The sequence below is a fragment of the Lactuca sativa genome, chromosome 7, assembly GCF_002870075.4.
Source record: "Lactuca sativa cultivar Salinas chromosome 7, Lsat_Salinas_v11, whole genome shotgun sequence".
Taxonomy (NCBI): domain Eukaryota; kingdom Viridiplantae; phylum Streptophyta; class Magnoliopsida; order Asterales; family Asteraceae; genus Lactuca; species Lactuca sativa.
In genome coordinates, this window is record NC_056629.2 from 132,205,706 (window position 1) to 132,277,794 (window position 72,089).

Consider the following 72,089-nt stretch of genomic DNA (forward strand, 5'->3'; position numbering starts at 1 on the left):
GGATTGCTGTTGTTTTGAAATTGTAATGGAGTCATATTCTGATCTCCTATGACAACGGAATACCGAAACAAAAGAGCATATTTCTCATCAAATATGCTCAAATCTGTGTTCCTAAATTTGGCATATTCTTTATTCTCCTGCAAGACAAACATATAATGTAAATCAAATATGCAATCATAACTTAAAATAATTAAAAAGAATAGTAAATCATACCTTTATTTTCTCCTCCCACCACCCAGGCGATGCATCTATTAGGCTTCTCATCCCACTGAGTCTAGTTTCAAGCCTCATTAAGCAGTCATAAAGCTTCCACTCTTTTTTTTATGTTTTCCTATTTGTTTGTTAGTTGTTTTTTTCAAGCTTGTACCCTGTTTTGTCCTTCATGTGTTTTTGTAAATTCTCCCACCTAACCTTATCAACGTAAGTACCGGGTTTATGGCATTTTCTAAGTTCAATCAAGCACGAATCAGCAAACACCATGAAGCTACGATTATCCCATACGAATTTTGGTTTTTCATTTTTAAAGATGTTTCACAATTGACATCAATAGTGTGTTTTTCGTCCATTATCTGTGAATTACATAATATCAACATTTAAACAACAAACCAATTTCATTAACCTTCTTAAATGATTTCATCAATTTCACAGATTTCTAATCAATCTTTTATGATTAATCAAAACAGAAAAAATGGAACAACAATGGAAGAAAAAACACAAATAAGAAGAAACAAATTGGAACAATATCACAAATGGGTGCCTGTTAACACAAATCGATCTCTGTGAACACAATATTTCAACAGTTTAATCAATATTTCATCCATATTTCATCAATTTCACTAATTTCTAATCAATAATTCATCAATTTCACAAATCGATACGTGTTAACACAATATCTCATCAATTTAATCAATATTCATTAACACAATACAATCGATACACTCTCAAAGTCAAAATCTAAAGAAACAAATTGGAAGAAACAACACAAGTATAATAATTGAAAATCAGAACATTACATGTATGATAATCGAAGGAACAAATCAATACAGTGGAAGGAAAATCAACAATCGACAGAGGCATTTTCTTTGCTAATGAAAATCAAAAATCGACACAAAGGAAAACCAAATCGGAGGTGAAGCTTACCTGATCGGAGATGGAGGAAGGAGACGCCAACAATGGTGGTTGATTGGAGGAGGATCGTCGATCGGAGAGGAGTGTTGAATGATTGATACAGTGAACGAAGTGATAAACGTTGAAGAATGTGGGTGAATTGATTAAGGTAGTTGAGGGTATAAATGTAATTTAAGTTTTTAGGGGTTCAAAATTCTCAAAAAGATACGTTTTCATGACTTTTTGAAACACCACTTTTCCTTCTACACAAAGAGTTACTTTTAAAAGTTCTTTTCCATTTACCGAACATCTTTTTTTTTTTATAAACTTTTTGGAAAAGTCAAAAGTCAAAAGTTGTTTTAAAAGGTATCCCAAACACCCTCTTTGAATACATTTTACAAGTGAACAAATTACCATATTTCTTCTTTTTTCTTATAGTTTTAGTTTAGTGTTTTAGTCTTGTTTTAATTACGTCAAATTTATAACACATTATCAACACAATAACTCTAATCAAGGTGATTAAACAAGTGAAAATCACATCTATATATCTTAATCAAGTCACAACATGTCCAACAATTCAAAAATTGAATTCACCGCTCTAGAAGTTAGTGACAAAAACTACATGTCATGGACCATATGTAAGACTTAGAACGTAAACAACCAATCAAAGTAACACCAGACTAATAGTGGAAAACCCCGAAATCGGGAAAAAACAGTTTGAATGAACACTATATTTTCAAGGGTTACAATGGCTTGTGTTGGTGTAAAAAAAGGGAATGAAATGATGATCCAGAAAGATGATCGGATATCCTATATATAAGACTAAATAAAAGAGTCCTAATCTAACGCTACTTGGAGAGCAAGGAATAAAATGACAACCTTGGTAAACAAGGAAGCTATCACAACTTGCCAAACTCTGTAGCAACACTTTCCGAAAAATGTCACCAAAAAAGAAATTCCATGCATGTATTTGGTTCGGATCATAATCAACAATCTCCACCTTGAGACGAAACCAAAACTTCAGCAACGTAACCTTCAACCATCGAGTGAAATGAAAAACATATAGTGTTCAAAAGTCTCGAAGGATTTAATTTGAAATACCAACCAAATTTGGACAAAGTTCAAATTTGGCAGTCGAAACCGGCTTCGTTATCATGTCAGTCAGGTTGTGTTTAGTGTTAATCTTTGTCACCTTTATATCGCCTTGGGCAATGACATCTTTGATGTAATGGTTGATGGGTTTTAGCCATAAGAACTTTCCTATGTGCGCATGCAAAACCCTAATGCTTGGATCTAGGCTTTCTAATTAAACATGCTTTGAATCCAAGACTTCTAATGGCTAATTAGGTTAAATAACAACATTGAAACAGATCTAGAACCATACCTTTGAATTCCTTGTTGATCTTGTTGTCTTGGAGCTTCTAGAGTCACAATTGTCACTCCTCTAATGGCTTACAAACACCAATAGCAAGAAAGATGATTTATGAGAGAGGAGAAGGGAGGAAATTGGCCAGGGTTCTCTTACTTTAGGTGAGGTTCTGATTTGCCTTGGCTATGGGGTCTATTTTTACTTGTAGATTCCTTAAGGGTTACAACCTAAACCCTAATTGGATAATCTTCTCTTAAGGCTATCCAAATCCTTTCCTTAGATAACTCATTGGACGATTTTGAAGCTATCCTAGCTTCTAGAATCCGTCCACTATATATCTATAAGGATTTATAGTCTAAAGCTTGACTATCAAACAATTGACAGTTTATACCCCTTTATTTAATTAACCTCTTTAAGTCACCAAATTAATTCCAATTAATTCTATGACTTATATTAATCAAATAACAATATATTATTCTTTATATTATTCCCATAATATATTAATAATATTTACTCTATCTTAATATATCATCCTATCAAGTTGCTATGGTGAAGGCAACCCAAAAGGACCATGCACAACCGGGTCAAATACTTGCCTAATATAGTTGCAGCCTTAGACACTATTCCAACAGTCTCCCACTTGGATAAGTCTAGTAACTATATGCACAAGTACAATTCGGTTTGCAATCGTAGCTCTCAAAGACGCTGTCAAACTCTGATCTAATCAATCTTGTCCTTTAGATAATGGATCGTACAGTCCTCTGTTAGATATCATGCTGACAATCCTATGGAATTGTTAGTCAAGCATTTAGGTTTCTCGATCTCTGATTTATTTGACATAGAACTTAATCGAACACATTAATTCAGTTCTGATCGGGCCCGACACATAAGTCAAATCAAATCATCGAGCGGCCGAGATATCACTTTTACCTTCTTGGATAAAAGTTACAGAGAAACTTCGACTTATATGCATTTACTTGTTCATTAATCAACTATACACAACAATACGTTTTATAACACCGAGTTACTGATGCGTTTTCGCATTATCAATGTACAATCAATTAACAAATAACAAACCATATATCTAGGTTTTAAGACTATATGATATTATCGTCTTGCGATCACCCTTTTATATCATATTCCATAAGGTGATTCCAGTAAGCGCGGGTTTGTTCCAATGCTCAAAACTAGTTCATAAGCACTCATGAACGTTGCAGCAACCCTTTGCTATGTCTAAAACCATTTAGACAATCTACACACCAATTCATGACAATCTTCATTCATATCTACTTCCAACATATGAACGATTGTGGACAATTTGAATAATTCTATTATTCCTAATAATTTCAATTATTCTGGAAGTCAAAACATGCAAAGTGAAACAATAGTTAAACAATTAACATAAGACAGTAACATTACTCATAAATAAAACTCCTTTATTTAATCATCAAATGTTAATTACATTTATCTATTACACGTTTCTAATACTATCTAATCTATGCTAATATCATCCTTCAGCCCAATACTCCTAGCATGCTGCAAGTGCTTAACCCTACTTAGTCCCTTCGTAAGCGGATCTGCTGGGTTATCTTATGATGATATCCTCTTCACTACGAGTTGTCCTTCCTCTACGCGATGTCTAATGAAATGATATTTTCTGTCGATATGTCTTGATCTACCATGATCCCTTGGTTCCTTGGTCAAGGCAACCGCTCCTTCGTTATCATAGAAAATCTCCATAGGCTCCTTTATGGCGGGTACAACTCCAAGATCACCGATGAAGTTCTTTAGCCATATTGCCTCCTTCGACGCTTTGCTCGCTGCAATGTACTCTGATTCGCACGTTGAATCAGCTACGGTCTCCTGCTTGGAACTCTTCCATGTCACTGCTCCTCCATTTAGGGTAAAGACCCAGCCCGACTGCAAACGGTAGTTTTCCCTGTCGGTCTGAAAACTGGCGTCACTGTACCCTCGCACCTTCAAGTCATCACTCCCTCCGAGGACTAAGAACCATTCCTTCGTCCTCCGAAGGTACTTAAGGATATTCTTCACCGCAATCCAATGTGCTCTGCCAGGATTCCCCTGATATCTGCTAACCATGCTCAAAACGAAGGCTACATCAGGGCGAGTACAAGTCATAGCGTACATGATTGAGCCAACTGCGGAAGCATATGGTACTCGGCTCATTTCTGCTATCTCAACTTCGGTACTCGGACTTTGAGTCTTACTCAATTTGGCATTACTCTGTATCGGTAATTCTCCCTTCTTCGAGTTTTCCATACTAAATCGTTTCAGTACTTTATCCAAGTAAGTATTCTGACTAAGTCCAATTAGTCTCTTACTTCTTTCTCTTACTATCCTTATTCCCAAAATGTAAGAAGCCTCTCCGAGGTCCTTCATAGCGAAGCACTTCCCGAGCCAGGACTTAACCTCCTGCAGAGTCGGGATGTCGTTTCCTATGAGTAATATGTCATCAACATATAGAACGAGGAAGCTTACTATACTCCCACTGGCTTTGACATACACACAAGATTCGTCTTCGCTTCGTACAAATCCAAACTCTTTGACTTTCTCATCGAAGCAAAGATTCCATCTGCGAGATGCTTGCTTAAGTCCATAAATGGACTTCTCAAGCTTACACACTCTATTCGGATGCTTCGGATCCACAAACCCCTCTGGCTGAGCCATGTAAACATCCTCAGCCAACTTTCCGTTAAGAAAAGCGGTCTTGACATCCATTTGCCAAATCTCATAATCATGAAATGCGGCAATTGCTAGCATCACTCTAATAGATTTAATCTTCGCAACTGGTGAGAAGGTCTCATCATAGTCAACTCCGGGAGTTTGAGTAAAGCCCTTCGCAACCAATCGTGCTTTATATGTGTGTACCTTTCCATCCACGTCGGTCTTCTTCTTGAAGATCCACTTGCACCCAACGGTCTTACGTCCGGGCACATAATCAACCAAATTCCAAACTTGGTTATCATACATGGATTGGATCTCGCCATCCATTGCCTCTTTCCATTTCGCAGACTCCGGTCCTGCCATGGCTTCCTTATAGCTATTAGGTTCATCAAGATTTATTAGTGTGCCATCACTAATATACGTGTCCCCTTCGGTAGTAATATGAAAACCATAAAACTAGGGATGAACTCTAACTCTACCGGAACGTCTAAGAGGTAAGGATTCGTCAATCGGTTCAACCAGAGTTTCCTCCTCGGGTTGAGTGCCAGCAGTAGAGGTTCCTTCATCTATCGACTCTTGAATCTCTTCAAGTTCGATTTGCCTCCCACTATCTCCTTGGCTTATGAGTTCTCGCTCTCGGAAAACTCCTCTCCTCGCAACGAAGACAACATTGTCCTTCGGTCTATAGAAGAGATATCCAAAGGATGTCTGCGGTTAGCCGATGAAAATACATCGCTCACTTCGAGGTTCAAGCTTGTCGTGAGTATCTCGTCTTACGAAAGCCTCGCAACCCCAAACCTTGATATGTGCCAACGAGGGAGCTTTCCCTGTCCACATCTCGTGAGGTGTTTTGGCAACCTTCTTAGTAGGGACTCAGTTAAGGATATGGGCGGCAGTCTCTAAGGCATACCCCCAAAAAGAGATAGGTAGTGAAGCACGACTCATCATAGAGCGAACCATATCCAATAAGGTTCGATTACGCCTTTCTGCCACACCATTCAACTGCGGTGTCCTAGGAGACATCAATTGCGAAACTATTCCACACTCCTTGAGATAATCGTGGAATTCAAGACTTAGGTACTCTCCTCCTCGATCGGACCGAAGCATCTTGATTTTCCTGCCTAATTGATTCTCCACTTCATTCTTGAACTCTTTGAACCTTTCAAAGGTTTCTGACTTTTGCTTGATTAAATAGATATACCTATATCTACTATAATCATCGGTAAAGGTCACGTAGAAGCGGTTTCCATCCTTCGTGGTTGATCTAAATGGTCCACATACATCGATATGTATTAGGTCCAATAGACCCTCACCCCTTTCACACATACTCATGAAGGGTGATTTAGTCATCTTTCCAAGTAAACAAGACTCGCATGTGTCATCTTCCCTAAGGTCGAATGACTCCAACACTCCATCCTTTTGGAGTTGGGCTATGCGTTTCTTGTTGACATGTCCAAGACGACAATGCCACAAGGATGCTTTATCCATACTAGTTGAAGAATCTATATTCAAAACATCATTTCCTAAGTTATCAACAATCATAACAGTTTCATATATTCCATTACATGGTATAGCTTCAAAGTAAAAGACACCATTTAGATAAGCCAAAATAGAACCATTCTCATTATTAAAAGAAATCTAAATCCTTGTCTATATAAACCATGAAATGAAATGATGTTTCTAGCCATTTCTGGCGAATAGCAACAATTGTTCAAATCTAAACACAAATTATTCCTAAGCACTAAAGAATACACTCCAATCTTGGTCACAGGCGACGATCTTCTGTTCCCCATGATTAGATTGATCCTTCCTTGCTCCACATCCCTACTTCTTCTTAGTCCCTGCACATTAGAACAAATGTGATAACCACAACCGGTATCAAGAACCCAAGAAATAGCATGATTAGAATTGTTAGATTTAATTGTGTATATACCTACGAAAGATGGCTTGATCTTTCCTTCTTTGATTGCTTACAGGTACTCTGGGCAGCTTCTCTTCCAATGTCCTATCTTGTGGCAGTGGTGGCACTCTGCCTCCTTCGGGTTAGGACACGGCTTAGCGGGATCAACTTTGGTCCCACTAGAAGAGGCACCATCTCGGGCTTTGACCTTGCGATAGTTCTTCGATGAAGCCTTCCTCTTCTTTCCCTTTCCTTGACCAATAGCCAAGACAGGAGCAGCAGGCGGATTGGGAGTTGGTGCAACAGACTTGTCTTTGAAGTTGCTCTCAGTGACCCTCAAAAGACCTTGGAGTTTGCTTAGGGTGACCTCTTCTTTGTTCATGTGGTAGGTCATCCTAAATTGGTTGTACATCGGAGGCAAAGAGTGAAGCACCATGTCGATCGCCAAGTCTTCTCCAAAGTCAACATTTAACTTGCGAAGGCGGTCGACATACCTTTGCATCTTTTTCAAGTGCACGGTAAGAGATTCTCCATGACCCATCTTAGCGGAAATCATGTTGGTGAAAATCTCATAACGCTCTTGTCTCGCGTTCTGGTGGTATCTCTCCAATAAGTCTTGGTGCATCTCGTACGGGTACATGTCCTCGTAGGACTTTTGGAATTCGGAGTTCATGGTGGCAATCATGATGCAATGTACCTTCGTTGCATCTCGCTCATGAGTTTCAAAAGCGGTGATTTCAACCGGAGTAGCGATTTCGGGGTTGATCTTCTCGAGCTTCTCATCGAGGACATACTCCTTATCCTCATAGCGAGCAATGGTGCGAATGTACCTTATCCATTCGCTAAAGTTCGTTCCATCGAAGGTGACCTTTTGGCAAAGGCTCATCAACGTGAAAGAACTAGCAGCAACGTTGTTTGCGTTCGACATCTACAAAAGAAAAAGGACAAAGATAGATTAGAATAAGAATCCCTAATTATCACCCAATAAGAAAATTAGGGCTAGGATCCAACAATAACATTTACATACTAGAAAAGGGATGTCGTAATCTAACATGCAAATAAATTGAAGGTAAGTGAATGACGATTCACTAATTCTCCATCACAAAACTTAACTATTAGTCATAAGTGTATTGAGAATTCCTAGGTTCGAATGAGATTCATTGAAACTATTCAATGGCATGTTTAAATCTCGATATGCCCCTCGTGTTTGTGACTGGGATACCAAGGATCACAAAGCGGGTGTGAATTACCATGCAAATTCACATGGTGCCTTCATTGTAACGATCACCTATTCGATGTGCCGGTAAACCACACACGCTCCATCGAACTATGATAAACAATGAATCACCCTGCCACCTTTGCTTAGAACCAATTAGTGTGCCGGTAAACCACACACGCTCCACTAACTTCTTAGCAAGGGTGCAAAGTGTAATTTCATGGGATTGCATCAATTCACTTTTCCTAAAGTAACTAAGATTGGGAAATTTTAAAAATGTGTAGTTACTTTGTATTACTTATTATACTTTTAATGAGAGAATGAGGTTGCCCTATCCTACCCGTTCGGCTAACGACCCTCCACCAATCAAGCAAGCGGTGGGTGTGAGTGTACACCCATTAAGCGCCATTTTATAGGCCGCAACCTTATACCCACCTTATAGATCGGCTTCGTGAATGAGGCCTACTAACGGTAAGACTAGCATTTAGTTATACATATATATATATATATATATATATATATATATATATATATTATTCTAGTAATATCATATTAGTATAGGGTTGTATTTTAAACCTTTTAAAATCTAGGGTTTGAAATTTAAGTTGTCTAAATTAAAACTTTTAATCACAAATATAAATTTCAAAACTTGAGGGCAAGTTTTAAACATTTAAAACATAGAGGATCAAATAACAAATAATTCCAATTAACAATTAATATCCTAATTATCTATATTTGATTTTATTCAAGATTTCTTTGAAAGATAATTACCAAAATAATTAAAATAATTAATTAATTATCATATAAGGAAATTAAATATTTTATTAGTTGATAAATACCTTTAACTAGATCAAGATAATAGTCATATATATCAAAAAATCGGATTTAGGTTGATCTATTATGATTAAGGTAAGTTTCCATAAGATAATTATGAAAAAATCCCGAATCTGGCCATTCCTAACGCCTGGACTCGCCGAGTGCACAAAGGGACTCGCCGAGTCCATTTTGGAACTCGTCGAGTCCATGACTCAGAAACCAAAAAAACGAATTTTGCAGGTTTGTTTCAGTTAATCAAGCAACAATTTAAAGAAAACCAAGCTAGGCTCTGATACCACTGATGGGTTTTAGCCATAAGAACTTTCCTATGTGCGCATGCAAAACCCTAATGCTTGGATCTAGGCTTTCTAATTAAACATGCTTTGAATCCAAGACTTCTAATGGCTAATTAGGTTAAATAACAACATTGAAACAGATCTAGAACCATACCTTTGAATTCCTTGTTGATCTTGTTGTCTTGGAGCTTCTAGAGTCACAATTATCACTTCTCTAATGGCTTACAAACACCAATAGCAAGAAAGATGATTTATGAGAGAGGAGAGGGGAGGAAATCGGCCAGGGTTCTCTTACTTTAGGTGAGGTTCTGATTTGCCTTGGCTATGGGGTCTATTTATACTTGTAGATTCCTTAAGGGTTACAACCTAAACCCTAATTGGATAATCTTCTCTTAAGGCTATCCAAATCCTTTCCTTAGATAACTCATTGGACGATTTTGAAGCTATCCTAGCTTCTAGAATCCGTCCACTGTATATCTATAAGGATTTATAGTCTAAAGCTTGACTATCAAACAACTGACAGTTTATACCCCTTTATTTAATTAACCTCTTTAAGTCACCAAATTAATTCCAATTAATTCTATGACTTATATTAATCAAATAACAATATATTATTCTTTATATTATTCCCATAATATATTAATAATATTTACTCTCTCTTAATATATCATCCTATCAAGTTGCTATGGTGAAGGCAACCCAAAAGGACCATGCACAACCGGATCAAATACTTGCCTAATATAGTTGCAGCCTTAGACACTATTCCAACAATGGTGTCATATGTCAATGGGCTTTGTTCGCTCGTGGAACATCGAATCCTTTCGTGAGGTATATCGCACTTTGACTGTCACAGTAAATTGTAGTGCATGAGAAATCACCACATAACTCATCGTACAACCCTCTAAGACAAGTAGCCTCTTTACACGCTTCCAAATTAGCCATGTACTCAACTTCCGTAGTACACAAAGCAACAATATATTGAAGTGTAGCTTTCCAACTCACTGCACAATCACCGATAGTAAAAACATAACCTGTGAGGGATCTTCTCTTGTCGAGATTGCTTGCATAATCTGAATCAACGTGTCCACATAAAACCAATTGTTGATTTCCCAAACTCCAAGTAGGCATCAAAAGTACCTTTAAGGTAACAGAAGATCCATTGAATGGTTTTCAAATGTTGCTTTCCCGGATTAGCCATAAAACGACTTACAACACTCAAAGCATGTGATAAGTCGGGATAGGAACAAACCATAACATACATTAACGATCCAACCGCACTTGAATAAGGAATATTTGACATTTGATCAATTTCATATTTTGTTTGTGGAGAAAGTCTATAAGAAAGTCAGAAATGGCCGGCAAATGGTGTGCTTACCGGTTTGGCATTTTGTATGTTGAATTGATGTAGAACTTTGTTGATGTAGCTGCTTTGGCTTAAGTATAACTTGCCTATGGATCGATCCCTTGAAATTTCCATGCCAAGTATTTTCTTTGCATCACCTAAATCTTTCATCCTGAACTCCCGACTAGGTTGGTTTTTCAGTTTAGTGACGGCAGACTTGTCTTTTACAGCTATAAGCATATCATCAACATCGAGTAATAAGTAGATTGTAACACTCGGATTCAGGTATGTTACCTTTTAGTCCTTGGGATAATAATTTTATTGTGAAAGAGGTCCCTTCGTATGTTCGGGGTACGTCTATGTACACTTAGCGTACATGGGCTTGGCGAAGCGAGAGTCTGAGCCATGTATGCGGGGCGTACGTGGCCAAAGCTAAAACCCCAATCTTAGGGCATGAACCCTATTTAAACACATTTATGATTCTTGGACCCTCATCCTTATCAGCCTCCACTACCTTTGAACGTCCCTAAAACCCTAGTTGCCATTGAAAGTAATCTTTGAGATTGAAAGTGACTTTAGTGGCCTTTTGGGGTGTTTGCAAGAAGAAGAAATTGGTGATCAAGCCTTGGACGTGGTTGAGCTTCAAGATCCTAAATCTACATCATCTTAGGAATATTTTGAAGGTAAAAAGCTCATACCTTGTTGATCCTTTTGATAGTTAGAGTTAGGGTTTGTTTATAAGCTCATTTTTGGTCCATGGATTCTCTTTTGAGAGTTTGGGCAACTCCAGAAGTTAGAAATGCTAGATGTTAGTCCCTTTAGCATGTTAGCAGAATAAAAATGTTATCTTGGTGATGGATATGAAGCCATGCATGAATCTAGGTCCTTTAAGTGAGCTTTGATGAACAAAATTGGATGTTGGACTCCCGTAAGACATGCTAAGGCATAAAGTTGCCAACTTTATGCCCTAGTATCCTCTTATTGACCGAGATCTGGTAGTGGGATCAAGTGACTGCATGAATTAAGCACCAAATGGCTGAAGGGGTTAAGCAACGTAATACGTTGGGCGTACCAAAATGTACGCAACGTGTACTGCATGACGGGTACGTACGTGGAGCGTACTAGGATTACGCCGCATGTACGCTCCCAGTAAGCTTTTAGACTTGTGTTGGGATATTGGGTCATTTAAGCCCTATTTGGTTTTGGGCATTGATCTGTTTAGAGTAAGTGGGCCTTTAAATTTGCTAATGGGCCTTAAGTGGCGTAGTTGGGCCTTTTAGGCCCTGGAGCCCATTATTGCTTTTGGGCAAGGAATATTTAGGCTCATTAAGGGGGAAAAGCATTTGAGCCTTATTTTAGGAGTTTGGACTTAGGGCTTATGTCACAATTAGCATTTTTGGCTAGGAAATTATGTCTACCTGTAATCAACTCTTGTATAATTTGTAACTTTAAGTTGATATTATGCACTATGCTCATTCAAAATCAACCATTTGAATCAAAACTCACTCGTGAAGTTTAAAACCTAATTCAATACATCTAATATACTCAACTGTGGGTTTGAAACCCTAATATCCCGGTCCAAACTCAGAATAGACCAGGATCCTCTTATTGGGCCTAATGGGTCAGTAAACTCTCAATTTGGTTATTTTGGGTCAAGGAACCCTATTTGGGCTCTAGTTGGACCCACATTCTTTAATCTATAACCTTTTGGGCCATGTTGGGCCTAAAATGTCTCACTTCATTTTCATGGGCCTAAAACCCATTATGTTTACCCTTTAGGGCCGTAAAACCACTTCTTTATCATTATTGGGCCATAAAATCTCATATGGGCCTAATGGGCCGAAAACTTCTACATTAGGCCTTGTAATTTCGAGAATATACAACATTAGCCCAACATACTTTTTATTTCTTTCTCTCCCCTCTCATTCTCGGTTTCACACACACACACACACACACACACACACACATATATATATATATATATATATATATATATATATATATATATATATATATAAGGAAAATAAAAGGATAATTATGGTGTGCCACCTAATTATTGTTTAATGGGTATCCATGCAATTACACAACATTTATCTAGACAAATCTCATATATCCATGCACATCACTTCTCACCCCTCTCTTCTATCTTCTCTCTTCTTTCCTCCTTCTTATTCTCGGCCACCTTCATGTCTATTTCAAACTTCACTTTCACTTCTAAACTTCACTAATAACTCTCAAGAAAGCTCTCATTTCCTTTCAAGAATTCGTGTGTGCTAGAGTGTGTGTTCAAGAACACTTCATCCAAAAATCTACTCATCTTGGTAAGCTACTTCCACTCAAGGGGTTTAACTTCATGTTCTTGTTAAACTTACTTCTCTTAACACTTCATTTCATGATCCATGTTCCTTACAAACCTCATAAGTTCGAGATCTACTCAAGGGAGCTTGTTAGAGCCAAAAAATCCTCCAATCTTCTTCCAAAACTAAAATCATCAAACCAATGTGAGTTCATAAACCCTATTTTCGGTTTTTACTATGCTTTGGGGGATAATACAAGTTGTTTTGTGTAGATCTATGTGTATATGCATGATTTTGTGTGTTTTTCATGATATAAGTGTGATTATGTGTTATAAACTTCATGAAATCGAAAATATGCTAAAATATGATGATATTTGTGGAACATAACACTTGATACAACTTATTATGCAAAGAAAAGGTTTAAAACATTACAAGGTTGTTTAAAACTAAGAAAATCGCATAAGAGGGCCACAAATGACAATAATCAAAAAGTGAAGTTATTATACATAACTCACGGTTTTGAAAAGATTTATATGAATAAATATGGATCTTTATGGTATTATGATTTTAGAAGGGCTAAAAGTGTAAACTCTCACAAATGGGCCGCATATTGGGCTTTTACGGTTTTTGGGCTAAATTTGTAAATGTTTGGACTTTTGTGGGCTTAAGTGTCATTTTAAACAAAGTTGAGCCAAAAATGTTATTTTTCGGTTAAAGGGGCTGAAAATGATAATTTTATCAAACTTGGGCCAATAAGGAATAATTTATATGCTTTTGGGCCGAAAATGATCTTTTTGACAAAAGTGGGGTTAAAAATGTTATTTTACTCGAATCAAGCCCTTAAATGTAAAATTTTGTTTATAATGGACCTAAAGTGTCGTTTTTACCAAAAATGTGCCTAAATTATAAATTTTCGGTTTTAAGGACCAAATGTCTTTCTACAAAAACTGGGTCTTTTATGTTATTTTGGTGAACAATTAAGCTTAACCAACCAATGTAACAACAAACGGACCAATTACGTCATTTCCATGCTTAATGGTCCAGGAATATAATTTACATGTTTAGTGGGCCTTAGTTGTCCTTTTACATGTTTATTGGGCCTAGAATATAATTTACATGTTTAGTGGGCCTTAGTTGTCCTTTTACATGTTTATTATGCCTTAGTGGTCCATTTACATGGTTGTTGGGCCTGAAATATTCATCTACATGCTTGTTGACTTCACACATTCACATGCATACTCGTTGGACTTCGTAAACTTAAAATATACACGAAAACAGTATACATTGTGTAATTTCATATTCGCGTAAATTTAGTTAAGGATCTTGTGAGACACTTCGTTTGACACCTATCGAGTGTACATGTAACATCCCTAATTTCAGAAGTACGATTTAAGAGTTTAGAGTGTAATTTCGAAGAAGGGAATCGACGAGTATGTGCGCTTACTCGCCGAGTCGGAGCGGGTTTGGATCGCGAATTAAGTGACCAACTCGCCGAGTCGGAAGCTGGACTTGACGAGTTGGTGCTGGGATGAGAAAAACCCTAATCTTAGGGTGCACCCTATTTAAAGGACTTAATGTCCTCCCCTCAGCTCCCTTAGCCCCCTTTGAGATCCAGTAAACCCTAGCTCGTGTGTATAAGGCCATTGGAGGGAGATTGAAGCTTTGAGAGGTGTTCTAGTGGAAGAAACTTGAAGATCAAAAGGGTTTGCATCAAGAAAGTAGTGTAGACCCAGAATCTACTGCAATTTTGGGCACATCTTGGAGGTAATGAGCTGTTACCTTTCCTTTGTTGCTTCTAGATTTATTCTTGAATGAGAATTGGGGCTATTTTGGTATGTTTGAGATCCACTTCAGGTTTGGAGTCCAGATCTGATGTTGCTACTTCAGATATAGACTTGTATTGGTCCAGAAAGTCATAAAACATCAGTTATTGAATTGTTGGTGAAGCCCTTTGTGTAAAACCCAAGCCCTAGTGTGTTTTGGGCCTATATCTCTTTGGTTTCACATAAAGTTTGCAACTTTATGTGAGGGATAGATTGTAGAAGGGTGGATCTACGGATTGGAGCCTCAGCATGGCTTGAAAAGCCTCTGAATGGATTGAGAACTGGAGAGACTCGGCGAGTCACATGGGTGTACTCGACTAGTTGTATGAACATGTGCATGGGATCGACGAGTTGGAAGAACAACTCGGCGAGTGTGTTGAAGATTGCCTTGGACTCGGCGGGTCTGTTCTTGGACTCGGCGAGTCAGGTCGCAGAACCCCAACCTCTTTTGGTTAAAGCCTTGGATTAGTGAGTCGGTTGACGACTTAGTGAGTTGGACAGGATGGGACCCTAAGATCGTTGGACTCGGCGAGTCTTGGGGCGACTCGGCGAGTTAAGTTGTGTCATGAGATTTTTCTGGGTAAGGGAACTCGGCGAGTCGACGGGGTGACTTGGCGAGTAGAGTCAACTAGGAAGGTTGACTTTGACTGAGGACTTTGACCTTGACCAAGAGTTGTCCAGTTTGACTTCCAAGGGTACTTTGGTAATATTGGTATTTATGGAATTGGTTCTTTGGTAGTGTTTAGTGGCGGCGATCGTGTTGGAGGTCGGAGCAGCTTGGTCTTATCTTTGCAGTCAACAATTTCAGGTGAGTTATCCTCACTATATCAATAGGGTCTAAGGCACCAAGGCCCGCCCTTTTTAGTTGTTATCTTGTTTACAGTATGCTGCATGTGGTTATGATCTGTTAGATTGGTATCATAATAGACAGTATGTTGTTATGCCCATGTGATCCGTTAGGATTGGTATGTTAGTGACCTGGTTAGGTCGATGCCTCGGTCATGAGAGATTGCTATGATCGATGATCTGTGAGATAGTTATATCTGATATCTGTACTTGTACTGTTGATGTGCTTATTGATCTGTTAGATCGGCGTCCTGGTAATTGTGACTGTATTATGTTAGTGACCTTGTTTAGGTCGGTATCCTGGTATATAGGATCATGCTATGTTAGTGACCTGGTTTAGGTCGATATCCTGGTATATAGGATGATGCTATGTTAGTGACAGGTTAGGTCGATATCCTGGTAAGGATGATGCTATGCTTTATGATCTGCTAGATCGATTTGTTTGTCTATGGACTGTTATGTGATTTCCTGTTATATGTACACAAGGTTATTTGCTTGATGTTTGTGTTGAGGCGGTCCTGCTTTGTGCTGAAGGCCAACATACCTTACGAGCGGTCCGGATAGATTGTAGGCCCGTATGGCGGTCCAGTCATACCGAAGGCTCGGATAGATCCAAATAGAATGAAGGCCCGGTGTGGGCGGTCCAGTCATACTGTAGACTCAGAGAGTGGACCAGGTGAACTGAAGGCCTATTGAGGGCGGACCAGTCACATTGCAGACTTAAGAGGCATGGCTGCTATGTATTGTGATACAATATGTTATGATTATGGTTGTATGTGGTTGGTATTTTGGGGGTAACCCACTAAGCTTCGGGCTTACAGTTCAGTGTATTGTTTCAGGTACTTCAGGAGATTGTGGCAAGGCGAAGGCGTGATCGACCGCTCCTCATGTTTTTTGATTCATGTGATATGGTTCTGGGGGAGACTCTGATGTTTAAACTATTTTGAAAATAAGATGTATGAACTTAATGGTTTTTGAATGAAATAAAATGTTTTAAATTGGCTCAAATTTTCGGTCGTTACAAGTTGGTATTACAGCCTTGGTTTGAGTGAATTGGAGGAACATTCATGTGAATCCAGTCTCAAATCAAGGAGGGAATTACAAAATGGTTTTCAAAAGGTTTTCGAAAAAAGTAAAGGAGGATGCGGAGGGTACGATCAGCCAGAGCCAGTAAGTAGACCCCAAAATACCACACAAGTTATTTGATTATGTGATATGTTAGAACAGCATGCTAGTACTAGGCTAGGGATCTTCAGGAATTGCATGATAGAATTGCCTGATTTCATGATGCCTATTAGCCTAGGGTTTTCCTTATATGAAATTGACATCCTTACTGTAGTTGTTTAGTGTATGCATCACGACTGTGCATAATCAAGATCTTATAGCCTGAGAATGTTTGATTCGACCTTAGGGTAGAATTGGATATTCGAAAGTCTATCGGGTCCAGTGTTATGCGTGGCTAGTATACACTAATGCTGCAGGGTCGATGGAAGTTTCATGGATTGGGTGGGTAGTCAGAGGCCAGGAGGCCAGATATGAGATGTTTAGCATCCCACTAGGAGTGAGGATTTAATCACTCGCTACATTTATGTATATTGTTAGGGCATTGTGATGATACTTGAGACAAATATGGGTAGGTGTGGAAGGTAGTATGAGCCCGTACTACTGAAAGCACAGGACCCATACGCGTGGCAAGGAAGTCACAACCCCTAGGGTTGGGTTTTGGAGTTGTTTCCCTGTCATTATATAGGTTATTAGAGACCTTTTTGTGTATTGCCAGAATGGTGGTCGCAAGACATCTTGTGACCAGATCCAGGTTAGGATCGGGAGATGGTAGCCAAGATAGGCCAGCATTGTCAGGGAGATCCTCCAGGAGGAGACGATCAATATTGTTCGGGGATAAATTCCGAAGATGATTGGGTCTTTCAAGACCGCCATGGTTGAGTATTTTGTCGAGCGTCATCCAGACATTGCTGAGACGGTTGCCGCGACAGCTTTGGCAGCTGTAACGACGACAAGGAGAGGAGCTGGACGAGCTTTCCAGGACCAGGATATGTTTATCAGTACATAATCTGATGAGCAGAAGGATACAGTTATATAGGAGCAGGAAGATGACCTGTACTCGTTATATTTCTGTGGGTTGAGCGGGAGAGTCTAGCTTGTGGGTTTATAGATTTGAGGCTCGGGGGTTTGCTCGAGGCCGGGTTATGGGTCGTGGGAACTCTGAAAAGGAATGATGATTATGTTCAGCTGGGGTTTTGCAGCTGGAAGTGAAATGGTTGATTGATGAATTGGACCGTCGTTTGGTAGGGCAAGGATTGCACCCTCTCAGTTTCCGAGCTCGAAGGAGTGAGTAGGCTTGTGACCCCAGGATCAGGTGTATTCCAGCTCGGGGTCAATTGGTTACAGGTATAGGTAACATTATTTCAGCGCCGGTGAGCTCAGGACGGTCGGCGTGGCATAAGTGTTGTGAGGTCCGGTTTTCCTTGGATCTCTTGTATCGGATGGAAAGGATTAATTGTGCGATCTATTGCACTTTTGGGACTGTAGACTATGTCTTGGGAGTGGTTTGTAGGGCAGAGGTTGTTTCAGCTGCTGCCATTCAGCTATGGGCGTTTGAGTTAGTGAGTGAGTCAGGGTGTAAACCCTGAAGAGAATGATTTTTAAATCCCGAAAGCGGGAAGCTTGTTTGGAACACCTTTGGAAAAGGGGTTTTAGGTGGGAGGACTGCGGATGGAGTCCCACAAAAGGGTTATTCATCATTGTCAGGATTCAGTGGTTAGCAACCATTAGTGGTTGACAGATTAAAAGCGCCAAGAGAAGTAACTCGTTGCCGAGGTATTAGTTGGAGCATCTATATGGTGGTCTTTAGGAAGTGAGTGTGGAGTCATTCACGCATTAGTGGCTGTCGGTTTCACTGGAATTCAGGAAGTGATCATCTGATTCTTAGAAGTGTGTGATGATTCGGGTCTAGCTAGCAATGGAACACTAGTGGGAAAGAGTTGGTTGTCATCGGATAAATCGTTGGGAAGTGAGGAGGATTGAGAATCCTCCAATCTTCATGTATTATGAAGGCTTAGTTGAATCTAAGTGGGGGAGTGTTACCCTGAGATGCTGAAGTGGAAAGGTTTTGAAACGGGGATAAGTTTCACAACCCGACAGGGAGAACAGAGGCCCTATTGGCTGCTTAGTTGAGAGTTGTGTTGGTTGGGGGTCGGCAAAACTCCCCAGCATAAGAACACGTCTTTTAGATGCTTGATAACAGAAGTTGGGTAACCATGTTGGGTTCCTAGTCAAGAATCGAGTTCATTTCGATTTTTCGGTCGAGGGTGTGCTGGACTCTGAGGGTTTTGTTAGATGTCAGGGCTCAACAGTGCATTCAGCACGGGAGTGCGGGTTATTTAGCATGTATGGTAGACACGCGGGCCAAGGAACAGACCTCAAATTTCTGAGAAGGTGGACGATTGACTGAAGGCCTGGTAGGGCGGTCCAGTTATGCTGAAGACTCTGTTTATGTTTGTAGATCTATGTTCGGGTATTGAGTAGGCTGCTACGCTTTAGCACTTAATAGGTCTGTTCCACGTTTTGAGCATGCTGCTAGAGTAGGCTGAGAACTTCGGTGTATCTTGGTTGATCGGAAGTTATTATTAGGGGTCGGACGGAGTTCAAAAAATCTTGGTGATCTCATCCCTTCGGAGTGTCTCCGAGGTTTCATCTTCTTGGATCGGGTAATACTCCAGTTGGGGATCGAGAATGAATCCGAATGGGTGTTTTAATTAAAATGTTGGATCCAACGGTGTTGTTAGCCGAGAGTGTGGCATGATTGGAGCAAGTGATAGACAAGTGGGGCAGGGAACAAACCATGGTTTCAAGAAAGGTAGTTGGTCGATGGGAGGCTTGGGTTTAGGCCATGGAAAGGATTCCGGGAACGGAACTGGAGTTTGGAACCCCAAGAGGGCTAGAACAGACTGCATGGGAGAGATTCTCGGGAAGGATGGTTCAGGGTGACGTACGAAAGTTTTGAGCGGCCCGGATAGACTGAAGGCCGGAAGGCGTACCAGTCAGGCTGAAGGCTCAGGGAAGGGTCCAGACAGGCTGAAGGCCCGGGAGGGCGGTCCAGACATGCTGAAGGTTCTGAGAGTGGTCCAGATAGGCTGAAGGCCTAGTAAGGCGGTCCAGTCATGCTGAAGACTCTGTATGTGTGATGTGGATCTGTATGCGGAGAATGAGTGGATATGTCGCCATGCAATAGTAATCGATATGGTCTGGCCCCAAGTATTGATCATGGTGATGGAGTTGGCTGGAGGCCGTGCGTGGGCCTTGTTGGTTATGTGATCGGGTTCAGGGTAAATGGGAGTTCGAGAATAGCAGTTGCTCTACATGGATAATATAGAGTGGAGTTTAGCTCAGTGGCACTTATAGGTGCGGTAAAAGTTGTTAAGTAGACTTCCTGGAAAGGAAAGGTATGTAGCTCCGAAAGGAGTGTGAGTCCTCTGAAAAGAAGGCAGTAGAGTAAATGGATGATCGAAAATGCTCCAGTTGATGGTGATAAGCACTGAGATTGTACTAGATGTGTGGAAGCACATACGGGTTGGATGCCCGTTGAGATTGTGGAACGGTTAGCACTGACGCGGAGTCAGGGGAGATCGGAAGTGATGCACGGGTAGATCCTTGGATCCCAAATTATGGTTGTGGTCATGTGTTATGTGTATAGTGGTGTTTCATCCTAGGGATGGCTGGACCATCGTAGGCGTGCCTGGTCTTCTAGCCCGAGCCTGAGTGGGACAGGTACGATATGTATGAACGTTATGGCTGGATGTTCAGGAGGGTTGCTCGGAAGCTGTGAAATGTTCCATCATATCAGCGCGGTAAGGGATTTGATCCAGGGAGGAAACGGGACGAGTTTCCATCGGTGCAAGTTAATAGAAGTGGCGCCAGATGGGCGAGAGATAGCGGGATAATACTGGGTCAAGACCCGGTGGTTTAGCATGATATCCAGTTTTCACAGATGGTGAATGAATGCGTAAGACGAAAGTAAGGTAGTGTATTCTGGTGGCACTTAGTGATGAGTGTTGTTATCAGAGAAAGGAAGCTGGTGGCTGGCTTGAAGTAGTTATCAGGACCCTACAAGGGAAGAGATGGATTTTTGGGATTCGATAGCAGTGTTTGAAGGAGTCTGGGTCGGTTTGAGATCAGTGGATGCATTGTGGGAATATCATCCAGAAGTTTGTGTTGCAGCAGGCTTTGAGGACGAAGCCTAATTTAAGTGGGGGAGAGTTGTAACATCCCGAATTTTAGAAGTACGATTTAAGAGTTTAGAGTGTAATTTCAAAGAAGGGACTCGACGAGTAGGTGCGCTTACTCGCCGAGTCGGAGCGGGTTTGGGTCGCGAATTAAGTGACCAACTCGCCGAGTCAGAAGCTGGACTCAACGAGTTGGTGCTGGGATGAGAAAAACCCTAATCTTAGGGTTGCACCCTATTTAAAGGACTTAATGTCCTCCCCTCAGCTCCCTTAGACCCCTTTGAGATCCAGTAAACCCTAGCTCGTGTGTATAAGGCCATTGGAGGGAGATTGAAGCTTTGAGAGGTGTTCTAGTGGAAGAAACTTGAAGATCAAAAGGGTTTGCATCAAGAAGGTAGTGTAGACCCAGAATATACTGCAATTTTGGGCACATCTTGGAGGTAATGAGCTGTTACCTTTCCTTTGTTGCTTCTAGATTTATTCTTGAATGAGATTTGGGGCCATTTTGGTATGTTTGAGATCCACTTCGGGTTTGGAGTCCAGATCTGATGTTGCTACTTCAGATATAGACTTGTATTGGTCCAGAAAGTCATAAAGCATCAATTATTGAATTGTTGGTGAAGCCCTTTTGTCTAAAACCCAAGCCCTAGTGTGTTTTGGGCCTATATCTCTTTGGTTTCACGGAAAGTTTGCAACTTTATGTGAGGGATAGATTGTAAAAGGGTGGATCTACGGATTGGAGCCTCAACATGGCTCGAAAAGCCTCTGAATGGATTGAGAACTGGAGAGACTCGACGAGTTGTATGAACATGTGCATGGACTCGACGAGTTGGAAGAACAACTCGGCGAGTGTGTTGAAGATTGCCTTAGACTCGGCGAGTCTGTTCTTGGACTCGGAGAGTCAGGTTGCAGAACCCCAACCTCTTTTGGTTAAAGCCTTGGATTAGTGAGTCGGTTGGCGACTTAGTGAGTTGGACAGGATGGGACCCTAAGATCGTTGGACTCGGCGAGTCTTGGGGCGACTCGACGAGTTAAGTTGTGTCATGAGATTTTTCTGGGTAAGGGAACTCGGCGAGTCGACGGGGTGACTTGGCGAGTAGAGTCAACCAGGAAGGTTGACTTTGACTGAGGACTTTGACCTTGACCAAGAGTTGACCAGTTTGACTTCCAAGGGTACTTTGGTAATATTGGTATTTATGGAATTGGTTCTTTGGTAGTGTTCAGTGGCGGCGATCGTGTTGGAGGTCGGAGCAGCTTGGTCTTATCTTTGCAGTCAACAATTTCAGGTGAGTTATCCTCACTATATCAATAGGGTCTAAGGCACCAAGGCCGGCCCCTTTTAGTTGTTATCTTGTTTACAGTATGCTGCATGTGGTTATGATCTGTTAGATTGGTATCATAATAGACAGTATGTTGTTATGCCCATGTGATCCGTTAGGATTGGTATGTTAGTGACCTGGTTAGGTCGATGCCTCGGTCATGAGAGATTGCTATGATCGATGATCTGTGAGATAGTTATATATGATATCTGTACTTGTACTGTTGATGTGCTTATTGATCTGTTAGATCGGCGTCCTGATAATTGGGACTGTATTATGTTAGTGACCTGGTTTAGGTTGGTATCCTGGTATATAGGATCATGCTATGTTAGTGACCTGGTTTAGGTCGGTATCTTGGTATATAGGATGATGCTATGTTAGTGACCGGTTAGGTCGATATCCTGGTAAGGATGATGCTATGCTTTATGATCTGCTAGATCGATTTGTTTGCCTATGGACTGTTATGTGATTTCCTATTATATGTACACATGGTTATTTGCTTGATGTTTGGGTTGAGGCTGTCCTGCTTTGTGCTGAAGGCCAACATACCTTACGAGCGGTCCGGATAGATTGTAGGCCCGTATGGCGGTCCAATCATACTGAAGGCTCGGATAGATCCAGATAGACTGAAGGCCCGGTGTGGGTGGTCCAGTCATACTGTAGACTCAGAGAGTGGACCAAGTGAACTGAAGGCCTATTGAGGGCGAACCAGTCACACTGCAGACTTAAGAGGCATGGCTGCTATGTATTATGATACAATATGTTATGATTATGGTTGTATGTGGTTGGTATTTTGGGGGTAACCCACTAAGCTTTCGGGCTGACAGTTCAGTGTATTGTTTCAGGTACTTCAGGAGATTGTGGCAAGGCGAAGGCGTGATCGTACCGCTCCTCATGTTTTATGATTCATGTGATATGGTTCTAGGGGATACTCTGATGTTTAAACTATTTTGAAAATAAGATGTATGAACTTAATGGTTTTTGAATGAAATAAAATGTTTTAAATTGGCTCAAATTTTCGATCGTTACAATACAACCGTAGCCTGTAGTTATAACCAAAATCTCCTGGAGGGAGAGCAGGAGTTTGTGTATAGATCTATACGGGGGTGACACCCCACACCCGAGTTGTTCGCTATAGTTAGACTAGACCAGTCTAGGGTGACAAACCTTACCTTAAACAAGTCGGCGTCTGAAAAACGTCATGACAGGCGGATTACTCATTGTCAAGTATGGTTATAACGACTCACTAAGAGGAATTAACTCCATTATAAAATTTACGGAATACAATTTCTGTTGATAACACGGTAAAATATACACATTGGTACTCAATCTTAGGGTGTTAAGATCACAACGTTTTATAAACAGACAATATTGGATTTTCTAGATCACAATGTTTTATAAACAGACAATATCAAATTGTCTGGGATCATTCACTTCACACACTTTCAAACATTTACACACATGCATTAATACAAGACTAGACACAAACATTTCAAATCGTTTTTAAAAAAATATCGGATTTTCTGGTGTTTGCAAAGTAATACAAAACATTTTACTCAAACATGCTTATGAACTCACCAACATTATATGTGTTGATGTTTTCAAATTAACTTGTATTCTCAGGAAATCGTTAAGCTGAAAGGTCGACATGAACATGTGGAAATTTTCATATTTTGTATCATCATACATTAACCTATTTGGGCATGCAGTATTTAATACAATACTTGATGTAAACAATAATGGTTGTATTTGGTATGTATAATGATGGTGTTTGTCATGTTTCATTTATATTCGCTGTGATGATATTACAAGATGAAGTCACCCAACCCCTGGACGTTTCCGCCGTCTGGTTCGGGGGTGTGATAACTTAGGCTCATGATTTGGGATTATGACCAAATTCTGATTAAGGTTAATTGTTTGTGTAATGTGGGATCTTCCTGTTTAGAAGTTGAGTAGCTTGTTGCTTCCAGCAGACTGAGGTGAGTTTTCTCACTGTATCAATGGGTCGAAGGCACCAAGGCCAACCCATTATTTGTTTATGGGATATGGAGTACTTGCGTGTTATGTGCATAAAAGACCAAGGTTTGGCCTTTGGCACCTGTATGAAAGACCATGATCTGGCCCCTGGCAGTTGCATGAAAGACTAGGATCTAGCCCCTGACAATTGTATGTAAGACCGGGATATGGCCCTTGGCAAGAATTATACGTAAGACTATGGTTTGGCCCATAGCAGTAATTTGTATGTTGTTACGTGGTACTTTGTGGAAAACTTACCAAGCATTTGCTTACAGATTGTGTTTATGCTTTCAGGTACTTCCGGTACTAAGGGGAAAGGCCCGACGTGATAGCACTTTCTCTCTCATTATTTCCGCATTTTGATATTCTAATATGATTATGTGATTTTTATACATTATGATGGTTTTGGAACAATTTTATACCTGTAGTACTTGTTTTAAAAATGAAATTTTTTTATCGTGTTTTGGGGTCGTTACATAGATAGGATGACCTTTTCGAATTTTAGGTAAACACATGAATCACAATATCATCTTTTAAAGTTTTGAGACATCATGAAGTTATCAAACTTCTTGTACCATTTTCGGATGATTGCTTTAAGCCATAAAGCGATTTCTTTAACTGACACACAAAATCTTCTTTCCCGGGTGTAGCAAACCCTTCGGGTTGATCCATGTAAATGTTTTCTTCCAAGTCATTGTGTAAGAAAGCGGTCTTCACATCAAGTTGTTTAAGCTCTAAATCATGCATTGCAACAATGCTTAGTAAAGTACCAATGGAACTATGCTTGACAACTGGAGAAAAAACATTAGTAGAATTTATACAAAGTATTTGGCTATACCCTTTTGCAACGAGTCGGGCTTTGAATCTGGAATCTTCCTTTTTCTTGTACACCCATTTTCACCTAATTGGATTCTTTTCCTTGGTAATTTGACAAGTTCCCAAGTCTGATTCTTCTCTAGAGATTCCATTTCTTCTTGTATTGTAGTCATCCATTTGTCAGAATCAAAAGTAGAAATTGCTTCGGTATAGGATGACGACTCTTGATAATTTTCAATTTCTTCGGCAACGGAGAAAGCATAAGCTACTGAATTAGCAACATTAGTGAACCTACTAGGAGGTCTAATAACCCTCCTAGGTCTATCAGTTTCAATAGAACGATATGGGGCCGAAGAGCTTGAAGGAGTCAATGAAACATTGCTACCTGGGTTAAGCGAATTGCCTTGGTTTTGGGTATTTTCAAAAGCGATAGTGTGCTCCACCTGAATTTGAGTAGTCTCGTGGGAATCAATATGATTAGGAGAAGCTTGTGATGAGTCTATAATATTTGGCAAAGAACCATGTTGAGAATTGGTGTGGCTGTTGGGTGAGTAATACATCACAGTTTTGTTGAATATCATACTCTAATCGTGTTGCTTTAATGAAAATCAACAAAATCAAGATTCAATTTTCTATCGGAGTATGATCAAACTTGTAAATCAATAGAAATTTATCTGATGTCATTCTTTGTGAACAAAAAATAATCATCGATTGTTGAACAAGTGTATAATTGTTGGAAACGATTGTTGCTCCATGTAAATCTATGAAAAAACGAAAAATTACTGATCGATTGTTAAAATCACAGTGGATTAATGAACCAAACTGTCTGAAAAATCAAATTTCATCTTCCAAACTTGATAATCGATGTCATTAGCTGATCAAATGACGGATAAATCTGAATAGACTTGCTTTCAATTTCAACTTCTACATAAGCAATCACGATTAAGGAGGGAGATCATCATTCTATGTTACGTTATCAGCATTAAAGATGTAAGTTAGGGTATATTTTTCCTAATTAGAAAATGGACTAAAACACCCCTTCACAATTAATTAATTAACTTCCTTAATCAGACTTTTTATGGACGGCATGATCAAAATTGATCAATAGACAGAATTTGGTCTCCTTGTCTTACAAAAATGCCTTTGTCTCAAATGAACATCTCTCTCTCTCTCTCTATATATATATATATATATATATATATATATATATATATATATATATATATATATATATATATATATATATATATATATATATATATATATATAACAAACGGGGGGCAAAAGGGTTATTTAGGAGAAAAAACGATTATATGACCATTTAAGATAAGAAAAAATAAAATATGGCTAGTTTATTAAACCGGTTTCCCAAACAAGACCCAACAATGATATTCTTAAATCGGTTTAAATAAACTATCTGTTCGGCTTAAACCCGGACCAATATTTAAATTGGATAAGGTTACATCAAAAACGTTCCAAGCCTTTATTTATGAGAAAATGACAAAAATAGTCATTTACATTAATTACATTACAAAAATAGCAAAAAAAACCGAAGTTGCAAAAATAACCATGAATTTCGCAGATGGAATAGTTCCATCTGCGAAATGGGCTTTCCATCTGCGAATGTACAAGCAGCTAAAGCACGACTGTGCTTTAGCTGCTTGTACATTCGCAGGTGGTTTATTTTTTTTTTTCTCTCTATATATTGAAATTGTAGGGTAAAATCGCATATGGAATAGCCCCATCTGCGATTTACTCTGACTCCATCTGCGAAATTGCGGTTATTTTTTAATTTTTTTTAGTTTGACTATAAAATCAATTGGTTTGATTACGAAATAATGTTGCCGAACAAGAAGTTAAAGTTATGAATAGGCGTGTGGTAGATAAAACTAAAAAGAAAAAAAATTCAAGTAAAAAAATGAAAAAAAACATGTTTACGGGCATTATGTTGATGTTGGTGATGTACGTTTAGATATAACCGAGCTATAAACCAATTGATTTCATAGTCAAACTTAAAAAAAATAATTAAAAAATTAAAAAATAACCGCAATTTCGCAGATGGAATCAGAGTAAATCGCAGATGGGCCTATTCCATCTGCGATTTTACCCTACAATTTCAATATATATAGAGAAAAAAATAAAAAAAATAAAAATAAACCACCTGCGAATGTACAAGCAGCTAAAGCACAGTTGTGCTTTAGCTGCTTGTACATTCGCAGATGGAAAGCCCATTTCGCAGATGAGACTATTCTATCTGCGAAATTCATGGTTATTTTTGCAACTTCGGTTTTTTTTTTTTGGCTATTTTTGTAATGTAATTAATGTAAATGACTATTTTTGTCATTTTCTTTTTATTTATTTATTTATTTATTTTTGTGTGTGAGTCTAACTCTAGGTTTATGTAATTTAGTTCTAAGAGTTCTCTTTTTTCTAATTTATTACCAACGTTTTTCTTTTTCATTTTGTGTAATAATTCACTTATCAATTTATGTGTGCATAAATTGGTAAATGTTTTAGTAATAATTTGAAGGTACGCATAATACTATGGATCAATTCTTGACTAAAACCTAAAACCTAAATCAAAACAGAGATACTAATTTCTACCAAAAACTTATCATAGTTTGTTTTTTATTTTTATTTTTATTATTTATTTATTTTTTCAGTTTTAGGTTCCACAATATCGGTTTTTGGTTTTCCGGTTTCCATTTTTTTCATTCCTTGATACTACAAACATTCTATTTTAAAAAAATTTATCGAATTATACTAATGTCATCCAAATATAAAGTAAATTTTAGGGAAAACCCAAGGAAAACACTATGCATTATAGGTCAATGCTTAAAAAAACCCTTCTATTATTTTTTTGTATTATTTAACCATTATTTTGTCTGACCTTCATTATTTTAATGTTTTGTTACCGGTTGCTCTTAATCAACCGGTCATTCAGTAAATTCGTGCATACTGATACACCCATTTTACCCTCCTTTACAAGACTATCATAGAAACAGGAAAAATTCCTGTAATGCCCCTGATCTAGAAATGATTACAGGTCACGGGTAAGGAAAAAAACAAAAACACGAAAGCAATACTCTTTTCTAAACATGATAAAATGTAAAGGAAATATCTCACAGGAAAGGAAAAACTAAACCCGACAAAACTCCAATGAATGTTATGACATCAGGTTTTAGACCATGACTCACGATACAAAGGAAAAGAGATTCTGAAAGATGGGTAAGACCATGCATTCTATACCCACATATGATTGTTGTCCAAGCGATGAGATCCTTTTTGTGGCATTTCTTCAAACACATGATGGGCTTTTTCTATGCTACCACATCTAACATACATGTTAATCAGAGCTGAACCTAAGTGTAAGTTGATCCCCATTTGGGTCCTTATTACCTGTTCATGCACCCGTCGTCCCTGTTGTAAAGCACCCAAAGAGGCACATGATTGAAGTACCTGAACCATGGTCAAGGAATCAAGTCGGATACCCAACCTTTTCGTTTCATTAAAGTGTGATAAACATCATCGAACTTCTCATCCAATACAAACCCTGCCATCAAGGAGTTACAGCTTGCAATTTTCTTCACTGGCATATTATCGAACAGTTGGGGTACCGGGTACGGAACTTAAATCGCCGCACTTCCCGTAGACATCAATAAGAGATGTGATAACAAACTCGTTACACTCGCAACCGAACAACAAAACATCACTATGAACCCTCCCATAATCTTTAACCGACTTCGACCCAACGCAAGCCGGCAACCCAAATGTAAACGTGAAGGCGTTGGGTTTGTATCCACTTCGAACCATCTCGTAATAAAGATCGATTGACTCTCTGTACCAACCTTTACTTGCATAACATTTGATCGTCTCATTCCACATAAACAAAGGTTGGTTCTTGATGATAGTGACAACAAATCTTTCTCCAATATTCAAGGAACCAAATTTGAGGTAAGTGTGAGCTAGACGTGTCAACAGGAATACGTTCTGGGATAAGCGAGTCTTGAGAATCTCAGCGTGAAGTTGATCAACAGAGACACGGGTTTGGAGGGTAGAGATGTAGAAATTAAGCCCTACTGGTGATAACGTGGAGACCCATGTTTTTACAGAACCATGGAGGTGAAAAGCGGGGTCAATATACTGTAGTTGTATTAGACGCACACTCATGAGAACGGTAACCTAGAGTTACCGGATAAAGTAGATATGTTACATGGTTTTGGGAAATAATAATGGTTAAACAATACAAAAAAATAATGCAAGGTTTTTTTTAAGCATGGAACAATAATACAATGGGTTTTTCTATGGTTTTCCCTAAATTTTAATAGCTATAATGGGATAGATTGTTCAAAATATAAGAGTTGAAAGTATAACACTATAATCAGATAGATTTTTCAATGTACAATGCCTTAATAAGTAATAATTTGAAAGTACAATGCTTTACTAGAAAGAAATATAACAGAATGCTAAAATACAAAAATAAATGATATTATGTTGCTAGTTCTTGTGCATTTAGCTCTATAGGATACACATCTTTAGGTTATGTGAACATATGGGAAATTGGGAAACCAAGATTTTGACGCAAATAATACAATTACTTATCTCGAATGAGTAGTTTCATTGTTCCATTGATATAGTTACTTAGGCCCCATTTCTTCTTTTTTCCCCAATCTGTGTTGTATGGATAACTGACGTTTAATTTTTTTGAGAAAATAATGTCACACTTGGGAAAATGGAAGTAAAAAATAAATATGGGAAAACTTGAAAAAAGTTAGAACTTAATGGGGAAAGCCTTATTTCTCGGACATTCTATATTAAGTCGTTCTTTCTGTATTAAGTAAAGAGGAAACATCTATATATATATGACCTAATCTAGTAATTTAGATATGAGTGTTTCTTTTTAACTTAATGTAGAAAGACCGACTTAATAGAGAAAGTTAGGACAACGGGGTTTTCCCCAATAAGTCTTAGATGTTTACAACTTTGCGCTCGTTTACTTTTTCTTTCAATTTCTCCAAGTATGTCACGATTATAAAATATTTTTGAAACAACATTTCCCCATACAACATTTCCTCGTTCATTTGGAAACAATTCTAGCCAAATTACATGAGCTATCAAACATGTAGTTCGCAAGTAAATGTCTAAAAAATGAGGGAAAATTTATATTAAGTCGTCTTTTCTTGTTACCTAAAAAAGAAACACTCATATATAACTTATATATAACTTACAAAATCACTTTATTAGCCCACAAAGGCAAAGGAGCCCGAACAACAATAGGAGAGCCTGTTACTGGATGCTCAAAAGACAAGCTTTCAGCATGAAGTTGATGTCCATCATAAACACTCCCATTCCACTCATAAACACCTTCATATTTCACATCACCTCTTATGGAAATCCCAAGATATTGACAATGCAACCGAATTTGATGTGTTCTTCCACTTCGAGGATAAGCTCTCACCAAAACCTCAAACTTATTTCCATCAAATTCAATCAAAGATTTCTCTTCGACCACCAAATCTAATTCACTCAAATCCTTACAGGCTTCTTTTCCGTTTACTGATAACACTTCAAATAAAGTTTCCATGTCTTTAATGGAAGATCCACCGGGCAGCAGCCTACCCACGTCCCGGGCAGCATAGACACGCCAAGCTCCAAACTTTGATCGACCATGGCCTGACTTAATGGTGATCTTTTTCCAATTTGGAGCCTGCCCGACACAGAAAGCAATGTAGGTTTTTCTGACCTTGTGATCCGTGAAAGCTTTCACCAGTTTTGCAGCTACTTTATGTGATTTGGTGATTAATATGACGCCACTTGTATCACGATCAAGTCTGTTTGCAAGATGGAGCTCATGCTTCTTTGATTGAGTACCTATGAATGCACACATATCATAATTTCCATCATTAATGTTCTTTCAAGAACTTAGGGTTATTGGGTTTGATCCCAGATCACTAAAATGGTCAATTTGTAAGAATTCGTATCAAATTTGAAAGCTTAAAAGTAAAATGAAGGAACGATAACATGAAACAACTATGAAAAGAAGCTCACCGAGTTCTTCTGGCTCATTAGAAGAATCGTTGAGTAGACTCGGGACAGAAGCTAAAATAGTCTCGCAGTAAACCCCTTGGGGTTTATTCAAGGCAATGAGCCACTCGTCTTCGAAGAGGACATCACTTCTAGAGAGAGAAAAGAGGCTTGATTTAGAAGAAGCTGACATGGCTCTCCTCAGCTCGAGGTCCTTAGATATGGCTGGCAATGGCGGGGAGAGTGGCACTGGGTAATTCTCTAAATATTTGGGGTCTTTATCCAAATGGGTTTTCTGGGAATCGCACCGGTGTTGGTTCGCCATGAATAGAGATCGGAAGACGGCGGTGGAATTTAGGGAGATGGAAGGAGGACGGAGGTTGATTGAGGGCAGAGGAAAGCGAAAGAGCATCATGGTTATTGGCTTAAAGCATTAAACATGACTAAAGGGGTAAATTGATATTCTTTTAACTGAATGGGAGCTATTTGAAACTAAGGGCCTACATAAAGTATAAACCCTGTTCTTTCATGATTTTGGGGTTTTTGCGAACTTGAAGAAAGCTTCAAATCTGAGGCCAGATCGTTCACAAAAACCACGAATTATGTCATCAAACATACTAAGAAAGGCGTATAATAAAAGACCATCTTCCATTATATCTCGCTACCAGTCAATTTCCAAGCTTTTCCTCTCTTCTTCTAATCCCCAAATTCAATCCACCGATTTCTACTCTTCCATCGATAAACCACAACATCATGCCTCCAAGTTTGAATTTCTATCGAAGAATGCATCTGGGGTTTCTTTAGCTTCGAATAAAAGATTGAATTTCTCATGTGGGTGTAGCTTGAACAATACACGGCTGTTGTTCAGTACACAAGCAGCTGTACAGCCGTCCACCGCCGATGGACTTACTGTAGACGCCATTGTCGCTAACCAGTGGACGATTCTTGATGAGAGTGAGAGTGACTGGAAGAGTCATGCATCTGCAATTGCTCAATCCATTCGCCTTATCAAGAAACGGTTGCAGGTATACGTCTCTCTATCAAACTGAATGATAAATGATTAATATAATTACTCTAAATCGAGTAATTTGATTTTGGTTTAGACTGATATTGTACACTGACGATCAAATTCCCATTTTGTAATAGTTTATTTTCTGGTGTGACAGTGGGAGAAGTTAAAAGTAAGATTAGAGATGCTATCGTTTCAGTTGGAAAAACCTGATCTATGGGATGATCCTGTTCATGCTGGGAAAATAAGCCGTGAACATGGGTCACTCATGGGTAAAATGAAGTTAGTTAATGGACTTGAGCAAGAATTAATCGAGCATATTGACATGATCAAGCTGGCTCGTGAAGAAGAAGATCATGATTTGGAATCTGTGGGCCCTCACACCCTGTTTCTTTCTCTTCTCATTAAGTGCTGTTTGGAAAAAGAACTTAGGAACTGAAAAGCCTCCGTGTCATGAGTATTGCTATTAACTCATGTTTGGTGTGTCACAGGAATCGGTAAAAGCATTATTGAAGATGAGACAAAGTGTGAAAGAAAAAGAGCTTGAAGCTTTGCTAGCTGGGGAACATGATTCTTGTTCTTGTTACATAGAGGTAAGTTTTGTATATCATGTTCAAATTCAAAAAACTTTGGTTGCATACAAAAAAAAAACATCTATGGGTATTTTAGATATTAATCTGATAGATCTTGTTTTTATCCATTGGTTGTTGTCCTGATAAAAAAAAGTTGTTTCTTTATTAAGTCGTTCTGTCTGTATTAAGTCAATAAGAAACACTGATATGATATATAGCTGACTGGATATGTTAGGTTCAAGCGGGGGCAGGTGGGACCGAGAGCATGGATTGGGCGGGTATGGTGATGCAAATGTATAAAATGTGGGCTGAACGCCGTGGATATGGTGTTACAGTTGTGGATGAAATGCGTGGTGAGATAGCAGGAATTAAGGTTTAACATCTCTCATTTCATATTTATGTTCTTTTTTCAAACTAATCGTAAGAAAAAAAAATCTAAAACTCGAAAAAAAAAGAAGACACGATGAGTATCTTTTTGATCCATTGTTCTTTTTTTGCATTTTTGCAAGAACGATGGCTGTTTATAACTTTTCTTTTCTTCTGATTCCATTATTTATTTTGTAATTTTGGTTTTTAATAATAACAAGATAAGTTATAATCTTATTTAGTTGACAACGTTTCTTGAATTTTTTTTTATCAGCGGGCGACAATCAAAGTAGATGGTGAATACGCATACGGATACGCAAAAGCCGAAGTCGGGGCCCACCGTTTAGTTCGTATCTCACCATTCGATGCCGCCAAGCGCCGCCACACTTCCTTTGCCGCCGTGGCGGTGACACCCATTTTAGGTGACGGATCTCACCATGTTCAGATCAACGAATCAGATCTCAGAATAGAAAGATACCGATCTGGTGGGGCCGGAGGCCAACATGCCAATGTCACAGACAGTGCTGTAAGGATAACTCACATACCTACCGGAATCACCGCCGCCTGCCAAAACGAAAGGTAGAAAATTACGAAATCGCCCTTTTGCTTCCTACCCTTTGACCTTTGACCATTGGCCAACTTTTTTTAGGTCACAACACCAGAACAAGGCCTCGGCAATGGCGGTGCTACAATCGCGATTGGATCAACGAGAGATGGCTCGCCAGGCGCAAATGAATTCACAATATACGCAGTCTTTAACGGATAATAGTTGGGGAAATCAAATACGATCTTATGTACTACATGTATGTGAAGTTTATTTTTTACTATGAGAATCATGAGGGCATTTACGTCATTTTTCACGAAGGAGAGAACGAGAGGGAGTCCCTGCTCCATGCCCCCACCTTTTTGGGTAGGACAAAATATTGAAAATTCTGTCCCTTTGACATGAGTCTTGGTCCTAGTTCAGTTCAGTCCACATGTCAAACGTAGTACAACCTGTCATGTCATGTCCATGAGACCTTAAAAAGTTGACATTTAAATTTTGGGTGTCAAGTATTATTTATTTATCTTGTTTTACACTTCTTGCACGTGATCACAATTTACGGACTCTACTAGTTAACCTTTTAGGGCTATTTTTCGATGATGAGGGTGGGGAGGGCATTTACGTCATTTGCACAGACGAGAGATCGATAGCGAGTCTTTGTCCTATCTTTTTTGGTGGGACAAAAAATTGCGGTTTCCGTTTGCCATTAAAGAGTTGACATTTGATAGTTGAATTGAATGTTGGATATTACTTGTTTATATTATCTCACACTTGTTTCATGTGATCACAATTTGCAGCCTTATCGAATGGTGAAGGATCTTCGGACGAATTTTGAGGTTTCAGACACTGATTCAGTACTTGAAGGTGAAATTGATGACTTCATCTTGAGCTTTCTAACAGACTCCATGGATAAAGAAAATGAGTGAGGTATAAGGAAAACATGTTCAAGCTTCACATATTATCATAAATGGTGGCCAGCCTAGTGACCATTTGAAGAAATGGGGAAGCTTCCATTGCTACTTATGGTAGGAGATATGGTTGCTTCTCATGGCCAAAGTTGGTAATTGATTTGACTCAAGTCAAATGATTTTGCTAGTGCATTGTAATGACATCTATTCGATATGAAAATCGCTTAGACACTCATTTTGTATCAAAGTAATTGGAGATTATAATACGCATAGAAATTTCTATCCTTTTTAATTTCTCTACATTATGTATAAAAAAAAAAAGAAGATTATTAGGTTGGGGGTGTCATCTTTCTACGCCATCTCTCAACCATGGAAATACCATATTTTCACCCATCACATGATTTGTTTTTCTTTAAATTAAAGCCGTTACAATAAATGAAAACTATTAGATTGTAGTACCACTAAGTTCCGGTCAAATGTTCATTGGACCGATGATAGAATTGAAAATCCTTCTCTTTTTGTTTTCTTTGCAAGTGCTCCTCCATGATGGTACTTCTCCAACTTGATCTCTTCTAGCTTTGCTCGATGCCGTCTTTTGTCCTCGAATCTTCTTTGTTAATATGATTGATTTAAGTAAATCATAACCTATCTTTTGTACTTGTTCTTCCATATCATGTTGTCCAAAAGATGGTGATGTCGGTGTCTTCTGTCTTCGTTGCGGTCTTTCCGGATCTTCAACGTTAAACCCGTATCCTCTATGTTAAATTCGCCAAGAAATCATACATCCGATGAAATTGTATAATTGTTTGACTTGGATGTCTTTGATCTTTCTAGTGGTTGGATATGAGCATCATCCATTAGAGGTACGATACTCCATTTCGGGTCATCATTAACCATTGCTAATGCCGCTTTGCGAGGAAACACTTTGTTTTTACAAACGTTTCTCTACTCGATGTGTGCCGATGAGAGTATATCGGTTTCTGATTGAACACTCTTCCAAAAAAATATTTGGTCTAGGAAGAAGGTATGTGTGTGTATGGCGGTGGTGGTGGGGATTATGTTAGGTTCGGGTTTTTTGTTTCCGAAAAAAATAATAATGACATTTGAGATAAACAAAAAGCGATATATGAGTGTTGTATCCATATTTGCAGGAATACTGAGTTAAATTGCATTTGATATGGACATTAAAGCTATTGTTGCCAAAACATTGGGCTAAATTTTCTTTTGAAGAGATCAAATTTAGGTGGATCTTATGAACTCTGTATCATTTTCCTTGTCGCAGCTTGAACTCATATTTTTTTTTGTAACATTGTTGTGTCTTTCATCTTGTGGTGATGGAAACATTTTTTAGGGAAAAGAATGGCGCGAAAATGAAGAGTATAGAAGATTGTGGAAAATATTGGTGTGAAAATGAAGAAGATATAAAAGGTATTTATAGATGTCTTAGAAAACATCCAAAAACTAGCTGTTGGAGACGGAGAGAGGCAACCGTTACATTTCTTCGGCGTAGACATATCGACGAGGTATGCATTTAGCTAGTACTACATGGGTGGGGCGGTGTACCCATGTCACACCCCAAAACCGGCAACGGCGGAATACGTTCTGGGGTGGAGGACGTCATGTACAGTATCATAACAATTGCATAATAGTAAAAACAAGCGACAACAACCATTTCATATATATAGTAAATTTAATTACAAACGTGTTCTGTATAGTTTCATAGACACCAAAAGTTTAACAAATAAAAGATGGGTCTTGTATGAGCTCCATCTTCTCCAAAAGCTGCACCTGTACCTGTCTATCTTTGACCTGAGGATACAAGTTATTTTGAAAACGAGTATCAACACAAAGTTGGTGAGTTATTAAGAATTGAGTGTCGTTGTTGTAAAAGAGTGTTTACAAACTTATAGTATAAAAACTGAAATTTACGTTTATAAGTAGTAGAAATCCCTAGAAAATCCTATATTTTCCAGAAAAGTACAATGTATGTTAAATCCTTTGAGTTGTGTGTAAGTATTATCATTGAAAACCTTCAGTTGTAAAAGTACAGTAATAAATCTCATGTGAGTAACATAGGTGAAGAAAAGTTATGCCTATTAAAAGTAGTAATGGTGCAAACTTCCATTAGTAATAGTTATTTACTTACTTCGGGATGTTAGCTTAGACTTAAGTCTTAGTGTATTATGTTGGATAAAGGTGTAACCCCTCAGGTGACCAGACTGAAGTGATAATAGAGAACCCGATGACCTTCCCGATCATGCGTAGTGTAGTGATGTAGTGCCATCCCTGAGCCTAGTCGGCTCGGACTGTAGCTAGCAGTCGGGACGTAATAGTGTCTGTCCCGTATAGATCTATACGTGTAGTGTTGCCTTCTTTCCGGAAAGCCCTGGTCTCATGGTGTAAGCGCAGTAGAGTGTCTTATAGCGGGATAATGTGTTATGCTCTGAATTCGTTTATTCTTCGGTATTATAGTATAATAGTCTTTTGTATAGTTCTTAGAGTGTTCTCTTATACGTGTATTAACTTATAATAATAGCCGTTATAGTGGGTATAACAGTAGTAGAGATAACGAGTAGTAGTCTTAGCTATACCTATTATAGCTAACTAGAGTGTATGGTTTCCTGCCTTTGAATAACAAAGGTATTGAGTGTGATGAAGACTTTCATATCTAACACAAATATATATGATATATAACTAAGAAATCAACGACAGTCGGACGGATAACAGACACCCTAAGACCACATCAAACAAGAACATGAAATAAGGCGAGCTATCGGTCCTAAGTCCTTGAAGCCTTACTTATATAAATATATTAGTGTAGATGTATTTTAAAAAGAAAAGTAATTTAAACACAATTTTAAAAGCAGTTTAATAACAATTTAATCTTAAAATGCATTTGATAATCAACTAAAACAGTTTTATTGGAAAACAACTAAAAGCGCAGGAAAAATCCCTTTTTAATGATAATTTGTGAATCACATATGATTTAATAATAAAAACTTGTATAATTTATACTTGTATCCCCCCTAAAACATGTAAAAACATTTAAAAAGGTTCATTAAGGGGTATGAACTCACCTGAAATGAGTAGATCGGGTGGAAGTGTCGGATGTGCGTTTGGTGTCAAGTAGAGAGTTGTACACCCTTTATGACCCTAGAAACATATGAAGCCATATGTTTACAAGTAATTAGTGATTTAGACTCTAATTATACACATATAGTCATCTTGATGTGATTAAAGGTCTTATGGTTGAGTGCTAGAAGGCTAAAGGGTTGCAAGGAAAGAGTATAATACCTCACCATGGAGTTTACTCTTCTAAAACTCACCTTAAGTGAGTTTATGGTTAGGGGACCTCATCCCCCATGAGTTTACGGCCGTAAACTCATGGGAGGAGTGTAAGTGAGTGGTTTCAAGCCTTTGGTGGTTCTAGAAGTGGTTCTAAGGTATTATACAAGGTTATAGGGGTGTTTAAGGTTCCAAGAGTGTACTCCCTTGGAGTTTACGGTCCAAAGACCACTCCTTGGGAGTTTACGGCCGTAAACCCCATGGTTTACGGTAGTAAACTCTTGTGCACTCTCGAATCTTCGATTTTGAGGTCCTTGGCTTATTCCTAACAAGTTCTAGTGAGGGTGTAAGGCTTTTTAGGGGTTTAAACTTTCATTTGACATGTTTAAGGGGAGTTTACGGTCTAAGCATGTGATTGGGCTGTAAACTCTTGTTTGCCCTTCAAATGACAAGATTTAGGTATTCGAAGTCCGAAATAGCAACTCCCTAAGCCATATCTTAAGCCTAAATGGGGTTTGGAAGTGTTTTGGGCTTGATTTACAAGCTTAGAGGGTGTTTACGGTCTAAGCATGTGCTTGGACCGTAAACCCTCTTTCAAGCCCTAAAAATTGATGATTCAAGGTCCAAGCACTTCTAGGTTAAGTCCAAAGCTAGTTTCTAGGCTTAAGGGGAAGAAATTTGGCACTTTTGTCAACATTTTAGGTGTTTACGGCCTAAGGAGGTTCTTAGGCCGTAAACTCCTCCTTTTTAGCCTTCTAACATGATTTTCAAGCTAAAACACAAATCAAAGGTGCCTAGAACAAGTTAGGGTAAGAGAACTTACGTTTTGGGGGCGAAAACTTGCGGTTTTGAGGCGAAATCGAACTTGATGAGAGAGAGTAGAGAGAGAAAGTGGGTCTAGAGTGGTAAAAGGTTTCTATGGGATGCCCACCCTCATTTATATAAGGCTTGGGTGTTGTACCCGGTATACGACTACCCGATACCTATGTTTAACGAGGTTTAAACTTTTTACCCGGTTAAATAGTCGTAATAAAAATAACTTTTTCCAATTTAATGGAAGTGATATTTTACGTGTTTTTATTTATTTTATCACGACGATAATAACATGAAATATAAATAAATAAAACATTTATTTATTTGTTGACCTCAAATTAATGGAACTTTTATAAAATAGAATATTCCATTAACGGAAACGGGGCATAATAACGGAATAAACTTTGGGTTGTCACATCATCCCCCCCCCCCCCCCCCCCCCCCCCCCCCCCCGTTAAGGGAATTTCGTCCCGAAATTTAGAATCCAAACAGTTAAATTATTACAGTACTATTAAGCAAAGAGATGGGGATATTTGAGTTTCATTTGATCCTCGCGCTCCCAAGTGAACTCCGGTCCTCGTCTGGCGTTCCACCGAACCTTCACAATTGGGATGTGGCTTTGTTTCGTTCGTTTTACTTCTCGGTCCATAATCTCCGCGGGTTCTTCCACGAAATTGAGGTTCTCATTGACTTCGATCTCGTCGAGTGGGATAACAAGAGTCTCGTCAGACAGACATTTCTTTAAGTTTGAGACATGGAAGGTAGGATGTATGTTACTTAGCTCGTGGGGTAGGTTGAGTTTGTAAGCTACGGGGCCGATTCTATAGAGAATCTCGAAAGGACCTATGTACCTTGGATTCAGCTTTCCACGCTTCCCAAAGCATATCGTGCCCTTCCAGGGTGAGACTTTCAAAAGGACACGGTCTCCCACCTAGAACTCCAAAGGCTTTCTTCGTTTGTCTGCGTAGCTTTTCTGTCGATCCCTAGTGGCGTTTAATCGTTCGCGAATTTTGTACAATCTTCTCGGTCGTTTCTCTGATGATCTCCGGACCCATGAGAGCGCTGTCAGGAACTCGTCCTTTAGCTAACTGAGTGTCACCCACCTCAGCCTAGCACAGAGGGGATCTGCACTTCCGGCTGTAGAGGGCTTCAAATGGAGCTGCCTTGATGCTCGTATGATAGCTATTGTTGTAGGAAAACTCCACAAGAGGTAAGTGTGTATCCCACGATTTACCAAAGTCAATCACACAGGCTCGCAGCATATCTTCTAAGGTTTGGACCGTCCTCTCACTTTTTCCGTCATTCTGCGGATGGTAGGCTGTACTCATGTCCAGCCTCGTCCCTAATGCTTTTTGTAGTGATTGCCAAAATCTCGAAGTAAACCTACTGTCTCTATCAGAGATAATAGATACAGGGACACCATGTAGTCGTACTATCTCCTTAATGTATGTTCTTGTGAGTTTCTCAATCTTGTCTGTTTCTTTGATGGGTAGGAAGTGCGCGGACTTGGTCAATCTGTCGACGATGACCCAAATGGTATCCAACCCACCCGTTGTCTTGGGTAGCTTGGTTATGAAATCCATAGCGATCTGTTCCCACTTCCACTCCGGTATCTCCGGTTGTTGGAGAAGACCTGATGGCTTCTGGTATTCGACCTTGACCTTTGCGCAAGTAAGGCACTTACTCACGAAGGTAGCAATCTCTGCTTTCATGTTAGGCCACCAGTAAAGCTTTTTGAGATCCAGATACATCTTATTTGAACCTGGGTGCACGGAGTATCGAGTGTTGTGTGCTTCTTTCATGACCAAGTCTTTGAAACCACCGTGGCGTGGAGTCCAGATTCGGTCCATGAGATAATAGGCTCCGTCACTCTTGACCTCTAAGCTCTTATCCATTCCACGCAGGGATTCTCCCACCACATTCTTAGGCTTTAAGGCTTTGAGCTGATCCTCCTTAATCTGTGCGGATAGATGTGAATGGATAGTCATTGTTAATGACTTGGTTCTTCGACCAGAATACTCTTTCCTACTCAGGGCGTCTGCTACCACATTGGCTTTCCCCGGGTGATAACGAATTTCACAGTCGTAATCATTGAGTAGTTCGACCCATCGTCGTTGTCTCATGTTGAGCTCTTTCTGGTTCAGTATGTGTTGGAAGCTTTTATTATCAGTGTATATTATGCTCTTCGTTCCATACAAGTAGTGTCTCCAGATCTTTAGAGCGAATACGACCGCCCCTAACTCGAGGTCGTGAGTGGTATAGTTAACCTCATGTGTCTTCAGCTGTCTTGAGGCATAGGCGATGACCTTACCTCGTTGCATCAAGACACAACCGAGCCCTTCGTTCGATGCATCGCAATATACCACAAAATCTTCTGTCCCTTCGGGAAGGGATAATATTGGTGCGGTGCATAGAGCTCGCTTCAGGGTCTGGAATGCCTTCTCCTGCTTCTCTTCCCAGTCGAATGTTACGCCTTTCTGTGTCAATGTGGTAAGAGGTTTCGCGATCCAGGAGAAGTTCTGAATGAATCTGCGGTAGTAGCCAGCGAGGCCTAGAAATTGATGAATTTCTGTAGGCGTCTTCGGTGCTGACCAGTTCTCAATGGCTTTAATCTTGGATGGATCCACGTGGATTCCTTCCTCACTAACCACGTGTCCTAAGAATTCAACTCTTCGGATCCAAAATTCGCACTTAGAGAACTTCGCGTATAACTTTTCCGATCGCAGGGTTTCCAAGACTCGTCGTAGATGATTCTTGTGTTCTTCCTTGCTCTGAGAGTAGACGAGTATATCATCAATAAAGATGATGACGAACTGATCTAAGTATGGACGACACACCCTATTCATCAAGTCCATGAGCACTGCGGGTGCATTAGTCAGCCCAAAGGGCATCACTACAAACCCGTAGTGCCCGTAACAAGTTCGGAAGGCTGTCTTCGGAACATCCTCCTCAAGCAATCGTAACTGGTGATACCCGGACCTAAGATCAATCTTGGAGAAGTAACTCGCCCCTTGTAGTTGGTCGAATAAGTCGTCGATACGGGGAAGAGGGTAGCGATTTTTGACCGTGAGTTTGTTGAGTTCCCTATAATCGATGCACATGCGGAACGATCCGTCCTTCTTCTTCACTAACAAGACCGGAGCTCCCCAGGGTGAGAAGCTCGGTCTTATAAAGCCCTTGCTGAGCAGCTCGTCAAGTTGACCAGATAGTTCTTGCATCTCGGCAGACGCTAAACGATAGGGCGACTTAGCTACGGGGGTAGCTCCTGGGACTAGATTGATTCTAAACTCAACCTGACGTTTGAGAGGTAAACCTGGAAGGTCCTCTGGAAAGACGTCAGGGAAATCGCAGACAACAAGGATGTCTTTTGGATCTCTCGCTTTCTGGCTTGTGTCGACGACATGTGCAAGAAAGGCGCGGTATTCCTTACGCAAGTATTTCTGGGCTTGAATACTTGAGATGATACGAAAGCTCGTACCGGGTTTGTCTCTGTAGATTAACAGAGTTTCGTGATTCGGTGGATTTAGGCGAATGGGTTTGTTGAAGCATAGAATATCAGCATGATGAAGACTCAACCAGTCCATGCCAACAATGACATCGAAACTCTTGATCGAGACTGGTATGAGATCGATTGGGAATGAATGATCGTCTAACGTGAGGGTACAACCTATGTAAATTTCGTTAGAGCTTTCGGTCTTTCCGTTAGCCATTTCTACGACGAATGTTTCTTTTAGTGGTTGTGGGGATTGTTTAAGTAAGTGTTTAAAGTTTTGGTTTATGAAGCTTCTTTCTGCACCACTATCGAATAAGACACAGACACAAGAGTTGTTGAGAAGGAACGTACCCGTGACTACTGCGGGATCTGCTACTGCTTCGTTGTGGCCAATAGCGAGTAATCTTCCTGTTCCTCCCGCATTCCCATCCTTTGGATAGTTTTTCTTGAAATGGCTAGCTTCACCGCAACCATAACAGGTCTGAGTCACTCCCGAACTGGGGACTTGCGAGATGGGTTTGGGTTGGGCTCTGCAAAACCGGATAGTATGGCCCTTCCGGCCACAGTTGGTGCATTGTAATTCACGGTAGGGGCCGTTGTGATGAAAGGGGCACTTGGGACACTTGGGCAGGTTCCTAACATAAGCTTTTGCCGGTGCAGGGGTAGCAGGAGTGGTGGCAGCATGGACAGCCACGATCTGTTGGTTTTTGGAAGAAGATTGAGTCTTCTTTCCCTTCTTCTGATCCCCACGCTTCCTCTTGTTGTCGGATGATTTGGGTGGTGCGGTGGTATTTGCCGGGGTTGTTGCTGGTGTTAAAGGAACCTCATGATCAATTAACCGCTGGGCCAATTCCTTGGCGCTGTCAAAGGTCGTAGGGCATGAGCTAGAACGTTTCCTTGATACGGGGGCATTAAACCCCAAATGTATCGTTCAATCTTCTTGCTCTCCGAAGGGATCATGTTGGGACACATAGCTGCCAAGTCGCAGAACCTGGCTGTGTAAGCTGTTAGGTCGGTCCCTTTCATCTTGAGGTTCCAGAGTTCCTCCTCAAGTTTCTGAATTTTGCCCCTAGGGCAGTACTCCCCTCTCATCAGGTCCTTCAGTGTATCCCAGCCTATGGCGTTGGCTGTTACCAAAGAGAGTGCACTGACATGACCGTTCCAGCATGTCAGGGCCCTGTTAGTGAGGGTGGCAGTAGCGAACTTTATTTTGCTCTCCTCGGGGCATGAGCACATTTCAAAGACAGCCTCAGTTCTTTCAAACCACTGAGACAATGCTAGAATTCCTCCGGTCCCATCGAAGAAAGTGGGTTTGCAGTTCATGAAGTCCTTATAAGTACATCCCTGTGTCCTTTGATGGACTTCACCAAATCTAGAGTTGCCACCGCTCACATCACCAGAGTTCATTTGAGCCATGACTGCGGTCACATTTGTTTGAAACAACACTGGATCGAACTGCGGAGGAGGAGGTGGTGGAGGAGGGGTTTGAGTTGCTGGTCTGCCTCTGGTTGGGCGCTTGCGAGGAGACATCTTTTACTGAAAGTTCATAGAAATGATAGCAATAGTAAGAGTCTATTGCAAGTATGATAAGAGTGTTTCATGGACTAAATTAACATAGTTCAAAATCAGAGAGAGAGAGTGTCATAGCAATAGAGTAGTTAACTGCCAATTACTGGTATTAATGATGTGCTACAAGTTCGGGAAAAGCGACCTAACAATAGGTCTTACATCAAACCAAAAGGAAAATGTTGGCAGTCTAGAGGCCTAATTAGAGTACTTTCAAAGTTAGGAATGTTTACAGACAAGTGCTCTACTGAGCTTAGAAAGAAAAGGCTAGTCCTTAAACAAAAGAGTGAGATGATTTGACATCTTTTACGGGCGACGGGCACCCGTTGGGCGAACCCTCAGATCAGCTAGTTGACGCATAACTTCCTGAAGATGTCGTTCATGAGTCCTTTGACGTGCTCGGAGTTCCCTAATTTCAGCTCGGGATGCAGCTAGCTGTTGCTGTAGAGCCTCGTTGGTCCTCCTTTTCCTATCCATGGCTTCTTCAAGTTGGTGGATGCGAACCGTGTTGAGGTTTGAGTTGGCATCCACTTCTACAACTCGGCCAATGGCTGCTTGGCCTTGCTCGACGTTTGATATGGGCATATTTAGTTATAAAATTCATGCATTATCTTAATATTTTATGTTGTTTTTGTCTCATATAATGAACCAAAGGTGCTTAATTAGTTTAGAATTTCATTTTTCAGCAACAATGACATGCTCGGGTGGAAAATGAAGTGGAACTAGCGATTGGAAGCTTGGATCTTGGATTTTGAAGAAAGAAGGATGTTGCTGGACAGCTTGACCCCTCGTTAGTTTTTTGGCCATATCTCATGAACAGTAACTCCGATTGACGAGATTGAAAATGTTCTGAAAAATAGACATAATTTCGGACGACTTTTGTGTTTTGAGAAAATGTTGATTCGAAACGTACTCGGCGAGTAGGGTCGATTACTCAGCGAGTTGTATCGAACTTTCGCGATTCTGGATGCGCTGACTTGCCGTACACGGGTTTTAAGTGATGTACTCGGCGAGTAGGTCACTGGACTCGCCGAGTAGCCTCTGCTTTGTGAAAATCTATATAAAGGGACTTTCAGATTGATACCCTAGCATGGAGAGAAACCGTAGGAGGCTGAGAAACGATTGGAAGTGCTGTTAGGTCATGAGGAACTGAAGAATCAACCCTACATTCAATTGTGAAGAGAATCAAGACAATTTTGGTTTATTCTTAGTAGCTTTTTGATTTGAATCATGTTTACATACTTTGATTTCGTTTTTGAGTTTATGTTTACTGCAATCATGAGCTAAAAACTTATTCTTCTGTTAGGGTAGACAATTTTGTGAACATGGATTGATTATTTGAGTAGGATTAATTTTAATTGGTAATTTTGTTTTGTTAAGCTTGTTAAAGAACCTTATGTGTTGACAATAACTATTCTTCTGTTAATAAATCAGTAATTAAGTTGTATGAACATCTCTTAGTTATTAATTTCATATGATTTATTGTGACCACATAGTTGTATGTCTAGGAATAACGAACGTGAAACTAGAATTAACTAGAAGATAGGTAAGTTAATGTGTAAGCTTGTTGGATGAACATTGATAAGAGGTTAATTGAAGGGCCAATTTAGTTAACCACTACAAGTCTTACTTAACCCGAATCAATAATCTAGGAAACCCGTTAATTTAGACAACTGGCCACTGCTTGAGTTAATTTGTTTTCTAAGAATTAGGAATAGCGAACGTGAACCTAATTATCTTAATCGGTAGCCAATGAAGAATTAATCTGATACATTAAAATCATCCATGGGAACAAATGAGTCGTACCTAAAAAAAAGTCCTCTTTACTATTGAATTTAGTTGGTAAATAATTGTTTTAGTTGCTAGTTAGTTAATTTGTGTGTTGGTTATTCCAATTAAGTTTCTAGTCTTGTAAAACTAGAGAAAACCCCCTTTTTGTTATTTGTTTTATTTAGATAATATTAGCATTTATTTTAATTGTTTACCGTTCCCTGTGTTCGATACCCTACTTGCTTGAACTATATTACTAATCGATAGGTACACTGCCTTTCGTGTGTTTATTTTGTGTCTAAGTTAGTAGGATTAAAACTAGTTGGTTTTACACACATCAAGTTCTGGCAATACTTCGGACTATGATGGGCAGAACTTGGTCCGCTGATCCTCCCTCTCTTATGTTGTAGAAGCTTCGGTCTCCATTTTAAGGTAAAGGCTGACCCTGCTCCTCGCTCTATCGATTCAAGGTTATTGCCCACATGGGAGTGGGACCCTGAAATGTCGGACGAGGGTTGGGGTTTGGAGCTTCAAGGGGTAGGTTGTTAACTTCTGGATCGGAGCTGGAGCTATCCGAGAAGCCTTCAGCATGATGATCATCCAAAGGGATCGGATGATCATCGTCTGACTCCTCATCGAGCCATCCTCCATTGCCCTGGTTTGGATAATACGGATCGCCGGGATGGTGGAAGCCAGCCATGATATCTACGCGAGAAAGGGGGAAAGAAAGGTTAATAGACGTACTAATCTAGGATACTTACAAGATGAATCATTATTTTCGACCCAATACTTGCGGAGTGCATACCAATTACATGCAATCGAAGCAAGATGGTCCTTCGAATAAGCAACCCTAACTTCAGATCCCCAATCAAACAACAACAGGAAATGAAGCAAAGGCCACAGATTCTGAGTCTATAGCGCCCTAGTCACATGTAACCGTGGTGTATCCACTTAGCAACTATTGTCCTACCAGTAACGATCCTTTTAGTTATCACATATGTAGTTAGTGGTATACAGAATACTCCTATAGTATTCTTGTTCTAACGTTCTTGTGGTAGTGTTGGTAAGTTTTTAGACTTGTTGCAACTCCACAATCACTCTTAGGCACATGCTAGTCACTCCTAGATAAATGTAGTTGATCAGGCTACATCCCCCCAGATGTGACTATATGTCTCTAAGCTTAATTGTGTTGTTCAACAATCTTAATACTTTTGTTTTGTTCTAGTATGATACTAACCCTTTTGTAGTGGTGAGTGTATATATATACCTAATTAAATCTTTTAGTATTTAGAAGTATATATTCTTGGTCAGAGTGTTTTAGTCCCGAAGTGTTTATAGTTCGTATATCTTTTTATAGGTTGATATACTTGATTCACTATAAACAATGCTCTGATACCAATTCTGTCACACCCCAAAACCGGTAACGGCGGAATACGTTCTGGGGTGGAGGACGTCATGTACAGTATCATAACAATTGCATAATAGTAAAAACAAGCGACAACAACCATTGCATATATATAGTAAATTTAATTACAAACGTGTTCTGTATAGTTTCATAGACACCAAAAGTTTAACAAAATAAAAGATGGGTCTTGTATGAGCTCCATCTTCACCAAAAGCTGCACCTATACCTGTCTGTCTTTGACCTGAGGATACAAGTTATTTTGAAAACGAGTATCAACATAAAGCAGGTGAGTTCATAAGAATTTAGTGTCGTTGTTGTAAAAGAGTGTTTACAAACTTATAGTATAAAAACTGAAATTTTCGTTTATAAGTAGTAGAAATCCCTAGAAAATTCTATATTTTCCTGAAAAGTACAATGTATGTTAAATCCTTTGAGTTGTGTGTAAGTATTATCATTGAAAACCTTCAGTTGTAAAAGTACAGTAATAAATCTCATGTGAGTAACATAGGTGAAGAAAAGTTATGCCTGTTAACAGTAGTAGTGGTGCAAACTTCCATTAGTAATAGTTATTTACTTACTTTGGGATGTTAGCTTAGACTTAAGTCTTAGTGTATTATGTTGGATAAAGGTGTAACCTCTCAGGTGATCAGACTGGAGTGATAATAAAGAACCCGATGACCTTCCCGATCATGCGTAGTGTAGTGATGTAGTGCCATCCCTGAGCCTAGTCGGCTCGGACTATAACTAGCAGTCGGGACGTAATAGTGTCTGTCCCGTATAGATCTATACGTGTAGTGTTGCCTTCTTTCCGGAAAGCCCTGGTCTCATGGTGTAAGCGCAGTAGAGTGTCTTATAGCGGGATAGTGTGTTATGCTCTGAATTCGTGTATTCTTCGGTATTATAGTATAATAGTCTTTTGTATAGTTCTTAGAGTGTTCTCTTATACGTGTATTAACTAATAGTAATTGCCGTTATAGTGGGTATAGCGGTAGTAGAGATAACGAGTAATAGTCTTAGCTATACCTATTATAGCTAACTAGAGTGTATGGTTTCCTGCCTTTGAATAACAAAGGTATTGAGTGTGATGAAGACTTTCATATCTAACACAAATATATATGATATATAACTAAGAAATTAACGACAGTCGGACGGATAACAGACACCCTAAGACCACATCAAACAAGAACATGAAATAAGGCGAGCTATCGGTCCTAAGTCCTTGAAGCCTTACTTATATAAATATATTAGTGTATATATATTTTAAAAAGAAAAGTAATTTAAACACAATTTTAAAAGCATTTTAATAACAATTTAATCTTAAAATGCATTTGATAATCAACTAAAACAGTTTTATTGGAAAACAGCTAAAAGCGCAGGAAAAATCCCTTTTTAATGATAATTTGTGAATCACATATGATTTAATAATAAAAACTTGTAGAATTTATACTTGTATCCCCCCCTAAAACATGTAAAAACATTTAAAAAGGTTCATTAAGGGGTATGAACTCACCTGAAATGAGTAGATCGGGTGGAAGTGTCAGATGCGCGTTTGGTGTCAAGTAGAGACTTGTACACCCTTTATGACCCTAGAAACATATGAAGACATATGTTTACAAGTAATTAGTGATTTAGACTCTAATTATACACATATAGTCATCCTGATGTGATTAAAGGTCTTATGGTTGAGTGCTAGAAGGCTAAAGGGTTGCAAGGAAAGAGCATAAGACCTCACCATGGAGTTTACTCTTCTAAAACTCACCTTAAGTGAGTTTACGGTTAGGGACCTCATCGCCCATGATTTTACGGCCGTAAACTCATGGGAGGAGTGTAAGTGAGTGGTTTCAAGCCTTTGGTGGTTCTAGAAGTGGTTCTAAGGTATTATACAAGGTTATAGGGGTGTTTAAGGTTCCAAGAGTGTACTCCCTTGGAGTTTACGGTCCAAAGACCACTCCTTGGGAGTTTACGGCCGTAAACCCCATGGTTTACGGTAGTAAACTCTTGTGCACTCTCGAATCTTCGATTTTGAGGTCCTTGGCTTGTTCCTAACAAGTTCTAGTGAGGGTGTAAGGCTTTTTAGGGGTTTAAACTCTCATTTGACATGTTTAAGGGGAGTTTACGGTCTAATCATGTGCTTGGGCTGTAAACTCTTGTTTTCCCTTCAAATGACAAGATTTAGGTATTCCAAGTCCGAAATAGCAAGTCCCTAAGCCATATCTTAAGCCTAAATGGGGGTTTGGAAGTGTTTTGGGCTTGATTTACAAGCTTAGAGGGTGTTTACGGTCTAAGCATGTGCTTGGACCGTAAACCCTCTTTCAAGCCCTAAAAATTGATGATTCAAGGTCAAAGCACTTCTAGGTTAAGTCCAAAGCTAGTTTCTAGGCTTAAGGGGAAGAAATTTGGCACTTTTGTCAACATTTTAGGTGTTTACGGCCTAAGGAGGTTCTTAGGCCGTAAACTCCTCCTTTTCAGCCTTCTAACATGATTTTCAAGCTAAAACACAAATCAAAGGTGCCTAGAACAAGTTAGGGTAAGAGAACTTACGTTTTGGGGGCGGAAACTTGCGGTTTTGAGGCGAAATCGAACTTGATGAGAGAGAGTAGAGAGAGAAAGTGGGTCTAGAGTGGTAAAAGGTTTCTATGGGATGCCCACCCTCCTTTATATAAGGCTTGGGTGTTGTACCCGGTATACGACTACCCGATACCTATGTTTAACGAGGTTTAAACTTTTTACCCGGTTAAATAGTCGTAATAAAAATAACTTTTTCCAATTTAATGGAAGTGATATTTTACGTGTTTTTATTTATTTTATCACGACGATAATAGCATGAAATATAAATAAATAAAACATTTATTTATTTGTTGACCTCAAATTAACGGAACTTTTATAGAATAGAATATTCCATTAACGGAAACGGGGCATAATAACAGAATAAACTTTGGGTTGTCACATCCCATCGATACCGAACTGTCATATCTGCCATTACAACTATGTGTGTGTGTGCGTGTGTGCATATATATATATATATATATATATATATATATATATATATATATATATATATATATATATATATTGGGAAAAATGAATATACCCTTAAAGGTAATAAGCTTAGGTACCCAAACTCACCATACTACGTCCTTTTGTATCATGTGTACATTGTCTTCAAAAAATCATAAAAAATCATCAAAACTCCAAATGCCAAAATTCCAAATGCTATAGTTAGATCTGGATGTATAGTTTCCCACATATAAAGGGTCCGATGTAATTCGTAGTAGATTGGTACATTTTATTCCAAGAGTGTTGAGTGGTCCAGAAAGTGACAACTTAATGTTACTAACTTTTAAATTTAATATAAAATCAACCAAAAATAATTAGAATGAGATCTTTATATTCCTGAGAAGATAAAAGGGGGAACTTTAACAATGCTATTTTATCAAAATTTGATAATGGTTTGAAAGGTAAGAAAACAGATCCCAAACAGAGCACTACAATCAAAGGGAAAATAAGGAAATATGTGCATAAGTTTCATAAGAGTAATACAAAAAAGCACAAACTAAATAATGTTATAATTGATGTGTAGGTTCTCGGAAAGGAAAGGATTTATCTATCTCACACTAGCTAATTTTCAGGTTCAAGGAGGTGAGTTATAGTAACTATCATATTATGTAAGTATTACTTGTTTTATGTTATTGTTCATGGATACCCTAATCTTGTAGAGTGAAAAAGGAAAGGCAAAATGTAGTTTGTTCTTTAGTGAGACAAGGAAACAAGATTCATTTTCGCGTTCTTGATTCGTTAGTTATTCTCGTGTATTGAATCACATGTGATTATATGATCTAATAAAATATGATTTATCTGCACAAGATTCATTTTTATGTTTTCGATTCAATAGTTGTTCTTTGTGTTGGATAAAGTGTCTAAGTCCATAACTATATTTGAGATGTACTTGACCCGACCCGGCATGGTCCATTTGGGTTGCACTTCACTCGAACAATTTATATGGATAATCTTTTGAGAATAGTATAAGTTATGATTTATTAATATATTATAAGTTCTAATATACTAATATGAAATCATATTATTTAATTAGTATTGATCTAAAATTAATCTAGAATTAATTTGGTGATCAAAAGGGTGACTAAATAAATATGGGCTCTTGCATTTATATAGTGTGGGCTAATACTTATTTAGAATGGGCTAGGCTTGCATGGAAAGTCCATGGAGCTTTAACCCATGGATCTTATGGAAATGAAAGGTCATGGGTATTAGGGTTTACCTGAATGTAACCCTAATCCACTACACTATATAAAGGGGTCCTTGGCACTTGAAATGACACGACTGTGTGTGACAACTAAGGGTGGCCGATTTCTTGAAGTGTTCTGCTACTTTCTCAAGTTTCCAAAGTTTGTGGTGATTTGTGACTTCCATTTGAGGCATCCACATTATTTGTGCTAGGCTCTCAAACTCCAAACAATCAACCACTACCAAAACGTATGTAATTCTACTAGTGTTTTATGATTCAAGTACCCCATAACATGCTAGTTAGGAAGTAAGCCTTGGAAAATTATTATTTGCATGTATTTTATAGAAAACATAGATCCAAGGTTTCTAGGGTTGCATGTACACCATAGGAGTGTTAGAATGCTGAAAAACCTTCAGTGGTATCAGAGACTAGGCTTGTTTACATGATACTTGATGCAAATTGTTGATAAAACTCAATATTTCTGCATTCTGCTGAGTGAACTCGCCGAGTCCATGTGTTATTTCATGCTACTCGTCGAGTAGGTTCTTGCACTCGATGAGTAAGAGGCCCTAAATGTACATTTTCAAATTTTGCTTTTGGAAATGGACTAGAAACATTACCCTAAACTGTTTTGGTCTTATAAAACTTGTTTTTGATTGTGTAATGGTTATGCTAATCCATTTACAATGGTTATTATAAAAAATTTCAAGTCTTATATGTGTTTTTATGATTCTTGAAATTGTTGATATGAATGTTCATGAACTTATGAGTTTAGTAGATCATAGGAATTATTTTGTTAGTTTAATTCTTGATCTTGTTGTGTTTTAATGGAATCCATAATTTGTCCTCAAGTTATGGATTACCAAAAGTCTTTCTTTTAAAGTCCATTAATGAACACATATATTACATAAAATGAAGAGTCTCTCATTTTAATAAACAATTAACTCATAAGTTATGAAAATTGAAAAGTTTTGAAAGTTAGAAAACTTGCCCTCAAGTTTTGGAACATGTAAAGTCACCTTAAAAACTTTAGTTCCAACCCCTAGAATTTTAAAAGTTAAAATTCAACCTTTATACTTTATAATATTATAAGTTAATATATATATATATATATATATATATATATATATATATATATATATATATATATATATATATATATATATATAAGAACTAGTCGTTTTACCGTTAGTAGGCCTCATTCACGAAGCCGGTCTATAAGGGGGGGGGGGGTATAAGGTTGCTGCCTATAAAATGGCAGCTTAATGGGTGTCCACTCTCACCCACCGCTTCCTTGACTGGTGGAGGGTCGTTAGCCGAATGGGTAAGGCAATGACTTTAATCCTCATTAAAAGTATGATGGTTATAAAGTAACTAATTGTTTTAGAAATTCTCAATCTTAGTTACTTTAGGAAAATGTGAATATGGTGCTAACCCATGAAATTACACTTTGCACTTTGCTTAAGTCGTTAGTAGAGCGTGTGTGGTTAACCGACACACTAACATGGACTTAACAAGGTAGGCAAAGGGTGGCATAAGGTTTATCATAAGATCGGTGGAGCATGTGTAGTTAATCGGCACATCGGTTAGGTGATAAACATTAAGAGTACCTAGTAATTTGCATGGTTAATTCACACCTTGTTTTGTGATCCTCGGCATCCCAGACACAAAACTTGAAGGGCACATTCGAGATTGAAACATGCTATTGAAAAGTTCAATGAATCTCAAAAGAATCTTGGAGTTTCAAAACCAATTAAAACCTAATAATTTATTTCATTTTTCATGGTGGAAATTGGTGAATCGTCATTCACTACCTTCAAATATTTTATAGCTTGGATTACTGCATCCCTCTTCTAAGTTATAAAATATTGTGTTGGGTCCTAGCCTTAATATTACATTTGGATGTCTTATTAAGGACTATCTTTATATCTAATCTGAACTTGTCCTTCTTCCTTTTCAGATGTCTTCCAACAATGCTGCTTCTGGCTCTCAAACCCTATTGGCTCCTTCTCTCTCATGAACCTTTATGGGAGAGTCATCTTCGATGGATCCAACTTCAATGATTAGATCAGGAACATCAGGATGGTCACTCGGTATGAGGACAATGAATATGTCCTCAACAAGGAGCTTAAGGATCTTGATGAGTCTACCGCTACTCTCGAGGAGATCGCTGGCTTTAGGGCACATGAGAGAGATGCTACTAAAGTGGCATGTATCATGTTGGCCACGATGACAGCCAAACTCCAAAAGTACTATGAGGACTATTACCCTTTTAAGATGCACCATGACTTGATGGAATGCTACCATTAAAGTGATCGTCAAGAGAGGTATGAAATAATCTCCTCCATGATAACAACCCGAATGAAGGATGGTGAACCCATCACAGTCCACATGCAGAAAATGCAAAGATTCGTGACCGTTTGCTGAACTTGAATGTGAACTTCCCCGAGGAGTTGGAAATTGACATCATTTTGCGCTCCTTACCTTCATGTTATGATCAATTCCGAATGACATATCACATGAACAAGGAGGAAGTTACACTCAGCAAACTTCAAGGACTTTTGAAGAATGCCGAAAGTGGTCTTAAAAGTAAATAGGTTGTTACTGTTGGATTAGATGTCTAAGCCCATAACTATTATTGGTATGTACTTGACCCGAGAGTAGCATGGTCCATTTGGGTTGCATATCATCAGGACAATTTGTTAGGATGGACTTTTGAGAGAAGGTTATTTATGTTTTATTAATATATTATAAGTTATAATATATTAATCTGAAATCATATGTTTTAATTAGTATCGATCAAGAATTAATTTGGAATTAATTTAGTGATCAAAAGAGACTAATTAAATCTATGGGGACTAATAATGATAATTAGTTATATTTATATGTGTTGGGCTTATGATCCATGTTGGACCAAGTTTATGTATGGATACATATAGAGTTGGGCCACATGAACCATGGATCATAAAACCCATGGGTATGGATTATGGGTTATACCCATGACCCTTGGAATCCTACATATAAATAGGTTACTCCATAGCCAAAATCACCACTTCTTTTCTTAGAGAAATATGGAGGTGTTTTAGTGCATGGAATTCTCTCTCAAGAGCCACCTTTGTACTAGGTGTGTTGTGATTCCATTTGAGGCATTTCATATTATTGGTGCTAAGCTCTTAAGGCCAAATACATCAAGACTTCAAGCCACATAAAAATGTATGTTTCCCTAACTAATATATTATATGGTTTATGTCAAATGCATGCTAGTTATAGGTTTAATGCCTTGGAAACCATTTGCATGTATAATTAGTGAAAACATAGATCCAAGGTATTTAGGGTTATATGTGCACCATAGGATGTTGTATTATACCAAAACCCAACAGTGGTATCAGAGCCATGGGTTGTTTTCTACTATATTTGATGCAAATGTATTTTTTTTCAAGTTGATGGAAAAAAAAAGAAAAAAAAACATGAAGTTTGTCAAATTTTATGATAATTACTTGATTTTATGAAAAACTAATTATTTGTAAAATTTGAGTCACTTTACTAGAAGAGTTGAACTAGGTCAATTTATTAAAAGATAGAATGATATGATTATTTCATTTGTTTTAAAAGTTTGATCTAAGTGGTTTTAAGGAGTTACAACATTTGTCATAAAATTTTGGAACTCCAAAAGTTTTTTTTAAGTTATGATCTTAAGAGTTTTGAAACTTCCATAAGTTATGGATGTGAAATGTCTCATTTATTAACTCTTTAGGTTATGAAGTCCAAGAGTCTTCAAAGGATAATTGTCAAAGTTTCAAGATTTGTATTGGTTTATATGATTATCTAATTTCTTGAAAATTGTTGATGTGGATTATCTTTTCTTATGAGTTTAATCTAGATCATAGAAAATTATTTGATTATTGTGTTAATTGGAATATTTGATCTTAATGGTTTTTTTGAACTCCATAACTTGTCCTCAAGTTATGGAAAGTGAAGAGTTTTTCTTTTTAAAGTGTCATTAAGTCTCATAGGTTATGAAAATAGAAGAGTTTCTATTTTTAATGTCATCATTAAATGATTTAATGTCTTCCATAACTTGTCCTCAAGTTATGGAACTTGAATTTTTTTTCATTAAACCTTAATTAAACTCATAAGTTATGAAAAAGCAAAGAGTTTTGAAAGGTTTCAAAACTTGTCCTCAAGTTTTGGAATTTGTAAGGTTACCCCCCATGTATACTTTAATTCCAAACTAGACCTTAGAATTTTAAAAGTTAAAATTTAACCTTTATACTTTATAATATTATAAATTAATAATATTTATATATATGTATAAGAGTAAAGTCAGTCTTACCGTTAGTAGGCCTCATTCACGAAGCCGGTCTATAAGGGGGGGTATAAGGTTACTGCCTATAAAATGGCAGTTTAATGGGTGTCCACTCTCACCCACCGCTTCCTTGACCGGTGGAGGGTCGTTAGCCGAACGGGTTTGACAGAACTATAATTCTCCCTTCATTAAAAGTATTAATGATAAATACTAAGTAACTAAACCATTTATAAATACCCAATCTTAGTTACTTAGGAAAATGTGAATAAGGTGCTAATCCATGAAATTACACTTTGCACTTTGTTTAAGTCGGTTAGTGGAGCGCATGTGGCTAACCGGCACACTAACTCGTATTTAACAAGGTAGGCAAAGGGTAACTTAATGTTTATCATAGTATCGATGGAGCGTGTATGGTTAACCGTCACATCGATTGAGGGGTAAACACTTAAGGGTACCAAGTAATTTTCATGGTTACTTCACACCTTGTTTTGTGATCCTCAGCATCCCAGTCACAAAACCTGAAGGGCACACTTGAGATTGAAACATGCCATTGAACAGTTCAATGAATCTCAAAGATCTAGGAGTTTCAAATCCAATTAAAACCTAATAATACATGTCGTTTATCTTGGTGGAAATTGGTGAATCTTCATTCACCTACCTTCAAATATTTTATAGCTTGGATTACGGCATCCCTCTTCCAAGTTATAAATATATTGTGTTGGGTCCTAGCCTTAATATTTCATATTAGGTGTCATATTAAGGACTTTAGATCAACTATCTTGAATATCTCCCAAAAGATGTCTGGTTTAGACATCTATGATCTTCCTAAATCTCTTGAAACAAGCTTTCCTAAATGAAGATGATGTCCCATGGAAATCATACTTCTTTCTCCTCCTCCAATTATTCTACCTAACCCACAAGTCCCTGAAAAGTTTAAGGCCACTCAAGCCCTATTGGCAAGCAAAGGTCTATGTGTGATCACATCTTGGAGATGTAGTCACATATTGACAAGCCGGGAGAGTTGGGTGTCAGAGTCTTGAGAAAGTTGGTGGCTCAATCACTTTCTAAGTCACATAGTGAGTCCCTTTGGAACTCCTATGAAACAGACTATGACAAGACCCTTGATGATCTTATCTATTTGCTAAGATCAACTTCCTAAAAACTTTATTGACATTGACAATGGTGACACTGGAAATCCAGAAAAAGCATTCTCTTCCCAAGGAAAGGGATTGAACATAGTCAACTAGGTTGACCAAATGATAAAGAGAAAGGCTAAGTCTGTGATAGTCCCATGTTCCATTACCAAAGACTCCATATGTTGAATTGCCAAAGAAAGGGACATTGGTTACGCAGCTGCCAAATTTTACCTAAGGATGTTAAAGTCAATAAGTTTGACCCTACTTCAGGTAAAATCCACTATCTAACTCTGCTAAGTTTCTATACTAAGATTCTTGATACATGATGTGACTGGGTCACATATTGATTTTTGTAAGAATCAAAGAGAAGTGAAGAAACTTAAAGAAAGAATATGCTGAATCTGATCACGTAGATGGATTTCTATCGCATAGTTTGAAGATCGGATTCTTGAGCCACTTCTTAGGAGTTATGAGATATTGCTTTGGAATAGATAACAACAAAGTTTTCATGCTCTTTTGCATTGTAAGGATAGTTTTTCTTCAAAGTTTTTAAAATAAAAGGAAAATGATGATTTTATTTATTTTAAAATATCCTTACAATGGCATCTGTGAAATTTTTTGTTGCTTATAGGATTCCATTAATAGCAAGAGTTGAAATATGAAATTGATTCTTTCATTTGTGGTAATGTCTAAATTTACCAAATAAGGAAAGATTCTCATCACGCAAGTTTCAATTGGACCAGAACTTGGAATCATGCAAGTTGTATAGCATGATGAATGAGAACTTTCAAGTATTGGAAAATTAAGACTAATTACTTGTTCACATGGATGTGTGAGTCAACTAATGGACTAAGGGATTGAGTACACATTCTTGTGCACTGATTAATTCCACTACAAAAGATCGATAAAACTATTCGTCATAGTTTACAAAAGCTCAGTAAATATGATTATACTTACAAGCTTAAGTGTAATTGTGAGACATTTGAAAAGGTTCCAATGTAAGGTAGAGCGAATAAGAATGATCAACTTAGGCAGAAAGATAAAAGTTTCTCAAATCTGAAAAGATGGGAGAGTACTTTAGTATTAGTTTTTGTGATCATCTTAATAATTAAGAAACCATAGCACAATTAGTTCTCTAAGGAATTCTTAGTGCATTCTTATGACTAAGAGAGGGATCTTGAATTGTTGAAATGGTTAAATCAAGAAGATGAGTCATACTTCGTTCCAATATAAGTCTTAGAGTTATACTCTAAGATTGTAACTTGAGTGACATGTCTTAAGGAAGGTTTAAAACACTTGTCAAATGTAAGAGTAAAAGTTTTCTACTCTTGTACATTTGAAATTGGTAAGTTATGATGTTTTGGATAAAACAAAGACCAACTAAGGCTAATTGTGTTAAGTGTCTGTCTTGATTAGAATCCGCACTATCTCTTGGATGTTTGACAAGGGAGTCTTATAGGTCAAGAGGACAGTGGGAGTCTTAAAGGTACTTGAAAGTATCAAGAACTAATCAAGAATAAAACCTGAAGTTCTTCACTTGCACAGGACTTGAGGTTTATAACCTATCATGTTGACATATTCTATGCCCATTCCAGTTAAAGTTGGCTTTGCATATAAGTTCTTAGAGTTCTCAATTGGTTGCACAACAACTTGGAAGCAATGGCAGGCCCTTGAGCTGCCAGGTGGCAAGAAATTAAGATTGAGTTCAGTCCACATGAGTTTGGATTTGTCATTAGCCTTGTCTTGTGACTATGGTTTTGACAATTCATATGGATAAGAACACATACACTAGTAAATCTAAGTGTCATAAGGTTTCTCTCCGATTCATGGAAATGATGGTAAGGAAACACTTTCACTAAGTAGATTTTAGCTAGATAGCAATTGTAATATTTGCATTCTCAAAGTCGTTAGTGGAGCGTGTGTGGTTTACCGGCACACTAACCTGGACTTGTGAGAAGTGGAAAAAAGGTGTAACCATTATGATTACGGCATCCCTCTTCATAATTGTTTAGACACACAAGTGTGCTATCTAAGGGAAGGTGTATGATTTTAATAAAGTTTTATCAAAACAATCTAGTATCAGAAATCTGAACTTTGGTAAGAAAGTCAGCTGATTTCTGAGTACATGTCAAAGCTAGTGGGAGCATAAGTATTATGCTAATAATCATCATGTTAGTGGGAACATGATAATTATGACAAGTATTGCAAGTTAGCAATGTTAATTATAGAAAACAAAAGTTTCAATTCGTGAGGTTGCAGGGGTTGAAAAAGTTGTTTTGCTATAATTAAGGGAGAGGAAATTATACTTCATCTCAAATCTAAAAGCTTAGATTGAGATCTTAATCGTATTTAGTCAAGAATATATATGAATTTCATGTTGGGATGGCTCAACATAAGGAAATTCTATATATGGGTTCATTATTTGCGTTCTAAAATTCGATTATGATTACGGCATCCCTTTTCATAATCTGAATTATGAGAACTTGGCAAATAGAAATGAAAATAATATAGAAAAAGACTGGTTTAGTCTTTATGTGAGACATTATGAATCGTGTCCCATATGCTTCAGATATAGGATTGATTACATGTGCTATATTCATCCTTTCTAAAATTTTCCAAATGCCTGGGGCATTAAGAAGGGAAAAGGTCTAGAATTGGATATGACTAAAAGGATTAATCAATTGTCGAGGACAATCTAAGGTTTACCAAAGATTGGGTGCTCAAGGACAGTTGGAAGTATAGTGATAATTTTGGAAGGACCATATTGACATAATCTGTAAGGATGCAACTCTTGTTCAGAAGTGATAGTCAAAATGAATCTGGAAATGTTTCAAAGTTAGAATTTTCAATCTATGTAAGATTAAGGAAACTTAATGCAAGAAGGATGTTTCCAAGGAGTTAATCTCCTTTGGAATACTTTGTAATGTTTGTTGTCAAGTCCTTGTGACTTTGTGCATAATCATTACAAGAGGATCAATGCATATAAGTTTAGAATCTAACAGATTTCAGTAACTCGCATGAATTTGGAATTTTTGCATTTGCAGTAAGGATTTGGGACTGTGAAAAGAGGATCATTGGAGTTATGTTCAATTGATCTATTTCAAAAAGTAAAGAGCATAGACAAACATAGTATGCATACTTGGTGTATGACATGACTAGTGTTTAGAAAACATAGTGTACATGCTTGGAGCATGGGACAACTATTGTTTTAAATTCAAGAATAAAGTTGATAGCTGAAACAGTATACAATGAATAATGTGTAATCATATGGTGATAAATAAAAGGTGTTTTATTTATGTTCATAGGTTTTGATACCATATTGGATTCAATTATTCTTGTGTTTCATTTTGCATGTTTTGACTTCCAGAATAAACTAGGTTATTCTTCCGGAATGACTAAGTTATTCAAACCATCCACAGTTGGTCATATGTTGGAAGTAGATATGAATCAAGACTGTCATGGGTTAGCTTGTAGAGGTCTAAGATGTTGGACAAAGGGCTACCACACTCATGAGTGCTCATAAGTTCTGAGTATTAGATTCAACCCGCGCTCATTGGAATCACTTCATGGATTTTATCACGAGTGATCATGAGACGATAATATCTTATATTCTTCAAACCTAGAGATATGAGTTGTTACTATGAGTTGGTTGTACATTGATTGCACAAAAACGTATTTGGTAACTCGGTGTTATAAAACGTGCCTTTGTGTATGATTCAACAAGTAGTTGATCAAGCCATATGAGTCGAAGTTTATCCATTCCTTTTACCTTCGGGATAAAAGCGATATCTGTGGGCCCCTCGATGATTTGATGATGACAAATGGAAGTGCTCGGCCGGGCCATGACTGATTTGATTTGTTAAATTAGTTAGTCATCGTAAATCGGAAATCGGGAAACAACAAATGGACAGAGAGAATGATTATAATCCATGTCTCAGTCCATATGATATCTAGAATGGAGGAATATATGATCCCTTATCTAATGGACGCGTCATTGATTTGTTCAGAGTTCGACAGCAGCTTTAAGAGCTACGATTGCTAGTCGGGTTATGAAGTCGTACTTGCAATAATAGTTTTAGACTTATCCAAGTGGGAGACTGTTGGATTAGATGTATAAGCCCATAACTATTATTGGTATGTACTTGACCCGAGAGTAGCATGGTCCATTTGGGTTGCATATCATCAGGACAATTTGTTAGGATGGACTTTTGAGAGAAGGTTATTTATGGTTTATTAATATATTATAAGTTATAATATATTAATATGAAATCATATGTTTTAATTAGTATCGATCAAGAATTAATTTGGAATTAATTTAGTGATCAAAAGAGACTAATTAAATCTATGGGGACTAATAATGATAATTAGTTATATTTATATGTGTTGGGCTTATGATCCATGTTGGACCAAGTTTATGTATGGATACATAAAGAGTTGGGCCACATGAACCATGGATCATAAAACCCATGGGTATGGATTATGGGTTATACCCATGACCCTTGGAATCCTACATATAAATAGGTTACTCCATAGCCAAAATCACCACTTCTTTTCTTAGAGAAATATGGAGGTGTTTTAGTGCATGGAATTCTCTCTCAAGAGCCACCTTTATCCTAGGTGTGTTGTGATTCCATTTGAGGCATTTCATATTATTGGTGCTAAGCTCTTAAGGCCAAATACATCAAGACTTCAAGCCACATAAAAGGTATGTTTCCCTAACTAGTATATTATATGGTTTATGTCAAATGCATGCTAGTTATAGGTTTAATGCCTTGGAAACCATTTGCATGTATAATTAGTGAAAACATAGATCCAAGGTATTTAGGGTTGTATGTGCACTATAGGATGTTGTATTATACCAAAAGCCAACAGTTACTGCTCCTACTCCTACCGTCGCCTATGTTCTGGCTATCGGGCAAGGTAAAGGGAAGAAGAGGATGAGCCCTTCGAAGGTTACCAAGGGAAAGTCCCTTAATGCCTCCTCTTCAAGTAGAACCAAAAGAGGTTCTGTCACTCCTTCTGCCAATCCTAAAGAGGCTGAATGCTTCTATTGCCATGAAAAGGCGCACTGGAAGTGAAACTGCCCAAAGTACCTGCAAGATGTTAAGGATGGGAAAGTAAAACCCAACCATGCAGGTATTTACACTATATTGTCTAATAACTCACCTCATTCTAATTCTTGGGTCCTTGATACTGGTTGTGGTATTCACATATGTTTTGATTTGCAGGGACTCAGAAGAAGTGAGAGTGTGGAGCATGGGAAGATAAACTTAATCATGGGGAATAGGAAAGCTTCACCTGTCACAAAGATTGGAGTTTATTCTTTGTTGCTAAGTAGTGGGTTAACATTAGATTTGAATAAATGTTGTTACTCATCTGAAATGGCAAGAAATATTATTTCCTTTCATAGTTTGTACAAACAAGGGTTTACCTTTTCGTTTAATAATGAATGTGGTGGTATTAATGTTTTCTTTAATAATGTTCTTTTTTTAAAGTATTACCTTGTGATGGTGTGTATGAAACTGTGTCGGTTGTAGATAACCTAGGAAATAATGTGTTGTGTATTGATTCTTCCACTAACTTGGATAAAGCATCATTATGGCATTGTCTTCTTGGACATGTAAGCAAGAAACACATAGGTCAACTCTAAAAGGATGGAGTTTTGGAGTCATTTGACCTAAAGTCGGATGATAGTTGTGAATCTTTTTTACTTGGGAAAATGACAAAGTCACCCTTCACTGGTACTTGTGCTAGAGGTGAGGGTTTGTTGGACCTCATACATATTGATGCGTGTAGACGATTCAAAACCACCACAAGGGATACTAACTGCTTCTATGTGACTTTTACTGATGATTACAATAGATCCGATCGGGGAGGAGAGTATCTTAGTATTGAGTTCCTTGACTATCTTAAGGAATGTGGGATTGTCTCATAATTGACACCTCCCAGGACACCACAACTTAATGGTGTGGTTGAGAGGCGTAATCGAACCTTTTTGGATATGGTTTGTTCCATGATGAGTCGAGCTTCACTACCAATCTTATTTTGAGGGTATGCCTTAGAGACTGTCACCTATATTCCAAAACACCTCACGAGATGTGGACTGGAAAAGTTCCCAATCTGGACCACATCAAGATTTGGGGTTGCAAGGCTTTTGTGAGGCGCGAGACTCACGATAAGCTCGAACCTCGAAGTGAGAGGTGTATTTTCATCGACTAACCACATAAATCGTTTGGTTACCTCTTCTACAGACCCAATGATAATGTGGTCTTTGTAGCAAGGAGAGGGGTCTTTCGCACGTGCGCGCGCGCGCGTGAGAGAGAGAGAGAGAGAGAGAGAGAGAGAGAGTTCATAAGCCAAGGAAATAGTGGGAGGAAAATTGACCTTGAAGAAATTTAAGAGTCAAGTGGTCAAGGAACCTAAAATCCTAGCAATCAACCCGAGGAGGAAACTCCTGTTGTACCAATTGACGAGTCTGTACCTCTGAGGCGTTCCATTAGAGTTAGGAATCTACCTGATCATTACTATGGTTTCCATATTACTGCGGAAGGTGATACATTTATCAGTGATAACACACTGGTAAATTTGGATAAACCTAACAACTATAGGGAAGCTATGGCAGGCCCTAAGTCTGCTAAATGGAAAGACGCTATGGACAACGAGATTTAGTCCATGTATGACAATCAATTCTGGAACTTGGTTGACAATGTACCGAGTCGTAAGACGGCCAGGTGCAAATGGATCTTCAAGAAGAAGACCGACATGGATGGAAAAGTGCACACTTATAAGGCACGACTGGCTGCGAAGGGCTTCACTCAAACTCAAGGAGTTGATTATGATGAAACCTTCTCACCAGTGGCAAAGATTAAGTCTATTAGGGTTATGCTAGCCATTGCTGCATTTCATGATTATGAAATATGGCAAATGGATGTCAAAACCGCTTTTCTTAATGGAAACTTGGATGGGATGTTTACATGAGTCAGCCAGAGGGTTTTGTCAGTGCAGAGTAACCTGATAGAGTGTGCAAGCTTGAGAAATCCATTTATGGATTGAAACAAGCATCTTGCAGCTGGAACCTTTGTTTTGATGAGAAAGTAAAAGAGTTTGGCTTTTCGAGAAGTGAAGATGAGTCCTGTGTGTATATAAGAGCTAGTGGGAGTATAGTTAGCTTTTTGGTACTGTATGTGGATGACATACTACTTATGGGAAATGACATCCCAACTTTGCAGGAGGTTAAGTCCTCGCTTGGGAAGTGTTTCGCTATGAAGGACCTTAGAGAAAATGCCTATATCCTAGGGATAAGGATATTGAGAGAAAGGAGTAAAAGATTAATTGGACTTAGTCAAAGCACCTATGTGGACAAAGTGTTGAAAAGGTTCAACATGCAGAATTCCAAGAAAGGTGACATGCCGATCCAATATAATGCCAAACTGAGCAAGGCTTAGAGCCCGAGTACAGAGGATGAGATAGCTGAGATGAGTCGATTACCATATGCTTCTGCTGTTGGCTCGATCATGTATGCTATGACTTGTACTCGCCCTGATGTGGCCTTTGCTTTAAGCATGGTCAGCAGATATTAGGGGAATCCTGCCAAGGCTCACTGGACTGCGGTAAAGAACATTCTCAAGTACCTGTAAAGGGCTAAGGATTGGATCCTTACCCTTGGTGGGAGTGATGACTTGAGAATTGTGGGGTATAGTGATGCTAGCTTTCAGACTGATAGGGATGATTTTCGCTCTCAGTCGGGTTGGGTCTTTACCATGAATGGAGGAGCAATTACTTGGAAAAGTTCCAAGAAGGAGATGGTAGCTGATTCGACATGTGAATCAGAGTATATAGTAGCGAGTGAAGGGGCAAAGGAAGCGATATGGCTGAGGAACTTCATCTGAGACCTTGGAGTTGTACCAGCTATAAAGGAGCCTATGGAGATTTTCTGTGACAGCAATAGTGCAGTTGCCTTAGCCAAGGAACTGAGAGATCATGGCAGATCCAGACACATTGACAAAAAATATCACTTCATAATACATAAGATAGAAGAAGGTCTCCTCGTAGCAAAGAGGATATCGTCAGAAGAGAACCTAGCAGATCCCCTCACGAAGGTACTAACTAGCGTTAGGCATTTGCAGCATGCACGATGCATCGGGCTGAAGGACGATCTTAGTTTTGCAGATTAGATAGCTCTGAAATTTGTAAAGTGTAATTGACATTTGATGATAAATAAAAGTTGTTGTTTATTTATAAGTAAAGTGTTGCTATCTACTGCCAATCGTTTACTATCATTTCATTTTTCATGTTTTGACTTCCAGAATAATTATGTTATGGTATATCATATTATTCAAATTTTCCACAGTCGGTCATATGTAGGAAGTAGGTATGAATCAAGACTATCATGAAGTTGGCTTGTAGATGTCAAAAGTGTTGGACATAGCAAGAGTTGCTACAACATTCATGAGTGCTCATATGTTCTGAGTATTGGATTACACCCATGCTCACTTGTATCACTTCATGGAATTTATCTCGAGTGATCGTGAGATGGTAATATCATATAAGTCTTCAAACCTAGAGATAGGAGTTGTTGCCTATGAGTTGGTTATGCATTGATTGTACAAAAACACATCAGTAACTTGATGTCATAAAACATACCTTTGTGTATAATTCAACAAATATTAGAACAAGCATATGAGTCGAAGTTTATCTGTTGCTTCTAGTATTAGAAGCAATATCTGGGCCCCTTGATGATTTTGTTTTGACCTATGTACCGGGCCCGGTCAGAATAAATTGATGTGTTCGATTAAGTTCTATGTCAAACAAATCGGAAATTGGGAAACAAACTGCTGGACAATAAGTAAGACATTGTTCCATGTATTTATCCGGCTGATATCTAAAACAGAGGATTATATGATCCCTTATCTAAAATGGCGCTTCATAGTTCATCATAGTTTTAAGAGCTACGATTGCTGGTCGTTCATGAAGTCGTGCTTGCAACTATAATTATTAGACTTATCCAAGTGGGATACTATTGGATAAGGTGTCTAAGTCCATAACTATATTTGAGATGTACTTGACCCGACCCGACATGGTCCATTTGGGTTGCACTTCATCTGAACAATTTATATGGATAATCTTTTGAGAATAGTATAAGTTATGATTTATTAATATATTATAAGTTCTAATATATTAATATGAAATAATATTATTTAATTAGATAGTATTGATCTGAAATTAATTTAGAATTAATTTGGTGATCAAAAGGGTGACTAATTAAATATGGGCTCTTGCATTTTTATAGTGTGGGCTAATGCTTATTTAGAATGGGCTAGGCTTGCATGGAAAGTCCATGGATAGTCCATGGAGCTTTAACCTATGGATCTTATGGAAATGAAAGGTCATGGGTATTAAGGTTTACATGAATGTAACCCTAATCCACCACACTATATAAACGGGTCCTTGGCACTTGAAATGGCATGAGTGTGTGTGACAACTAAGGGTGGCCGATTTCTTGAAGTGTTCTGCTACTCTCTCAAGTTTCCAAAGTTTGTGGTGATTTGTGACTTCCATTTGAGGCATCCACATTATTGGTGCTAGGCTCTCCAACTCCAAGCAATCAACCCCTACCAAAAGGTATGTAATTCTACTAGTGTTTTATGATTCAAGTACCCCATAACATGCTAGTTAGGAAGTAAACCTTGGAAAATTATTATTTGGATGTATTTTATAGAAAACATAGATCCAAAGTTTCTAGGGTTTCATGTACACCATAGGAGTGTTAGAATGCTCAAAACCCTTCACTTTGTCCATATTAATCGTATAGTATGTGATTAAATACATAAAATGACATATGATTAAATACATGATAACAAATATTGAATTGAGAATGTGAATTTGAATCTTATTCACATAAATCATATGTGATTAGATATGTATAACTACATTTGATTAAATACACGAGAACAACTATTTTATCAAGAACACGAAAATGAATATTGTCCACATAAATTATATGTGATTCCATACATATAATAATAACATGTGATTATATGTATCTAATCACATATGATTTATGTGGCTAAGATTCATTTTCACGTTCTCGATTCAATAATTGTTTTTTTTCCACTTTAATCATATGTGATTAAATTCATTAAAGCGGATGTGATTATATGTTTCTAATCACATATGATTTTATTTGGAAAAAACGAATCTTGTCTGTATAAATCATATGTGATTAGATACATACAATAACATGTGATTATATACACGATAACACATATTAAACAAAGAACACAAAAACAAATCTTTATCCAAATTAATCATATGTGATTAAATAAATCTAATCACGTGTGATTATATGAATCTAATCACATATGATCTATGTGGACACAATTCATTTTTGCTTTGTTGATTCAATAGTTGTTCTCATGTATTTTATCACATGTGATTATATATATAATCGCATGTGATTAAGTACATGAGCACAATTATTGAATCGAGAAGGCAAAAATGAATCATGCCCACCTCAAATCATATGTGATTATATACATATAATCACATGTGATTAAATACACAAAAGCAATTATTCAATTGAAACCGCAAAAATAAATATTGTCTACATAAATCATATTTGATTAAATACATATAATCACATGTGATTATATGTATCCAATCATATATGATTTATGTGGATAAGATTCATTTTCACATTCTTAATTCAGTAATTTTTATTTGTCAAATGTAATCATATATGATTAAATACATACAATCACATGTAATTATATGTATCAAATCACATATGATTTATATGGACAAAAAAATAATGATGTCTATATAAATCCTATGTGATTAGATACATATAATCATATATGATTATATACATGAGAACAACTATTGAATTGAGAACACAAAGATAAATATTGTCTACATATATCATATGTGATTAAACGCATATAATCACATGTGATTATATGTATCTAATCGCATAGAATTTATGTGGAAAATATTCATTTTCGTGTTCTCGATTCAGTTGTAATTCTTGTGTATTTAATTACATGAGATTATATGTATCTAATAAGATATGATTTATATGGACAATATTCATTTTTGCATTCTCGTTCAATAGTTGTTCTTGTACGTTTAGTCACATATGATTTCTATACAAAAGATTCATTTTCGCGTTTTTGATTCAATAATTTTTCCTTTTCCACATTAATCATATGTGATTAAATATATACAATCACATACGATTAAATATATAAGAAAAATATTGAATCAAAAATGCGAAAACGAATATCATTAATATAAATCATATGTGATTTGATACATATAATCACATGTGATTAAGTATATGAGTACAACTATTGAATTGAGAAAAAAATAATGAATATTGTCCGCATAAATCATATATAATTAAGTACATATAATCACATGTGATTATATGTATTTAATCACATATGATTTTTCTGGACAATATTCATTTTTGCGTTTTTAATTTAATAGTTGGTCTCGTGTATTTAATCGCATACGATTTATGTGAAAAAGATTTGTTTTCACGTTCTTGATTCAATAAATCATATGTGATGAAATATATATAATCACATGTAATTACTACATGAGGACAACTATTGAATCAAGAACATTAAAACAAATTTATGTCCACATTAATCATAAGTGATTAAATACTTATAATCATATGTGATTAAATATATGAGAAAAATTATTGAAACGAAAAATAAAAAATGAATATTGTTCATGTAAATCATTTGTGATTGGATACATATAATCACATGGGATTATACGTATCTAATCACATATGATTAAAGTTGACAAAAAATAATTATTGAATCGAGAACGCAATAATGACATATGTGATTAAATATATCTAATCACACTTGATTAAATATATCTAATCACATGTGATTATATATATCTAATCACATGATTTATATAGACTAAAAAATATATTGTCCATATAAATCATATGTGATTAAATACAAATACTCACATGTAATTATATGGGATATCTCCCAAAAAGTCCCAATATTTAGGGCAAATTTTTAATAAAGTCTTAAATTTTATTTTTTTGAATAAGAAAGTCCTGACTTTTTCACATTTTGAATAGAAAAGCTCAAGAAACCGACTAATTTATTCACTTTAGCCCTTTTTGACCTGTTCAGTAGGTCATGAGACCAAATTGTTAATTTTTCGAAAATAATGAGATACTTTTATGTATTATGTATTTATATATATTTTACCTATTTTTTTTTTATGTATTTTTATGTGATACTTTTATGTATTTTTATTTATATATATTTCTATGTATTTTTACGTATTTATGTATTTTTAAAGCTTTTTATATAGATGTTTATGTATTTTAAATGTATAAACGTATTTTTTATGTATTTATATCTATTTTAAGTATTTTACATATTTTTTTTATGTATTACGTATTTATATATTTTTGAAGTGTTTTATATAGATGTTTTTGTATATTTATGTATTGTAAATGTATAGACATATTGTTTCACATATTTATATGTATTTTTTTATAAGTATTTTACATATTTTTTTGTGTGTTTTTTTGTGTTTGTTTATGTATTATGTATTTATATGTATTTTTGCATATTTATGTAAGTTTTTTAGTTTTCTATATAGATGTTTATGTATATTTATATATATTAAATGTTTAATTGTATTATTTTTACGTGTTTATATATTTTTTACGTAAAAATATTACAATTAAACATTTAATATACATAAAAATACATAAGCCTCTATATAAGAAAAATAAAAAAAAATACATAAATACGCAAATATATATATATATATATATATAATACTTAAAAACACATAAAAACACAGAAAAAATATGTAAAATACTTTATATATATATATATATATATATATATATATATATATATATATATATGTAAAAGAATATGTTTATACATTTAAAATACATAAATATACAAAAACATCTATATAAAAAACTTAAAAAAATACATAAATATGTAAAATACTTAAAAATAAATATAAATACGTAAAAAATACGTTTATACACTTAAAATACATAAATATCTATATAAAAAACTTCAAAAATACATAAATACGCAAAAATATATGAAAATACATATAAATACATAATACGTAAATAACAACACATAAAAATACATAAAAAATATGTAAAATGGTTAAAAATACATATAAATAAGTGAAAATATACGTTTATACATTTAAAATACATAAAACTATGTAAATATATACATATAAAAACATAAAAAAAATAAAAAATACGTAAAAATAGATATAGATATGTAAAAAATACGTTTATACATTACACAAACTTTTTGACGAAATTTGCAAAAAAATTGCACTATTTTCGAAAAATTAAGAATTTAATCTCATGACCTGTTAAACAGGTCAAAAAGGGCTAAAGTGAATAAATTAGCCGGTTTCTTGGGCTTTTATATTCAAAAGGTGAGAAAGTCAGGTATTTTTTATTCAAAAAATAAAATATAGGACTTTATTAAAAATTTGCCTAAAGTATTGGGATTTTTCTAGAGATATCTCGTGATTATATACACATAATCATAGGTGGTGGAGATGGGTGGGGGGTGTAGTGATGTTTGGTGGTGGTAGGTGGTGGTAATGGTGAAGGTGGTAGGGGTGACATGTAGGGTGGTGATTATAGTGGGTGGCAGGTGGAGGTGGCGAGTGGTGGTGATGGGTGGTGGAGACGGGTGAAGGTGATAGGTGGTGGTGGTGGGTGGATGGGTAGCGGTTAGTGGTGACAATGGTGATGATGTATGGTGTTTTTGGTGGGTGATGGGTGAGTTGGTGGTGACGGGTGGTTTTTAGTGGTTGGTGGTTTTGGTGGGTGGTAGGTGGAGGTGATGGTGGCGGGTGGTGGTGGTCGGTGGTGATGGGTGGTGGTTGTGGGAGGTGGTGGAGGTGGGAAGTGAGGATGGGTGGTGGAGGCGGGTGGTGGTGATAGGTGGTTGGTGGTGATGATGGGTGGTAGGTGGTAATGACAGGTGGTGGTCATAATGGTGGGTAGTGGGTGGCCTGTAGTGATGGGTGGTGGAGGTAGGTGGGGATGATGGGGGCAGGTGGTGGTCGTGGGTGGTGGTGGTCGGTGGTGATGGATAATGGTGGTGGTGATGGTGGTAGCGGGTGCTGGTTTTGGTGAGTGGTGGGTGGAGGTGGTGGTGACGAATGATGGTGGGGAGTGGTGATAGGTGGTAGGTGGTGGTGGATGGTGGTGGTTAGTGGTGATGGGTGATTGAGGTGGGTGGGGGTGGTGGTGATGGGTGGTGGAGGTAGGTGGTGATGGTTGTGGCGGGTGGTGGTTTTGGTGGGTGATAGATGGGGGTGGTGGTAGAGGTGGGTGGTGATGGAGGTGGTGATTGGTGGTAGGTAGTGGTGATGGGTAGTGAGTGGTTTTGGTTAGTGAGTTTTTTAATTGTTTGTATCAATTAATTGATTTTTTATGAATATTATTTTGTAGTTTTAATTAAAAAATTATATGGTCCAAATTTGTTCTCAAATGTTATCGCAATAAGAAATGGTCTTGATTGAACGCTCATATATATATATATATATATATATATATATATATATATATATATATATATATATATATATATATGTGTGTGTGTGTGTGTGTGTGTGTGTATGTGTGTGTGTGTGTAGGAAGGATCATTTGAGAACTCATAGTTTCCGAGAACCCGAGAACTAAAGGTGGAGCGTTAGATCAAAAAATGAAAGGCTTGGATTAGTAATGGCATGATTGTAATTATTACTAATTCCAATAGCATTTTAGGACTTTTTATAAAAATATGAAGGGTAATATTGGAATAAAAAGTTATTCCCAGAAAAATTATATTAATTACCTTCCCAGTTCTTCACACAGATCATATCCCCCTCTCTCACACTTTTTCTAAAGTGTAACCAAGATTCCGCCATTGGTGATCGATCTCGTTGCTGCAATGGTCCAGTCTGATGGTGAAGATGGAGAACATAATCGGTACAATTCATTTGTGTTAACCTGATGCAAGTCGAAATCAAAGAGAATAATGATCTCTTACACACATATGATTCATCAGATCCCACGCAGATCGTATCCTCCTCTTTCTCTCACTACATGTAACCTAGATTCCGCCATTGGTGATCGATTTCGTTGCTGCAATGGTCAAGTCTGATGATGAAGATGGAGACACTAGAACAGAATCGGTACAATTCATTTGTGTTGACCTGATGCAGGTCGAAATCGAAGAAAACAATGATCTCTCACACACATATGATACATCGGATCCTTATCTGGACTCCTTCCATTTCGATCGATCACTCCACACTCCTTTATAAGACCTTTCTCTCTCTCTCTCTCTCTCTCTCTCTCTCTCTCTCTTCTTCCTTTTTCCATCGCACATTCATCACAGGTGATCTCTTTCTTACATCGATCTATTTTGGTGACCACATTCATCTCCTTCCTCCATATCGACTGTCTGTAAGAGATTTTGAAGTTACCTCTCCTCAGTATGAAAGAACCGTCGGTCTAAAACTTGATAC

General features: G+C 37.7%; 3 protein-coding genes and 1 pseudogene across 3 annotated transcripts in view; 2 read left to right on the plus strand and 2 right to left on the minus strand.

Moving 5' to 3' along the window:
- Positions 1–27,503: 27,503 nt before the first annotated feature.
- Positions 27,504–29,971, minus strand: LOC111890874 (pentatricopeptide repeat-containing protein At4g14170-like; annotated as a pseudogene).
- Positions 29,972–30,120: 149 nt separating this feature from the next.
- LOC111890872 (RNA pseudouridine synthase 1) lies at positions 30,121–31,530 on the minus strand. Its single transcript, XM_023886949.3, has 2 exons — positions 31,140–31,530; positions 30,121–30,962 (listed from the first exon to the last, which is right to left on the minus strand). The coding sequence occupies exons 1-2, from the start codon at positions 31,528–31,530 to the stop codon at positions 30,316–30,318; spliced, it is 1,038 nt and encodes a 345-aa protein (XP_023742717.2). The 3' UTR covers positions 30,121–30,315.
- A 187-nt stretch (positions 31,531–31,717) lies between these two features.
- LOC111890871 (peptide chain release factor PrfB2, chloroplastic) lies at positions 31,718–34,798 on the plus strand. Its single transcript, XM_023886948.2, has 7 exons — positions 31,718–32,140; positions 32,282–32,494; positions 32,616–32,717; positions 32,932–33,069; positions 33,337–33,641; positions 33,712–33,865; positions 34,404–34,798. Exons 1-7 carry the CDS (start codon positions 31,718–31,720, stop codon positions 34,530–34,532), a joined length of 1,464 nt encoding a protein of 487 aa, XP_023742716.1. The 3' UTR covers positions 34,533–34,798.
- A 36,910-nt stretch (positions 34,799–71,708) lies between these two features.
- The window catches only part of LOC111890881 (premnaspirodiene oxygenase), a 5,816-nt gene continuing 5,435 nt past the window's right edge, over positions 71,709–72,089 (plus strand). Inside the window, exon 1 of the mRNA XM_023886956.3 lies at positions 71,709–71,753. Coding sequence (XP_023742724.2) covers positions 71,709–71,753 — 45 coding nt within the window. The remainder of the gene's footprint in view (positions 71,754–72,089) is intronic.

Coding starts and splice junctions, on each gene's coding strand:
- LOC111890872 (XM_023886949.3), bottom strand. CDS start 31,530: ATGATGCTCTTTCGCTTTCCTCTGCCCTCAATCAACCTCCGTCCTCCT. Junction 30,963..31,139: donor TAATGAGCCAGAAGAACTCG/GTGAGCTTCTTT, acceptor GTGCATTCATAG/GTACTCAATCAAAGAAGCAT.
- LOC111890871 (XM_023886948.2), top strand. CDS start 31,718: ATGTCATCAAACATACTAAGAAAGGCGTATAATAAAAGACCATCTTCC. Junction 32,141..32,281: donor TTATCAAGAAACGGTTGCAG/GTATACGTCTCT, acceptor CTGGTGTGACAG/TGGGAGAAGTTAAAAGTAAG. Junction 33,642..33,711: donor GCCGCCTGCCAAAACGAAAG/GTAGAAAATTAC, acceptor AACTTTTTTTAG/GTCACAACACCAGAACAAGG.